General features: G+C 37.0%; 4 protein-coding genes across 4 annotated transcripts; 1 reads left to right on the top strand and 3 right to left on the bottom strand.

Moving 5' to 3' along the window:
* Window positions 1-19220: 19220 nt before the first annotated feature.
* LOC142171695 (uncharacterized) lies at window positions 19221-20261 on the top strand. The gene has a single exon (XM_075235384.1). The coding sequence runs from the start codon at window positions 19221-19223 to the stop codon at window positions 20259-20261; it is 1041 nt and encodes a 346-aa protein (XP_075091485.1).
* An 8998-nt stretch (window positions 20262-29259) lies between these two features.
* Window positions 29260-30047, bottom strand: LOC142171694 (putative mitochondrial protein AtMg00820). The gene is made up of 2 exons (XM_075235383.1): window positions 29691-30047; window positions 29260-29370 (listed from the first exon to the last, which is right to left on the bottom strand). Exons 1-2 carry the CDS (start codon window positions 30045-30047, stop codon window positions 29260-29262), a joined length of 468 nt encoding a protein of 155 aa, XP_075091484.1.
* A 13698-nt stretch (window positions 30048-43745) lies between these two features.
* On the bottom strand, window positions 43746-44285 carry LOC142171693 (uncharacterized). The gene has a single exon (XM_075235382.1). It carries the CDS (start codon window positions 44283-44285, stop codon window positions 43746-43748), a length of 540 nt encoding a protein of 179 aa, XP_075091483.1.
* A 6591-nt stretch (window positions 44286-50876) lies between these two features.
* On the bottom strand, window positions 50877-51889 carry LOC142171692 (uncharacterized). Its single transcript, XM_075235381.1, has 2 exons — window positions 51578-51889; window positions 50877-51212 (listed from the first exon to the last, which is right to left on the bottom strand). The coding sequence occupies exons 1-2, from the start codon at window positions 51887-51889 to the stop codon at window positions 50877-50879; spliced, it is 648 nt and encodes a 215-aa protein (XP_075091482.1).
* Window positions 51890-72089: the final 20200 nt, after the last annotated feature.

The following is a 72089-nucleotide window of genomic DNA, read 5'->3' as shown; positions in this document are numbered from 1 at the left end:
GCAAGTTATACATGAATTATTTAAACATTCATTTCCCTAAGAGGTTTTAGTACAAAATAAAATCCAAAGCAGGGCATGAAGGTCAACTCATAACAGGCAACAAATGCAGCAATCAAGTTTAACATAAACATAATGAACCCAAGGAGGTCAGGGATAAAACCGGTTAACTACGAATAGTGAACATATTCTAAAAATTTAAGACTTAACCAGATTTTGATGCTAAAGAACACTAGAATTGCAGAATAACATAAAGATGAATGGAATTGCATACAAAGGTAGCTCAATATCCATATCATGCTGGCTCACGGAAGTTCAAATATTAGTATACAGAACATGAACATAAGCCAAAAAGGGGAATAGGATTGCTAGATTCAAAAGCACTAACGAGTTGCAAATTCAACAAACAAAAATGAGAGAAAGGCTAGGTGTCAGAAACAACTCGAATATCACTAGCAAATAGAACAACCAAAAGACCCAAATCCTAGTGTGTCAGAGTTCACAAGAGCCTCAAATGGACCCCGAGCAGTGCTCACACTAAGGAGGTCGTTAGAGAGTATTCCGACGGCCTTGGCTTTCAGTCGGCCAAGACCAATAGATTCAGAATAGTATCGAGTGAGTGAGAGTATGAGAGAATAACAGTAGTTCTTCAGTGATTCCAGTCCGTTCAAACGGGAATTGGGGAGGGGTTTATATAGTATCAGAATTAAGTCCCCAGCAAAGAAAGACAGTAGATTAAGCACAAATAAGTAAAATATAGCATGCAAAATAAATTAGAATCAGTTTAGGGAGAAAATTCGGTAAACCCTAGTTCAAAAGGAAAGCACAGATGGTCAAAAATCTCACTGAATCGGACCATATAGCCTGGTAGTGAGTGCATATAGACAAAATAACGTCTAAATCTCAAAGGTTGAAGGTGGTGGCACCCGATTTGGGGATTGGTACTTGCCAAAATTCAGGCAAGTACTATGTAACACCATAGTCTTGTAAGAAACGATGAGATGATCCATAAAAGGTAAGTGAATCGTAGGAAGAATCCAAGATTGATCGGATTTGGGAGAAGATTGAGGAAGGCGACTGTTAGGGTTTGTGAGGAGGAAGGTTCGAGAGGTTCTGGGGGCGGCGGAATGAGAGAGTGGTCTTTAAGGTTAGGGGTTTGGTGGATAAAAGAAAGGGATGGTTTGTTGGCCGATGATCTCTAAGATCAACGACCAAGATTAAAAGGGAGATGGGGTGGGTTATAAGATGGGTCACGACCGGGTTGGGCTAAAAGGGTCATCTGGTATTGGGCTGGAGAGTTATTGGGGTGTTGGGCTAGTGGTTTGGGCCAAATTTGGTCCCGAAAATTAGCCTATTTTGGGCCAGCCCTTGAAACCCCTTTTAAATTAATAAAATAAATTATTAAAACGTTTAATAAATGGTAAAAAATAATATTTATGCTGTAAAACTATTAAAATAATAAATTAACATTATAAAAATATAAAAATGCTATTTTAGCATAAATAATATAGTAAATACAATTATTTATAGAATATAAGTCATTTTTGCAAAATTATGTAAATAACTCAAAATACAAAAAATAAATGTAATTATATGAAATGAAGTAAAATATTATGAAACATATATGTGGATGCAAAAATAGTAATTTGGATGATTAAGTCATCATAAATAATTTAAGGGATAATTAATAAACATTTAGATAATGTAAATGCAAGAAAATTAATTTTAAATCCCTAAATATCATGAAACAAATCATAAAAATATCTTTATAAATTTTGTAAATTGAGTAATGATGCAGAATGACATTTTGAGAATATATATACTATTTGGAAAAATATGATGGCAAAATTGGGTATCAACACGGATAGTCAGAGCGCACTATTTAGATATTGGAAGATATGATTCGCGCTTGTGTTATAGACCTTGGAGGTTCTTGGGATCAGTTCTTTCCACTTGCATAGTTTGCCTATATTAACAGCTACCAGTCAAGCATTCAGATGGCTCTGTGTGAAGTATAATACGGGAGGCGATATCGTTCTCCAGTTAGCTGGTTTGAACCGGGAGACGCTAGGTTGTTGGGTACCGACTTGGTACATGATGCCTTGGATAAGTTCAAGATTATTCAGGATCGACTTCGCACAACTCAGTCTAGACAAAAGAGTTATGCTGACCGTAAAATTCGTGATGTTGCATTCATGGTTGGAGAAAGAGTATTGCTCCGGGTTTCACCTATGAAATGTGTAATGAGGTTCGAAAAGAAGGGCAAGTTGAGCCCTAGGTATATCGGACCCTTTGAAATACTTGAAAGGGTAGGTGAAGTAGCCTACATGATTGCACTACCTCCTAGTTTATCAGTAGTTCATCCGGTGTTCCATGTGTCTATGCTCCGAAAATATCATGGTGATCTGTCCCATGTGTTAGATTTCAGCTCAGTCCAATTAGACAAAGATTTGACTTATAAGGAAAAGCCGGTAGTTATTCTGGCCCGGCGGGTCCGACAGTTGAGGTCTAAAAGTTATTCATCAGTTCGAATACAATGGAGAGGTCAGCCGGTTGAAGCATCTACATGGGAGTCCGAGTCGGACATGCAGAGTAGATATCCACACCTTTTTACCATCCCATGTACTTTTTTTAATACCATTTGAGGAAGAATGTTTGTTTTAAAGGTGGAGAATGTGATGACCCGATAGGTCAACTTTAAATTTAACATTTAGTTCTGTGCTCTGAGACCTTGAATAGCACCATTTAGCATTCCTCGACTTGCTTGCACTGTCCGTAAATGTTTTCGAAAAGTTTTTATGTGAAAAATTGATTAAATTGTGAAATGGAGCTTCAAAACTCATTTGAGTTGACTTCGGTCAACATTTTGACCAAACTTACCCGGATCAGTATTTAGACAGTTCTGGTAGGTCCGTATCATAATTTGGGACTTGGGTGTATGCCCGGAATCGAATTCGGTGGTCCCTAACTCGAATTATCGTCATTTAACGGAAACTAGAAATTTAAAGGCTAAAGATTTCCAAAGTTTGACCGTGAATTTGACTTTACCGATATCGGACTCAGATTGAGATTCCGAGAGTTGTAATAGCTATGCTATATCATTTATGACTAGTGCGCCAAATTTGAAACCATTCCGGATTTATTTAATATGTTTCAGCACGAGTTTTGTAAAGTGAAAATTTCATAATCTCATAAGTCTGAATCGAGGTGTGAATTGTAGTTTCAACGTTGTTTGACATGAAATGAGACCCCGAGTAAGTCTGTATTATGTTACGGGACTTGTTGGAATATTTGGACGAGGTCCCGAGTGGCTCGGGTGAGTTTCAGACTATTTTTGTAAAGATTTGCAGGTCTGGTTGTGGTGTTTCGCACCTGCGACTTTTGGAGCGCAGGTGCAGCCCCGCTTCTACGTGGAATTCGTCGCTTCTGCGACCTGAGCACTCGAATGATGCTCCGCTTCTTCGAAGGGAGGACCGCTTCTGTGGTTAGCTCGTTGCAGGTGCGACTCTCCTTGCGCAGGTGCGGCCACTGGCCTGGCAGCCTGGCATTGCAAATGTGAGCCTTGTCTCGCAGATGCGGAACTTGTGTCCGCAGATGTGAAAATGCTGGGCAGAATACATAAAATCAGGTGTTAGCTATTTTTAATCATTTTGGAGTTTTGAGTCTCGAATTTGGGCGATTCCAAAGGAATTTTTCACGATTTCGACTTGGGTAAGTGTTCTATATCCGAAAGTGATTATATTTTATAAATCCATGCTTATATGCATCGTTTATTTCGGATTTAGATGGAAGAAATTGGAATTTTTGTAAAACTTTCCAAAAACGAAAATTTAGGATTTGAAGGAGAATCCGATGTCGGAATTTGATAATTTTAGTATGGCTGACTCGTATCAGAACGGGTGCTCGGATTCCGTGATTTTTTGTCGGGTTCCGCAAAGTGGGCCCCACATTGACTTTTGGTTGACTTTTCTGAAAATGACTTAAATTAAGTCTCTTTCGAATTATGAATAATTTCTAAAGCTCCAATTAAATTGTTGGCCAATAATTTGATAGGTTTGATTGGTTTGGAGACTAACTCCAAAGGAAAAGCTGTGGTCGAGTGATCACTTGAAATTACGAAATGAAGGTAAGTGTCGTTGTTAACCTTTACTTGAGGGAATAGAACCCTTGAATTATTTGTTACGTGAGTTTTATGTGTAACGATGTATATGCGAGGTGACAAGTCAAATTTGTTGTTTGCATATTTATCTGAAAATCATAAATTATTTTTAATCATGAATTGATTATTATATTAATTATTTCTATCATATTCCTTGTCCAATATTATACCTTGAATTCATGCTATAATTGCTACATGCTTATTTGACTTATGTGTCTTAATTGCTACTTGACATTTAGCATATTAAATATTAAATTGCCTATTTTCTCCCTGATTTTCACTATTAATTATTACTTGTCATTACTTGGTTCCTAAATAAATCATAATTATTATATGCTTTGTTGCCTAATAATATCTTATTAAATGTGGTACTTATTGGAGTAGTTTTACATTTAAGTATTGTTAAATTATATTGTTGGAGCGGGTTGCACGCTGCAACAGATTATATTTTAAATTTATATTATTGGAGCGGGTTGCACGCCGCAACGGAAATTAATTAAAGGATTATATTGTGGGAACGGATTGCACGCCGCAACGGAATGATAAGGAAACAATTGGCTATGACTGTTGAATTGACTCAGTTATTGATATGATTAACTGTTTTACCTCTATTCCCGTTATTGTTAATGTAAGCGACATGCCTTAGCCTCGTCACTACTTCATTGAGGTTAGGCTCGGCACTTACAGAGTACATGTGATCGGTTGTACTCATACTACACTCTGCACTTCTTGTGCAGATACCAGAGTTGGTCCCAATGGCGTACAATAAGATTTGCTCGGATTCAGCTATCAGAGGAGACTTGAGATATAGTTGCACGACGTTCGCAGCTCTGAAGTCCCCTTCTACTTTATCTTGGTTATGTGCTTTCTTTCAGACAACTTTATTTTATTCAGACCCTTGTTTGTATTATTCTAGAAGCTCGTGCACTTGTGACTCTAGTTCTGGGATGGTATTTAGACATCTTTATTATTTTGGTTTGTTCACTTTAATTCAAACATTATTCCATTTTTTTGGTCTCTTTACTATTTAATTAAAATGAATTGTTAAAAATGGTTTAAATTATTCTAACGTTAGCTTGCCTAGCAAGTGAAATGTTAGGCGCCATCACGGTCCCAAAGGTGAGAATTTCAGGTCGTGACACTTTGATAGTAGCGGGGGCTGGATATGTAACTTTTTAAATCTTTCAGTGCCTTCTAGCATTCGGTAGTCGACTCGAAATTGTTCTTCTTTTTGAGAAATGAAAAGAAGTGATGGCATTTTTTCGAGGATCTTGAGATGAACCTGCTTAAAGCAGCCAACCTTCTGGGTAACCTCTGTACCTCCTTTATGCTCGTTAGATGGTCGGGGATGTCCTCGATGACTTTGATTTTATTGAGATATTACTTGATCCCTCTTTGCAAGACCAGAAACCCCGAGAATTTTCCGGAGCCGACCTCGAATGCATTTTTTCCAGGTTGAGTTTCATGTTATGCTTCCTCAAGATATCGAAGGTTTCTTGGAGGTGTTTCAAATGTTCACCTGCATTCAAAGACTTGACTAAAATTTCATCAATGTACACCTCCATTGTCTTACCTATTTGATTTTCGAACATTTTATTAACGAGCCTCTGATAATTGGCTCCGACATTCTTAAGCCTAGATGGCATCACATCATAATAGTATGTGCCAAAGTTCGTTATGAATGAAGTTTTTTCCTGATCCTCCGGGTTCAACTTGATCTGGTTGTACCTGGAGTAAGAGTCAAGGAAACTCATTAACTCGTGCCCGGCCATAACATCAATCATTTGATCAATATTTGGCAATGGGAACGAGTCTTTAAGGCTCACCTTATTTAGATCTTTATAGTCTACGTAGATTCTAAACTTGTTATTCTTTTTTGGTATGACAACTACGTTGTCTAACCATTCTCGATACTTTACCTCTATATGGAACCGATATTGAGAAATCCAGTTACCTCTTATTTAACAAACCTGTTCCTGACCTCGGCAATCAGACGCTTCTTTTGCCTTACCGGCGGGTAACTTGGGTCCAGACTTAGCTTGTGCACGGCCACGTCCAATGGGATACTTGTCATATTCGAGTGCGAAAATGCAAAGAAATCTGCGCTAGCTTTAATTTTTTTTATAAATTCTAACCTAAGTTCGGGATTGAGTCCTGTTCCCAAGTGAAACTTCCTTTCCAAGAATTCTTCGAACAAAGCTACTTGCTCGAGTTCTTCTACGGTGGACTTGGTTGCATCCGTCTCCTTTGGTAACTGAAAGTGTCTCGACACCTGGTGGTATTCCGATGACTCCTTGCCTTTATCATCTCCCTTTAGCAAGGAAGAAGGCATCGGTTCCTGTAGTTGCTATTTGCTGGGCTCCTTATCCTTGTTGTTGGAAATCGACAATATGTTCATTTCTCTTGCTACCGGTTGATCTCCTCTTATCTGCTTGATTCCTTCCGGGGTTGGCAATTTCAATATTTGATTAAATTGTTAGGGCACGACCCACGTCTCATGTATCCATGGCCTTCCGAGGATTACGTTGTGGCCCATGTCATCGTCTACCACTTCAAATAAAGTGGTCTTCGTTACCCCTTCGGCGTTCGTGGGCAACAAGATCTCTCCTCGTGTTGTCACATTTGTCAAGTTGAACCCAGTTAGGAGCTTTGTCGCCGGAATGATGCTTCCGGTCAAGTTTTCTTGTTCCATCACTCTCCATGGAATAATGGTGGCTGAGCTTCGTGGGTCAATAAAAAACACGCTTAATTTTGAAATCTAAGACATTGAGAGAAATTATCAGAGCGTCACTATCTGGCAGAAGAATGCCATCGATCTCTTCCTCCATGAAGGTGATATCATATTCGACGACTTCCCGGAGTCTCTTGCTGTGAGTCACTAATACCTTCGTCTTCTTGGCTACCGAGAAGGTTACATCGTTAATTTCATTCCCTCCGAAAATTATGTTGATAGTCAACCGGGAAGAGTCTTCTGTTGCCTTTGAAGGCTCTTCATTGTCCCGACTACGACCGTAATTGTTCTTGGCTCGGTCGCTCAGGAACTCACTGAGATAGCCATTCTTCAACCGTGAGTCCCCAATTCTGTGACCGTGAGTCCCATGACATTCGCACCATAAGTTAGGATCCCTCTGGCCGAAATCGGATCTGATTGGTTTCGGGAATCGTACTTCTTTGATATTCCCCATCGCCAATACTAACTCTACTGCTCTGATGTTGAAGTTGTAATCCGATAACCTAGGGTATGTGTAATCCCGGGCCACCGATACCTCTTTTTCTTGTAACGACCCATTGTTCCGGCCACAGTCGGTTCTTATATTGGGAGTGAATCTATCTGAGGACCGAAACCATTTGCTATCGCATCCTTCGGTTCCATATGGTAGGAAACAACCCTTAGAAGATCGTCGATCCGCATCAAAATCACTTTTCAACTTATCCTGGTTCTTGTCTTGGTCCTGTCCCTTGGTCGATGTCAAGAACCCGAACTAATCGTCTTCTATCCTTATTTTCGACTCGTAACAGTTATGGACATCCGCCCATGTGGCCGTTTTGAATTCAAGCAGGCTTTCCTTCAGCTTTCGGGAGGCGTCAGAGCTTCTCGGGATTCAAACCCTTTGTGAACGCCTCTGCTGCCCACTCGTCTAGTACAACTAATAGCAACATCCTCTCTTTCTGGAATCTGATCACGAATTCCCACAACAATTCTAACTCACCTTGCGTGATCCTAAATACGTCCGCCTTCCTGGCTTGGACCTTTCTAGCCCCGACATGGGGCTTAATGAATGAATCTGCAAGCATTTCAAAAGTGTCAATTGAATGCTCGGGTAAGACTGAATACCATGTTAGGGCCCCATTTGTGAGAGTTTCGCCAAACTTCTTCAGTAAGACCGATTTAATCTCATGTTGAGCCAAATCATTCCCTTTCACAGTCGTGGTATAAGTTGTGATGTGCTCATGTGGATCCGAAGTCCCATCGTATTTCGGAATGTCCGGCATTTTGAACCTCTTTGGAATCAACTCTGGCATTGCGCTTGGTTTAAAAGGCAATTGAGTGTATTTATTTTGAATATGGGCCTTTCAAAACTGGTGGTGCGCCATTCGGCTGTGAAACTCCTTCACATTTTGATCCATTTGTTGGTTTATTTCCCTCATGAACCTCATATGCTCAGTTTTGAAGGGATCATTCCGGTTATCATTACCAGAATTGCTACCGGTCCCTCCGGCACTATCGGAACTGACCTCACCCCTTGGAGTGTTATTATCAACTCTTTGAGCCATTTGATTTGTAAGAACGTCGGGAGGAACCGGGCCCCTCCCATTTGCATTGTTGGAAGCTCCTGACAATGCTTGTTTCAACTCCGTCATTACCCTGTCCTGTCTTGAGAGGTGGTTCATGATGGCTTTCTGTTCTTCCCTCAGGATTTTTACTGTTTCCATGACATTTTCCGCCGCGTCGTAGGGAGTTGGATCCCGCACATGACGAGGGTACTGGCCTTCACAAACCGGGGTTGCTTCATCCCCCTCGTTGCGGGTATCGATGATTGAATCTTCATGTTGAGGCAAATTTTCGTGTCCCTCAACGTTGTGTGTGATGTTGACATTATTAGCTGTCATTTCTGATTTCTTTCTAAGGAAAAATCAAGCAAGTTAGTAACAAACGTAAGGATCAAAGCAATTACACAACTATCTAAGCCCCACGGCGAGCGCCAAACTGTTTACTCATAAAACGGTACAGTTAAATTTATTACGTGATTTATAGATAAGAGAACCGATTTAATCCAAAAAATGATAAAGGATTAAGATTAAAAATAAGACTTAGCAATTAAAATCAAAGAAGATGACAAGCCTGGCTCCGAGTGCAATGCCTCCGAGGACAGAAATGAAAGCAATTTTAAAAAATAAATAAAGTTGTTTAATTGAGAAAGAAAATGAATACAACATATGTTTTGCCAAGAATTTCGTGCCTTACAATGGCTGTTGGGCCTGATATTTATATCTATACCCAGGAAAACAGATCCTAGGATCATGCTCCACTTAAATGATAATAAAGGAGTCATTGTTGAATATGTAACGGTAGGCCATGAATGCAAATATTCTTTGCAACGACTGCCTATTTAATGTTAGAGAATATTTTTCATTGAATGCTTTTAGATGGCAAATATTCGATCTGCTCCCGTTGACCATGTTCTCTTTGGGGTTTATCCGATGTCAATTGCAACTGTTATTCCCGGTACTGGTTGTTATTTGATTCGCCTTTTACCTGTCTTTGATTCACGTGTCATGCTATCATTCATTCATTCATTCATTTATTACAAACCAATTTTAACCTATACAATGGGGGGAAGGAAGATTGAAAGCCATTGAGTAGTGAGACTTTCTTTTCCAGATTAGTCATAGAAAGAGAATCGAGGGGTCTGCAAGCATGAGTGCTCGAGTACGTTGTCAATCTAAATTCCTAGCAGTATTTTTCAGTTGTATTTGTTTTAACAAAAAAGAATAAAGAATGTCCCGAATAGCGGAGTGGCAGTCCAACTCCCTCAAATACAAGGGAGCGGGTACTGCACTCAACCTATTGTAACAACAAAAGAGAACTCCACATACCGATAAAGAAATTGACCTTATTCATAGAGCGGAATATAGATACTGGTACAAGAAGAGGCTCGAGGGGGTTATATTTTTTATTATGGTAATGCAGTGCAATAGGCCGAAAGAATACATTATTTTTAATGATAACTTTTTTTATCTTATCTGAAGTTTATAAAAACGGATAATATCTCGTGTTTATACTATTTTATTTCGGAAAAGGATTTGGCCAACAAGATGTGAGGTGGAATGAAGTTCAAGTTCTAAGAATAGAGAATCTTTTGATAAAAAGCATTTAACCTCTTTTAGTAGATTTATTCAATATATTTTTAATTTATCGGGTCTCGTAAAATTTGAATACTAGTTTCAATGACTAAAAAGGAATTTCAGCTTTTTGCTTTAATTATATAGAATGAATTGTACTTGTTAGTTTAATGGCAGTTTTCATTGAAAATGGTAGTTGATCTAGTAAGACAATAAATCTTTAGGCTTTGATTTTTTGGTGCCTACTCATTTCAATTGACAAGATTAGAGAAATATGTTAGATAAAAAGAAGATTTTTGTTTTACCAAAATAAGGTACAAAAATCACGACTTTTGAGCTCTTGCAATATGTTTATAATAATAATACAATAAAAACTCTCAAAATATTTTACACTTTCAAAATGTATATTTTTACCACTTTAATATAACAAATTTTACGACCACAATACTTTTCTTATTGCTGAATTTATGAATTAGAGAAATGGAGAAGAAATACTAGAAGAGTTAGCTAGTAGAGAGAGAGAGAAGAGAAGAGAAGATGAGTTCTCAAAAAGTATAATGCTTCATTCACTGTACAGGTGGATATAACTATCTTTTTGTAGATATATCAACTAATTAACTAAGAACTAATACAACTAACACCCTAACTAGCCGACTAAGATAAATAGACTAAACTACCTTTCTAGCTAAGTCAAATTACTTTCAACACTCTCCCTCAAGCTAGATGGTGCAAATACATTTGGCACACCTAGCTTGGAATTCAAATATTCATGTTGCACCTTACTTAGTCTCTTGATTAACAAGTCTGTCTATTGATCTCTGGTGGAAACATACTCAGTTTTGATTAATTCTTCTTGAAGTTTTCGCTCACAAAGTGATAATCTATTTCTATATGCTTTGTATGTTTATTAAAGACTCGGTTGGCAGCTGTCTACATTGCATATTTGCTATCAATGTGCACCTCAATTGGAAATTCCACTTCAAATCCAATTTCCTTGAACATCCCTATAATCCATGTTAGTTCTGCTATTGTTGATACTATACCCCTATACTCAGCTTCTGTTGAGCTTTTAGAAACATTGATTTTCAAGAAATCAAGGAGTAACCAAACTTGATCAAGAACCCTTTTATAGACTTCCTAGAGTTAGGATATATGACTCAATCAGACTCATAATACGCTTGAATCTTCCTTTGACTTTTGCTAGACAAAAGGATCCCTTGCCCATGTTAGTGTGTTACATACATAACCAGATGCGGACCCAAGATGTGAAGGTTATGGGGCACCTTATTTTTCAACATAGCTATGCATATCTCTAGTTATAACGTTTAACGTACAACTCTCTTGAAGGGTATATGAGGTCTTTTGATTTAGGAATTTAATTAGAAGTAGAAGGAGGCGGGAAAGTTGGGAGGGGGGGGGGAAGCAAAAAAAGTAGTAAAAAAAAAAGCATGAGCAACTGTGTAGTAGCAGGGAATTCGGGCTATGGGCCATTGGGCTAACCATATCAAGTTCTCCAACTACAAATATGGGCCATTGGGCTGACAATATCAATTTTTTTGACTGAAAAATATAAAATATATAGAAAGCAACTGTGAAGTAGCGGGGAATCTTAAAATAAACTGGGATGAAGTAAAGCTTAACGTACCCTAGCCGCCTAACCGCTCAAAATAACTGAGGCGATTCTCTCTTACGAGCCCTGCCATGGCCACTCTGGCTGGTGGCTAGCTTTCTTCAACGACTGGTCTGCCTTCCTAAGCCCCCCCAATTCCTAACACCAATACAAATCAACTTAAGCCTTTAGATTATTCAAATATCTTGAAACCAGTCGCGACAAACTCTCCAGTACGTGCGAACACCAGTTCGAGCAACAATGTTGATCCAGTACCTCTTCGACGTGCTACTTTTGTGAATGGTCAGTCGATGGTGAAATTCTCGGAAGCTGAAGTGGAGCGTATGAACGTAATAGAAGGCTTACAATATGCAGTGGTATGTAAGTTTTCTTATGGCTGGCCTGAGATTCAGGAACTACGTAGAATTGTCCCTGCAAAATATAGAATTAAAGGTGAATGTAATGTTGGCTTTCTTAGGGATAGACATATACTGATACGATTTACTTTAGGGAAAGATTTCATAAATTTTACATAAAAAGTGTGTACTACGTGAAAGCTAAAGATGGATATGAATTTCAGTTGAGAATATTTATTTATGATACAAAATTTAAGGTTGGGGAAGAAACTCCAAAGGTCATGGCATGGATTTCTTTCCCAAATTTGTTACGTACTTTCTTTGTTAAATAATATTTATTCTATTTAGCTTCGACTATGGGGAAGCCGTTACATCTTGATATGGCTACTATTAATAAGACTCGACCAAGTTGTACAAGAGTAAAAGTTCTTGTCGATATGTTATTAGACTTACCAAAGAAAGTGCGTATGGACATTGAGAATGAAGTCGCTGCTGAAATTCGAACTGAATAGGTGAAGATTAATTATGATTTCTTACCCAAGTATTGTAAGACATGCAAGTTACAAGGGCATGATGAGTTTGAGTGCTGGCGTATTCATCCAGAGTTAATGGAAAATAAGGGCAGTGACAAGCAGTTTGTTAATGACAAGGAGCAAGAGAAAAGCAAAAACAAAGGACCTTTGAAGATTCTTACAAGTGGAAAAATTGTAGGTGAACAATGAAAATAAGTACGAGATAATCGAGTCAAGAAGACTGCTCACCAGGAAGAAATACAATGCAATAATGGGAAAGAAATTGTAACATTTGATGATACAGAAAACAGGTGCAAGTGTCGAATAAATATGTTGTCCTAGAGCTTGAAGAAGGGAATTGCAAGAAAATAACCAGCTAACTTCTACTGTCATGAGGAGCCCTAGACCTAGTCCAAGAAACACTAAAAAATTAAACCCATCAGCAGATACCTTTATTCTTACCTCTACAGCAACTAAGGAAGGATTAAATACTACTCCTACAGGGAATGGTGTCAAGGAATCTACAGCCCAATGGGTCCACAGAGCTTTTGGAGCTCACAATGTTACTACCAATCAATCTTTCCAGGAAATTTCATCACAATCTTTGGAAACAAATGTCATACCTGAACAAGGAAAGTTAAAGGATCGTATAACTTTCTCTGGAGGTAAATCATGGGGTGAACAAGTTGAGGAGGAATCAGATGAATGAGAATTCTTTGAAGATCATGAAGATGTGGATGGAATGGTAGACATTCAAATTGATGGTGGGAAGCAACTTACCATCAATGAAACAATTATATCACCAACCAAATCAACAATGAAAACAAGTCTGGGTAACATTTATGATCTACAATTCAGAATGGTACAGAAAGTTGTGGGAACTGGAGGTCTAAACTCAACAATGCTGTAGGAGACAACTGCAGTTGAACCAAAACATGCTTTGGTTCCTCATCAACCAAATGCAGTTGAGATAACTCCACTGGATTGTTCTTCTGGAACTAGACTGCCACTACGTATTCAGCAAAACATGCCTATTAAGTTACCTTTTCAAGTCCTGCATGAACTGGTAACACACAAGGCTACACCACTGGAGATTCAGCAGGCAACAACTGCTCGTGTTAACTGTGGAGAGGAAGGGGATGATGAATCTACAGCAGGAAACTTTAAGGCAGTATCAAGGGAAGCAGATTTATCACCCAGAGCTGGTGAGAAGAGTGGTAAAAAGGATAGAAAGAAGGCCGAACCAAAGAAAATCCACAAGCAAAAAGGATCCTGCCCAGAAGGGCTGCATCACAGACCAAATGATGATCAAGACATTAATCTGGAATATTAGGTCTATCAACACTCAACAGGCCTTTCCTAGGATAATCAATATGCAAAGGGAGCACAATTTCTGTGTGATAGCACTAATAGAACCTTTCTAGAATTTAGGGCATATACAAAGATATAGGAGCAAATTGAATATGGAAACTGCCTTCTCAAATTTGAATGGGAAGATATGGTTGTTCTTCAATGTTGTGGTTGAATGGGAGTTGGTTACAGGCACTGCTCAATAAGTGACTGTAAGGGTGTTCCACCATGATCTTGGCCAACACATTTTGATGACATTTGTGTATGCAAAATGCTCATATGTGGAGAGATTGGAATTATATGACAACTTGTATTACTTGAAAAGTGACATGGAATTACCTTGGTTAGTGGGAGATGACTTTAATGTGATATTACATGAAGATAAAAAGATAGGGGGTCATCCAATATATTCACCTGAATCTGAGGACTTTCTGTTTTGTGTAAACTCATGTGGTCTGTTTGATCAAGATTATAAAGGTAGCCCATTCACATGGTGGAATGGAAGACCTAATACATAATTTATTTTTAAGAGATTGGACAAAATTTTTATCAATTTGCAATTTCAGAATTTGTTTCCAACAACTGAAGTGGAGCACTTGATCAGAACTAGATCAGATCATGCACCATTACTAATGACTTGTGGAGAACAGGGCAACAAATATGTCAAGCCATTCAGATTTTTAAACTTCTGGACAAAACATGCTACATTCATGGATGTAGTTAGACAGAGCTGGAGTTCTGATTTTATTGGAGATCCTTTTTTAATGTTCAAGCACAAACTAAAGAAGGTGAAGGCATCATTATCTAAATGGAGTAGGTATACTTATGGTGACATTTTCAAGCAGTTGGCAATCTTGGAGGATATTGTTAAGGTGAAGGAGAGGTTCTTTGAAGAGGAGCCTACAATTGAGAATAGGATTGTCCTTCAGAAAACTCAGTCAGAATTTAAAAAGTACCTAAGCATATAGGAACAATACTGGAAATAAAAAGCTGGAATGACATGGTTTGCCGAGGGAGATAGGAACACCACCTTTTTTCACAACATTGTTAATGTAAAGAGGAAGAATATTACCTTGAAAAGAATTCAGAGTGATACTGGGGTTTGGCTAGAAACTCAAAAACATATGGCATCTGCAGCAGTAGAATTCTACAAAAATCAATTCACAACAGAATAGGATACTACTAATTTTTCAATGCTGGGCAATGTATCAAATATGATTTCAGGGGAACAGAACTTGGACCTATGTAGATTCCCTACATTGGAAGAGGTCAAAGCTGTAGTTTTTAAGCTCAATGGAGACAATGCAAGTGGACAAGATAGTTTTACTGGTTTATTTTATCAACGTTGTTGGGAGGTGATCTGTTATGATATCCACAATATGATACTTCATTTCTACTCGGGTGCTAGGCTGCCAAAGTCAATCACTCACACCAACTTGGTGCTAATTCCAAAGAAGCCAAGAGTTGAAACATACTCAGACTTAAGGCCCATAAGTTTGAGTAATTTCATTAACAAGGTAATCTCTAGGGTTATCCATGATAGGATGGAAAAGCTTCTACCTTCATACATTTCCCCTAACCAATCTGGATTTATAAAAGGAAGGAGTATTTTTGAAAATATACTACTTATATAAGAGATTGTCACTGCCATAAGGATGAGAGGGAAACCTGCCAATGTGGTGATAAAACTTGACATGACAAAGGCATATGATAGGATTTCATGGAAATACTTGATGCATGTACTGAGAAGGATGGGCTTTGTAGAACACTTCATCAACTTGATTTGGAATATCCTTTCAAATAATTGGTACTCTGTCTTGGTCAATGGGCAGTCTTCAGGTTTTTTCAAATCCTCAAGAGGTGTTAAGCAGGGAGATCCACTGTCTCCAGCCTTATTCATCCTGTCAGCTGAAGTATTATCAAGATCCTTGAACAAATTGTTTGAAGATGAGACCTTTGTGGGATTTGACATGCCTAAATGGTCTGATCCATTGAACCATTTGGCTTACGCTGATGATACTATCATTTTTGCTTCAGCTCACCTATCTTCAATTACCATGATAATGGATATATTAGGAGATTATGAACAAGTTTTAGGACAGCTAATCAACAAAACAAAGAGTTCCAACTACATGCATGCCAATGTTGCACAATCTCTATTTCAAGAAGTTGGAAACATTATAGGTTTTGCAAGAGGACAATTCCCTTTCACATATCTAGGCTGCCCTGTTTTCTACACTAGAAGAAGGAAGGAGTTTTATAAAGATATAATCAAAAGAGTGAAGGCTAAGCTACATGCTTGGAAAGTCAAACTATTATCATTTGGTGGAAAGGCCACTCTAATCACTAGTATACTACAAAGCATGCCCGTTCATATTATTTCTATCCTAGACCCTCCTAAAAACATTCTACACCACTTGCAAAAAGTATTTGCAAGATTTTTCTAGAACACTAAGGAAGAAGGTAGGAGTAGACACTAGTTGTCACGCCCCAAAATCGGGGAGCGCGACCGACGCTCAACTGAGTGAACCCGACCGAGCAAGCTTGTTAGATTTTCTTCTACCCAACTCATCCATGAATGAAGATAATACATATTTTCGTTAATTAGACAATAAGGTGATCATGTCTACAATACCAATTCATTACCATTAGTTACTCTATTAATAATTATCAAAACACACACACACCCCTTCATGTTCAAACTGGAACAAGAGATTTAATCACAACACAACTTATTTAACATTCCCAATACCCATACACAACCCACACTTATTCTATAGAGCCTCTAAAAATACCAAAAAGTACAATGATAGTGCCGGCAACAACGCTCTGGCTATACCTTAAAACACATATGAAACAAAAGATGCACAACCCCGAAATGAGATAGGGCTCACCAAGTTAGCTGGGAAGAATGAGCACTGATGTCACTGGTCAGTATCCTCCGCTGTGGAACCACCTGCATCCATTAAAGATGCAGCGCTCCCGACAAAAGGGACGTTAGTACATGTCAAATAGTACTAGTATGAAAATCAAACACCAATTTAAGAACTCGGAAATACAATATGAACATGATGAACCAAAGTGACAATAGAATGGAATAGATAGCCAGTTAAACCAAAACAAGCTTATCAAGAGCTGTCATCAACATTTATAGAATTCAAGGTGAGATCCTCTATAACCATTTTCACACAAAGTGGCCCCGCCGCCTCACCCCAATGTATGCGGGTGGAGGTGTAATCACAATACCAAAACGTTACTTAAGGGGCCCTACCGCCTCACCCCAATATATGCTGGTGTAGGTGTAAACACAATACACATAACTCTACTCAAGCGGACCTACCGCCTCACCCCAATGTATGCGGGTGTAGGTGTAAATACAATACCAATTTTCACACAAAGCGGCCCCGCCGCTCACCCCAATATATGTGCAGGTGAAAATGCATCAACGATACCAATACCTACACAAAGAGGACCTGCCACCTCACCCAAATATATATATGTGGGTGGTGGTGCAACAACAATACCAAAATCATACACAAAGCGGCCTTGCCGCCTCACCTCAATATATGCGGGTGGAGGTGTAACCCCAATCACATTATCTACGCAATTTGGCATAATAGTTTTTCACATAAATCATGTCTTGGAATCATAACACGTAGATGCACAATACATAATTTGGAACACATCCTCAATTTATAATACAATATGCTCACAGCATTTGAAACGCAAATTAAACATATATCTTTGTCACAAAACTTATTCGAAATACTCAACTTGTAATAAATATCTTGGAACTTACAAGGATATTGGGGTTCCAATTCTTAAATAAGAGTTTAGCCAACATACCTCAATGGAGCTTCCTTAAATTCTAAAATATTCCAGAATTCTTAGCAACTTCAATCTATTTTAAAAATATAACAAATTGTACAAAAATTAGGAAGATGCTCGTGGTTCTAGCTCATTTGAGCATTTTATCAAATGCTAGGTGTGCATTAAGGTTTCAAGGTCATTTTATGGAGGATTCCGTCATCCTACAACCAATCTTTACCATTTTTAGCTCAACAATCTTCCTACACCCTTTGATAACACATGCATGTAAAATAAACAACTCTCATCCCCAAGATATTATCTTGCTAATTACCCATTTCTAGACAAAATTCGAAATTGAGGGTTAGGGTGTAGAATCTTACCTCTAGGATGAAGACCTAGTGAGTTTCTCTTCTTAATCTTCCAAAATTTGAGTAAGAATTGATAAACAATTATTGAGGAAAACCTTCTCACTCTATGGCATTATTTCCCATTCTAAAATATCAGATGTTTGCTCAAAAATGGCCCAAAGCGTGTATTTAACGAAGTAGGGTCGGGTTTTAAAAACCCAAAAATGAAACTCCGGAACAAGGTCTGCGATCGCATAATCGATATGCGGATCGCATATCGGCCACATAATTGGTATCCAAAGCTGCCCAAAACTCCGCCTGGGTCTGCGGTCACTATGCAACCCGCAGACCTGTTCTACAGTCGCATAATGAACCGCAGAATAGTTCTGCTATCGCATAGTCGACCGCAGAATGGCATCCAAAATTGCCCCTCTCCTGTCTCACTCTGCGGCCATTATGGGGTCCGCAAAGTGATTCTGCGGTCGTATAATAGACCGCAGAAATGTATTTTTCTGCCAAAAATTATTCTTTATCCCTCAGTGAATTGTTCAACCTAATTTCTATAATCCTCAACACATAAAACCAATTCGGCACCACGAAACATTATTTTCTTTTGCAAAATTTTACTGGGCCTTACACTGGTCTTCTTCGCAAAACCTTTGCCTACCTAAAGAAGAAGGAGGACTAGGTTTCAGATCATTGCAGGATGTATCAAAAGCTTTGTTTGCTAAGCTTTGGTAGAGGTTTAGGACAACCAAATCATTGTGGTCGAACTTCATGTGGAACAAATATTGTAAAAAGGAAATATCAACTGTAGTTGCTTTTAGAGGTGGCTCACATGTGTGGAGGCAAATGTTGAATGTTAGAGAAGAAATAGAACATGAGATCTTGTGGGAGATAAACAATGGCACAACCAACATATGGCATGAAAATTGAACTGGATTGGGCCCACTATATCATGTCATATTTGCAGACTTTCAAGTGGATGAGGAGTTGCAAGAGGTTTTAGAATAAAGAGAAGGAGGGGCATGGAATGAACAACTGATGGATGACACTTTTCCTGAAAATATTGCAGAGCATATTAAAAATAATATTCATTACAATGGACATGAGGAACAATGGGACAGACACAATGTGACAGACCATACTGGATGCCTACAACCTCAGGCAAATTCACTGTTAGTAGTGCTTGGTCTATTCTGACATAGAGCAGATTATAAGTTAGAACATAAACAGATGTGGACAAAAGGTTTGTCATTCAAGATATCATTTTTCTTATGGAGATTGTGGAGGTATAAGTTGGCCATAGATGATTTATGGAGGAGGCAAGGATATATAGTTATGTCCATATGTCTAAAGGAGGAAACATATGACCACATCTTTCTGCTTAGCCCTACTGTTTCAAAGGTGTGGAAATTATTTATGGGAGCTGCAGGGATTACAGTGCCACTAATTCAAGTGAAGCGAGTCATAAGAACTTGGTGGAATGCAAAATGCTGTCCAAAGTTGAAACCACTATATCAGGCTGCTCCTGCAATTATTAATTGGGAGCTATGGAAGAAAAGAAACACAGAAAGGAATGGTGGAACATTGTCTACAAACAGAGTGATCCATGAAGTCAATAAAATAATGCATTTCTTGGAAAAAGTTAGGTATCCTTGGCTATCTAATATACCTATGCTATGGGCTGAAATGATACACTTCTTTAAAAAATACATACCAGTTTTGATCACTACAAGAGTTACCTGGCAGCTTCCAACTGAAGGTTGGTACAAATGTAACACTGATAGGGCATCAAAGGAGAACCCTGGACCTAGTTCAACAGGTTTCTGTGTGAGAAATGACAAAGTAGATCTACTGTATGCAAGATCAATTGAGCTAGGAGTGACCACCAATGTTGTAGCAGAAGCAAAAGCAATACTACAGGGGTTACAATACTGCCTAGAACAAACACTCCATCCACTAATACTAGAAACTGATTCGATGGTGTTAAAGAAGTGCATTGAAGGGGAATGGGATATACCTTGGTCTATTATGGAAGAAGTTCAGAAGATTGTTGAGATAAAGGCTCATTTCAATGTGATCTTTCAATATGTCTTTAAAGAGGGCAACACTGTTGCTGATTCTGTAGCTAACACAACTTTCTATTTTGGAGGTACAATATCTTTCCAATCTTTTGATGATTTACCAAATGCAGGAAAGACACTAATTAACCAAGACAAGGCACAATTGCATAACCTTAGGGTTAGGATTGCAAGAAAAAGGCCAACAGATTGAATATTGTTACAACCAGGCAACTATATGCCTTATCAATTGGAGTTACATTCAGGCAACAATATAAAGGTTTTACCAAGGCAGTATGCTCATCATAAAAACTATGTCCAACTGTGTCGACAAAGAAAGAATGGAATATTAAATCACACTTGCACACCTGTTGCAAGAACTGGCGTGGCATGTATTATTGGATCATTTTCCAGTGGTATTAGTGCGATTTCACACTCAGTCTAGAGATGAAAAGATAATAAATGACACATATTTCATAAGCAGAAAGTGTATGCCCGGAATTATACAGCAATACTATTGTTTTTGTCACCCAATCAGGAACAACAAATGAGGATTAAGGCGATACCTGAGCATTTACAGATTGCTACTACCTATGAGCTTATCACAGGTTTATTATAAGGTTTTCAGCAATGGGACACTTCAATTACTAGGACTGATTGTGATGGAATATTTGAGACATCAACTACTGTCCAGATATTTCAGGAGTTGGACTTCTGTTGCTGTGGTTTGGGAGGTATTGAATGGTTGTGTGCTATCTTATTACTTCACAATGACAACATATATGGAGCATTCTACACCACCATTTGAGAAGGAACTGAGTTTCTTGATCTGGCTTATGAAGATTCTATGGTTGTCAGCAGTATGGTTTATTGAAATGGATCATACAACACTGGGTTTCAAATAAATATAGATTGAATTATTGTTTACTATATCAACACAACTACTGGAGTCCTAGAACATCCATACTACTTTGAAGATTCCTAAGCGACTGTGATGTAGCTTTTGTGGATTTATGCGTGCCTTCTTAGAAATGCAAACGATAGCGCCTGGTGAGAGATTTATAAGTGCTACACAGAGACGTTTGCAACTGGCGTGTCAATTCAAAAGCAACATTACAAGCTGGAAATCTTTGAGAATGTGTTGTGTAACGGAAATCTTTGAGTACATGTTGTGTGACATTCATTTTCCTGATAGGTTATTGCTACTTTGTATCAACTAGCACTAGCCGTTTCTTTAGTTTTTATTTTAATTCGTGCTGGAAAAATTGTAATAGCTAGACCCTTTTTGGGATTTATTATATAGTATAACTACTAGGTGAATAACCTAGTAGTATATTTGCTAAAAGAAAGTAGCGGGGAATCGATCTCGGACGTTTAACATGAATGCAGTGCCTTCTACCAATGCCCCCATAGAGCTTTTATGTTTAAGGGGTCCCAAAAATAGATGTGTACTATTTTCAAGGTATATACACATATATATAGATAATTTTTCCGAAGTTACCGGGGACTGGTGACCCTCTCCCTTCAACATGGGTCCGTCTCTATACATAACCACATTGTTGGTGCTTCTAGATGTGACTTCTTGGCTAATGCAGAAATTGAAGGTTTGCACACTGAAGGCTATGTCATATCTTGTTATAGTCAAATATAGCACTTTGCCAATGATCCTCTAATATATACCAACATCTGGAAAAAGTTCATCCTCCTTATTGCTTGAATTCTGTGAGTGATGACTGATGGTAGGCTAGAAACTCATATTTTAGCAGTATTTTGCACTCTAGTTACTGCACTTTGAGCGTGTTTGAGCATAAATGATGATGATTTGCATTTATGACGTGTTTTATGCCTTGTAGGAGATGATTTCGAGTTAAGAAGATGTTCTGGAGCTAACTTGAATAATTTGGAGCTTCGAATTCTGAGTAAAAGCTTCAATTGATCGTCTGGGACCATATCCGAGGTTCGTGGACCGACATTGCATATTAAAGTTGGAAGAAAGCGCATGGGCTAGAGAAAAATGTACTAGTGCATCGCTTAAGGCGTGGCATTGAGCGTCGCATTAGTACATAAGTTCGTCAGATGTTTGAGAATTTTAGAGAGTTGGAGTTTTTGGGTTTGATAGAAAAATACACTATGCGACGCATGGCATATAGTAGGGCGCGACGTACTAGTACAAAAGTTTGTCAGACAAGCTAAGTTCAGAGAGTTTACAATTGAGCAAAATACACCAATGCGACGCATGACGCGTAGCACTGTGCGACTCGGGAAGTGTAAAAGTTTCCAGGTTTTCCATTTCGCCTCAAGGAGGGTAGTTTGATCCATGAACGTTTTAACTTGGTATAAATACACTAGAAACACGTTTTTAGAGGACTTTTGACTTACTAAAGATTGGAAGAGCATTGGAGACTCAAAGCACAAGGATTCATCATTCGTTTCTCAACTTAACACCCAAGTTTGAATTGAATTCATTTTTTCTTATTATTCAACTTTATTTGTGATGACTTTCTCCATGATTATGGAGTAGTTCACCTTAGGGTTTGACAGATATGGTATTTTGATTGTTAGTTTTTATTTTAACTCTAGTTTTTTGCATGAATTCATTTATGGAGCTTTGAATTGATTACAACATTAATCACTAGTTTATTTAATCGAAAGGGGAATATTTTGTCGATTATCTTCGTATTATTTTGTTTGGTTTAAATCCTTGATTTATTTAAGTAATCGAAAGATCTTGTTCAATTTTTGATTGAATCAAGTTTGGAGTATATTCGAGAGATGTTTTCCTAAAGACTAATCCATTAACGAGTTCTTGCATATTTCCACAATGCTTTATATTAACTCATCTCGTAGAGTTAAAATTTAATTGAGAGAGGAGTCTTGGCTACACGTTTGAACTAATCATCGAGTGAATTCGTGAGAATCATTAGAATATTAGAGTGGATTGAACTAGAGTTAGATCTCGAATAGCCATCTTGCACCTATCCTGTCACGCCCTTATTTCTCCTATTGATTATTTCGGTGTTGCTCAACTTTTGTGCTTCTGTGATCAATTGTTAATTGCTTTAGTTTTCATAATTAATTTTAGTTATTAATCATCCCAACCAAAGTGTTAAGCATCTTGAATAACATTAAGCTATAAATTATTTTAACATTATTTAAATCCAATTTATGTGGAGACGATAATAAAACTATACTATCTTTGGTTAGCGAGCATTAATTCCGTATTGTATTTTGCGCTCGTCAAATTTTGGTGCCGTTGTCGGGGATTGACAATCAATAGTGTTCAAAATAGTTTTTCGTCCTAATTTAGGAGTCATTTTTTTAAAAATATTTTTATTATTATTAATGATTCTTTCATCTGTGTACAGGAAACAAGTTAAGTTCATTGGTGTATGACTCGATCCTCTTCCAAGGAATTGGTGCCATGCAACCCAGAATTGGACAAGCACATACGGCAATTGAGAAAGAAGAAGGAATCAAGTGGATCATTCTTGGGTCAGACCTGCGACAAGAACGATGCAGTAGACTTAGCTGCAAGAGAGGCAGCATAACATAGAGAACACGTTGCACGATTTGTAGCTGAAGCAAACCTTAAAGCTGCTGATGAGACGATCGAAGAGGATGGGGTCGAAGAGTCAATCTAAATCGACCCCCTAGTTGAAGACCAGTTTGAAAATGCGTCCCCTAGGCCTAGGAGAGCATTAGGTGACTATGCCCGACTAGTCTATAATCAGGGACTATCAAGTGTAAGACCTCCACCCTAGCAACGAATAATTTTGAGTTGAAGCAAGACTTGCTTTAAACCATCCAGAACAATTGTGTCCTTAGAGAGAAGAGGAATGCAGATCCTAACACTCACTTAATGGACTTTGAAGAAATCATGAATACCTTTCAGTATAATGGAGTGTCAAAAGATGTAGTCTACTTAAGGGTATTCCCCTTTTTAGTGAAGGATGATGCAAAACACTAGCTTCGAAGCTTACCAACTGGGTCGATCAGTACATGGGAAGATATGATGAAAACGTTTCTTGTCAAGTACCTCTCGGATGCAAAAATAGTGAAATTCAAAAGAAAAATTCACAACTTCTGCTAGAAGGACACTTAAATGGTCTTCGAAGCTTTTGAAAGATTCAAGGAGATAGTGAGAAAGTGTCGGCATAATGGAATCGGATTTTAGATGCAACTCCTGGACTTTTGGGATGGACTGACACCCTCCTCATGATGAACTCTAAGTACTTCAATTGGAGGCCTCTTAATAGAAAACTCCTAAGGAAATTGTTGCGATTCTTGATGAGCACTCTGAAGATGCTAACCAATGGCCCACTGAGAGTAATGATAGAAGAAAATTAGCCGGGGTTCACCAGGTGGACTCTATCACATCAGTACAAGCCCAATTAGACACCTTGGCTAAAAAGATAAGAAAGTTGACCTTAGCCAAGGTCTAGAGCCATCCATCATTAGTTTGTGAATTTCTATGGAATGGGTCATCCAATGCATGAGTGTCAGGCCTCAACTACAGATGATGTGGTGAATGCTGTGGTAAGCTTTGACAGAGGCAACTACCAAAGTGGTAATAATTTTAACTTCATAGGGAAGAGGCACCCAGGTTTTTCGTAATGTTCACCAAGTGGTAGTCTAAACTCATGGCAACAGAATAATCCGAGACCTCAGGGACAATGAGCTCCAGGATTTTAAAATCAGCAAAGGCAGCAATACCAGCCTCTACAGTCTAATTAGTCTAGCTTGGAATATCTAATGATGGCCTTTATTATTAAGAAATATGAGAGGCTCAAAACTCATGGCACAACTATCCGAGAACAGGGCACAACCATTCAAAATTTGGAAAGACAGGTGGGGCAACTTGCTAATCTATTGTCTGAGAGGTTTCCAGGAACTCTCCTTGCTGATAACAAAAGGAATCCAAAAGAAACAATAAATGCGGTGTCCTTGAGAAGTGGGCAAATATTGAAGGACCCATATCAAAACAAAAGGGTGAGTTGATTGAAAGACAAGTGGAGATTGTGGAGGAGCATAAAAATAAAGACAATCAAGAAGGTGAAGTGATGATAGATCCAGATGATGGTCTGAAGAAGAAGGGGAGGACTAGAGCTCTAAAAAAAGAAAAAGGATGGGAATTGAATGAAAGAGGAGACTGAAGAAAGTAAATACATGCCGGCTTTACCTTTTCCCCAGAAATAAAGAAGAGAGAAGCTGGACAAACAATTTAGGTATTTTCTAGAAGTGCTCAAGCAGGTGCATATTAATCTACCTTTCAGAGAGGTACTATCTCAAATGCCAGCATATGCTAAGTTCTTGAAGGAGGTATTATCCAAAAAGCAAAAAGTGGAAGAGACATCGGTTGTCAAGCTCACAAAGCATTGTAGTGCCATTCTGTAAAATAATCTCGCTCAAAAGTGTGGAGATCCAGGGAGTTTTACTATACCTTGCTCTTTAGGAAGTACTAAATTTGAAGAATCTTTGTATGATTCAGGTTCTTCTATTAATCTTATGCCCTTGTCTATTTTTAGGAAATTGGAGGGAGAGATTGGAGAAATTAGATCTATTCCTGTGTCTTTGCAGTTGGCGAATCATTGTGGCGGATCGGACCACAATCATACCTGAAGGAATCCTGGAGGATGTGATAGTTCGGGTGAACAAATTTATGTTCCATGCGGACTTCATCGTGGAGAACATGAAAGAGAATAAGGAGGTCCCTCGAATTTTAGGGAGACCTTTCTTGGCTACTGGCAGAGCTATTCTAGATATTCAGGAAATACAGCTCATGCTGATAGTGGGGGAAGAAAGAGTGGTGTTCAAGATGAAGGAAGCAATAGGGGCACCTAGAGATGATTTGACTGCACACTCGGAGTTCAAGGCAAAGGCCTTAAAAGAGAGAGCTGGAGAGGGTAAGCATGACAAGTGCGGGGTGTACCCGAAGAGGCGAAAAGAAACTTTCAGCATGGATGTGTGCACGCAGTCCGACGTGCAAAGTGGATCCCGATTTCGATCCAGACTAGATGATTCAGGAGAGTTTCCTTTACCTCTTGCTTTTTATTTGTATATCACGGGGACATGCCATAATTTAAAGTGTGGTATGTGGGATGTAAATATGTATATGTATATTTGTTTTTCTTCTGTTACCTTTGTGTGTGTTTTCGTCACTGTCTTGTTTGAAAAAAAAATGACTTTTCCCGACGATGGATTTCCTCAACTGTCTTCTTGAGGGAGCAAAGTCGAAGAAGGAAAAAAAATGTCTTTCACGTTTGTTTTATTTTCTTAGGTAGTGTAACAATTCTCCCTTAGTTTTTCTATATTCCACGGTTCTTTTCCAAGGGTATTTCTTGAACAGGAAGTAGTTAATTTTTCTTTTGTTAGGAATAGAGAAATCTTGTGCTATGGTGTTAAATGGAGATAACTTGTCTTAACTTTGTTATGCCTTGAGAGTATTGTGTGCCTTAGTTGTGACGCTTAGGCTCTGTTCTTGACTCATGGATAAGTACCTGAAATTGTTTGATTTTTACTTTGCTTAACCGCTTTAACTAGAGAGTCGGGATAGATCCGATCCTAAGTGAGTTATGTGCCAATGTGTGTGTGATATTTTTGTTGATATTCTGTGCATGTCAGTTGATCCCTTGAACTTGCCCCGCGTGTTTGCAGAGCAAAATAACAGTCTTGTTCAGTCTAGGAAGTGATATAGATATTTTTTTATTAAGCCAGTTATATGCCTGTGACCCGCCTAATTGTTGTATATCCTAGTTAGCCCCTTTGAGCTTGTAATCCTGTTTCTTTGGAAACCATACTACAAGCCTGGCCCTTTTGTTTGAATTGACTATTTGTTTGAACCTGTTACCTCTTGTGAGCACTTGAAATTGTTATAAACTTGTTAAAAGTTAAGTAGAGGTATGGTTGGGTTTTTGAGTGGAACTGAGAAAAATGGATAAAAGTGCACTGTTTGAAAATTTGTGAGAGCCACCAGTAAGGAATTGAAAGAAAGAAAAAAAAATAAAGTTGCTTGAGAAAAAAAAAATCAGAACTTTGAAAAGAAAAAATGAGTTGTGTATGTATTAGAAAGAGAAAAAATTTGATTCCTTGCTAGTGCTAGTTCTCATCTTGTTTGTGCTTAAAGAAATTGGGAGTTGGATGCTATTATGTGTGAAGGTTTGGATTTAGCTCGACATAAGTGTGGGGTTTGAAATGTTAATGTATATGTATTAAAGTTCTTAAGGAGGTGTAGTTATTGTCATCTATATGTATCCTACCTGTCCCTCAACCTACATTACAATCAAATTAAGTCCTACTTGATCCATGACTAAATGAGCTCAATTAGTAGAGTAATAAACTACGGGCAAGCCTATGATACGGTTTCTGTGGCACATGAATGTTATTTCTGAGAGTGAGTGAATTCTTTCTATCATGAGTTCCAAATTGTTCTTGAAATTTATTGTGTGTGGAACTACTCTCTATTGTTTGTGTGAAGGCACATGACTTGCGAAGGAAAGGTAGCGTCTTTGGCCTCTGTGTTAGAGTAAGTGAGCAGGTCTTGAAAAAAATACTTGGTGCTTTTGAGTTGAGTCTTGAAGCTAGGATGTTATGGTAGGGTGCTTAATCTGCTTTAAATATTCTTGGCATGATGGGTTAGGGAAGTTGTTTGATGAAAAAGTCGTCTCTATGTGAAGTGTAGTTTGATTGCTCGAGGACGGGCAACGATTTAAGTGTGGGGTGTTGATGGTAGGCTAGAAACATGTGTTTTTACCACATTTTGCACTCTAATTACTGCACTTTGAACGTGTTTAAGCTTAAATGATGATGATTTTCACTTATTACGTGCTTTATGCCTTGTAGGAGATGATTCCGAGTTAAAAAGATGTTCTGGAGCTAAATTGAATACTTTAGAGCTTCGAAGTCTAAGTAAAAGCTTCAATTGATCATTTGGGACCATATCCGGGGTACGTGGGCTGGCATTGCATACGAAAGTTGGAAGAAAATGCATGGACTAGAGCAAAATGTACTAGTGTGTCGCATAAGGCGTGGCATTAAGCGTCACATTAGTACATAAGTTCGTCAGAAGTTTGAGAAGTTTAGAGACTTGGAGTTTTTGGGTCTGACAAAAAAATACACTAATGCGACGCATGGCGCTTAGCAGGGCGCGACACATTAGTACAAAAGTTTGTCAGACAAGTTAAGTTCAGAGAGTTTACAACCGAGCAAAATACACTAATGCGACGCACGTCGCGTAGCACTGTGCGACGCGGAAAATGTAAAAAGTTTCCAGGTTTGCCCACTTCGCCTCAAGGAGGGTAGTTTGGTACAGGAACATTCCGACATGATATAAATACACTAGAAACATGTTTTTAAAGGACTTTTGACTTACAGAAGATTGGAAGAGCATTGGAGACTCAAAGCACAAGGATTAATCATTCTTTTCTCAAATCAACACCCGAGTTTGATTGAATTCGTGTTTTCTTATTATTCTAACTTTATTTGTAATGACTTTCTCCATGATTATGGAGTAGTTTACCTTAGAGATTGACGAATATGGTATTTTGACTGATATTTGGGGATTTTAACTTTTGTTCTTTGCCTGAATTCATTTATGGAGCTTTGAATTGATTGAAACTTTAGTCACCAGTTTATTTAATCGAAAGAGAAATATTTTGGTGATTATCTTCGTATTATTTTGTTTGGTTTAATTAAGTGATTCCTTTAAGTAATAAAAAGATGTTGTTGAATTGTTGATTGAATCAAGTTAGAAGAATATTCGAGAGACGTTTTCCTAAAGATTAATCCATTAACGAGTTCTTGCATATTTTCACAGTGCTTTATCTTAGTTCACCTCGTCGAGTTAAGATTTAATCGAGAGAGGAGTCTTGGCTATATCTTTGAACTAATCATCGAGTGAATTCGTGAGAATCATTAGAATATTAGAGTTAGATCCCGAATAGTCATCTTGAACCTATCATGTCACGACCCTTATTCTCCCATTGATTATTTCAGTGTTGCTCAACTCTTGTCCTTTTGTTATCAATTGTTAATTATTTTAGTTTTCATAGTTAATTTTAGTTATTAATCATCCGAACCAAAGTGTTAAGCATCCTAAATAGCGTTAAGCTAGAAATTACTTGAACATTGTTTAAATCTAATCCATGTGGAGACGATAATTAAATTACACTATCTTTGGCTAGTGAGCATCAATTTCGTGTTGTGTTTTGCGCTCGTCAATGACCCAACTCCTTGGTAGTAAGTTTCACATTTATTTTAAGTGATGTTGGTGCTGGTTTTGCTGCTCCTATGCCTAATTCAGTGATCAACTCTAATGCATACTTTCTCTAATGCATTAGAATCCCTTACTTAGACCTGACAAATTCAATCCCTAAGAAATACCTCAACTCTCCTAGGTTCTTCATCTTGAAATCTTGCTGCAAAGCAGCCTCAGCTTCATCAATCAATTATAAGCTACTTCCTATAATCAACATATCATCTACATAGACTAGGATTACTATTAATTCATTTTCGACCCTCCTTATAAATAAAAACTGGTCATACTAGCTCTTAATGAAACCAAAATGCAAAACAACTCTAGTAACGTAGTATTCCACTGTCATGGTGCCTGTTTGAGGCCATACAAAGATTTAATGAGTCTACATACAAGCTTGTCTCCCCTATCTCTTAAATACTTGAGGCAGATCCATTCAGATTTCATCACGAAGGTCACGTTAAAGAAAGCATTGTACACATCCATTTGGTGGATATTTAGCAGCTGCAATAACAAGAATGGACCTAACAGTAACCATCCTACAACAGGAGAGAATGTATCTTGATAGTCAATTCCCTCTGGTTGACTATACCCTTTGGCCACTAACTTGGCCTTAAACCTTTCAATCTCTCCAGAAGCCTTGTACTTAATATTGTATACCCACTTGCTGCCAATTGGTCTCTTGACCTCATGTAGGGGAACATCGGTCCAGGTGTGATTACTCTCCAATAAAGAAATTTCTGCCTTCATATCTTCCACTCACTTAAGGTCTTCAATAGATTCAACATAAGAAAGAGGCTCTACTCCATAAGAAGATGCTTCTAGAAAGGTCTAATATTAAGGAGAGAGCTGAGCATATGACAAATAATTTGCTAGGCCATAACGAATATTCTGATGAGAAGTAAAAGACACAACATCCTTCATCCAATGGGCCTTATGGACTTTCTCAGCATGTGCATGGGAGAAGGTTATGGAACAACAATAACAACAGGTGCAAAAGAGATAACTGGAGAATCAGGGGAATCTGCAGGCTCCTAACCATAGTAGTTTACAGTACTTGGAGCAACATCACCCTCAACAGAGGAAGGCTGGTCAATAGAGAAAACATCTAGAATAGCAGGTTGAATACTAGAACTCAATCGATAAAAGAAAACACAATTTTTCTAAAAATCACATCCCCGTTTTAACAAAGAAAATATGGTTAGCGAGATCATAAAAGATATATCCTTTTTGAGTATCTGAATACCCTATGTGTATGGAAGTAATAGCCCTAGGCTGCAGCTTATAGGATTCATGCACAACTTTGGCAAAGTAAAGACATCCTAGGACCCTCAGATGTTTGAGTGAAGGTTTCTTCCCATACAACATTTTATAAGGATATTTACCCCAAATAATTGCAGAGGGCATCCTATTTTGAGATACACGACTGCCAATACACAATGACCCCAGAACTTAAGGGGAATGTCACCCTGAAACCTTAAAGCTCTGCATACTTCCAGAATGTTTTTATGTTTTATCTCTGCTACACCATTTTGCTTAAGAGCGTATACAAATGTCCTTTGATAAATAATGCCCAGATTCTTGAACAATGTATCACAAAGGGAGTTAACAAACTCAGCCCCATTGCATGTTCTCACACACTTGACTCCCTTGTTAGATTGAGTTTACACACAGGAGAGGAAATGATTTAACAACACACATACATATTACTTAAGCTTTAACAGAAATACCTAAGTCATTCTAGAGAAATCATCAACAACAATTAAGAAGTATTTATTTCCATCATAAGTTGTGATCTTGTAAGATCCCCATAACATCAAGATGTAGCAAATCAAAACATGTAAAAATTTTGGTAGTACTACTAGGAAAGGTCAATCTAACTTACTTGGCACAAGGACACACATAACAATCTTTCACAGTGGAAGCACAACTATCATATTTTACAGAAAATACCTTATTAGAATGCATAAGCTCAACTAAGGTGGAAGCATTTTGTAAACTAAGATCACATACCATATGGTTAGTGGCTCATGTATCCACAATCCATTCCTGATGATTATTGGTAGCTAAAAAGGCACTACTGGTACCTGTAACATTAGCTGCAGAGGGAGAGCAGGTAGTCCTATTGAGCAGCTGAAGAATCTGCTCAAATTGATTTTTTGTGGAGGTGCAACGCAGCTAAAAGTTGGGTGTCCTTGTCATAGGTGCATAGGATTGTCCAGTTGTGAAAGACATTTGAGGTACAGGTTAATCAGAAACCTATGAGGACTGAGACACACACACATTCTGATTCTCAGAGAGCACATTGTGAGCAGTTAAAGAAGATGCTCCCCTTTCTTCTTATACTTGAAATCATAGGGATAACCAACAATCTTATAATAGTTCTCCCTACTATGACCCTTTAATTTACAAAACTCATACTGTGTATTGTAGCTTTTCTTAAACTTTGCATTGCCACCAGGTCTAGAGTTGTACAAAGCAGTATGATCATAATTCCTAGTGGCCATAACTGATGCAACACCTAAAATCCCTATAGAGGTAGCCATTTCCCTTTGGCTTTCATCAATCCTAAGCATAACATATGCTTGATAACAATAGGTACAAATGACATCAACATAATTTGTGTTTGAGCTTGAGACTAATACTCATTTAGGCCCATAAAAAGTTGGTACAACTTATGCTTATGCAAATAAACTACATAATCCTTGGATATAACACAATTACAACCAAGAAGAGGAACCAAGGCCTCAAATTTATCCCACATATCCTTCAATTTAGAGCAATAGGCTGAAATGGAGGAAGTACCTTGAGTTTGGGTTACGATTTCCCTGTGCAAGTTGAAGGAACGAGAGCAACTAAGCTTATCAAATCGCTCCCTAAGATCCTCCCAAACTGCGTGGGCAATATAATCATAGATAATACCACTGATCAAATTCAACGTCACAGAGTTAACGAGCCATGACATTTCGATCGCTTTGATACAGGTACTTTTCCCGAAATCTCTCATTCCTCTATGTTTCACCAACAACGCCAAGATTATTATGACCAAGTAACGTGATACGCATGTAGCGATGTCACAAATGAGTAATTGTCAGAAACAGTTAATTGAAAGAAGATAAGAGAAATACCCCTAGCTAGTATCTCCAAGGGCAAGGTACAAGGGTTGAGTGATTGCAATAATAATTCTTTCATCAATTTCATCATCAGACGACAATTGAGAGGTAGCGTCAGTTGTAAGGCCCTATATAAATTCATCAGCCGCCATTCTTGAACAGCACAAAGCTTTAATTTTTTTATAGAAAATATGATACGAGGAACACGAGAAGCAGAAGAAGCGAATGAATCAATCCACGAGCTAGATTAAGATCATGGTTCTGATACCATGTCGAATTTATGAATTAGAGAAGTGCAAAAAAATAAAAGAGTTAGAGAGTATCCAGAGAGAGGAGAGAACATTCGTTCTCAAAAAATACAACTACTTCATTCATTGTACAGGTGGATATAGTTATCTTCTTATAGACATAGCAACTAATTAACTAAACATTAATACAACTAACAGTCTAACTAACCGACTTAAATGAATAGACCAAACTACCCTTCTAGCTAAATCACATTACTCTCAACACTTGTAAGTTTCAATCTCCGCATTTTAAAACGATTAAGTGGCTCTTATTGATCGTTGTGCCAAGTTCTCTACCATTAGCTCTATGAAATCTGAATGGCAAAATTCTTTAATTTTTGAATATGACTGGTTATATTAAAATTGTGTACTATGAGAATAGTAATTTATCAAATTTTATGCTCATGGAAAGAGCTAGTTATATTAAGTTTTGAATATGACTAGACATGTCTTGATAGGTTAATGCAAGTCAGTATTGCTTGTTTTTTTTTGTTGGTAAATACAGATTTATATTTACCATCATTTGCAACTTTACATTTCCACAACTGATTTAACACAATCAGTTGTCTCACATATACCTCTCTTTATACCTCCTTTCTAACTATATACAAGTAAAGTCTCAGACACATTCCTCTCTACGGTTCTATCTACCAGATCAAGTGATACACCTCCTAGGGAGGGTTACCTTTGTCGAGCAGAGACTTATACTCCAGTAATCTATCCCATAATACTATCTTAAGGTTCAAATTGATAACTCCGTGGTAGTGTTCTGGTGCCACCTTTGGCTCTCACATTGCATATGCATGCAATATTCCTATCATTCTGCTCCTCTTCTCAAAGATGAGTAGGCTCATTTATCTCCAAACTTCATATATAGATTCTGCATACACCATTTTGAAGCCGAAAGCAACTTTCAACCTTCCTTTTGCATTTCTCAAAGTCTATTGTGGTGCTGCTCCCAAGAGATTACACTATATATTTGTCGTTGTAACCATAGTTGCAGTCTTTCTCATAAGCTCTTAGTAAAATAATGCTCAACAAACAAATGATTCATGCTCTCGTGTTGCCTCTTGCACATCATACATGTTTTATCCATTGTCATGCCCCATTGTACTAGTCGATCACTTGTGAGTCCTGGAAATGCAGCCATATAGTAAATTCTGCTTTGGCTCTTGCATCATTACTAAACATAAGGTTTTTCTATGGAATTCTAGGTAGTTGGCCAAGAAGACAAATCTATATCTGCATGATCATGGTTCTGGAGGGCTTGAGTATCATTTGGCTTTGATCTACCACTTCTCATGCACTAATAATCTTTGTGACCAACCAAGATGCTTGTTGTGGAATTTGCATAGTGTCAAGTTGTTGCCCTTTTATATAATAGGTGTGTATCCATTTGATCCACAACTTGTCCAACTTGTATGAGAGGTCCCAATAATTCTTAGCTGCTGCTGCTGCTTTGTTCCACAAGCTGAGATTAATAGGGTTTAGTCCACCAGTGCATTTGGGAGTACACATTTTCTCCCAAACAACAAGGGATCTTCTTGTTATGACATTATCACCCGACCATATGTAGCTCAAACAGTAAGAGTCCACAGTTTTCAGCACCTTAGCAGGGATCAAAAACAGTTGTGCCCAATATGCTTAGATTCTAAATAGTACTGACTGCACCAGTTGAATCCTTCCTGCATATGAAAATTTCTTGGTAGTCCAAGAAGAGATCTGTGCCACCATCTTTTCAATTAGGGGTTACCATTGAACTAGAGTCATCTTTTTAGTTGATAAGGGTACCCCTATATACTTAAAAGGCAATTTACCTATGGTATATCCAATTTTTTGTGCAGTATCTGCACCCTGATTTTCTGTGTCACACCCCCAAAGTAAACTGAACTGTTGCTCAAATTTGCTTGAAGACCTGAGGCCATGAGAATTGATTAAAGCATTATTGGATGTGAGTGACTGAAATGAGATTCTCTCTTGCAAATAACAATAACTCATCAGCAAAACTAAGGTGGGTGATGCCCAGTTTTACATATCTAGGATGAAACTTGTATCCACTTTCCTTTGACAGTCTATTTAGACATCTACTCAGATATTCCGTGACAATTGCATATAGAAAGAGTGATATAGGGTCACCTTGTCTCATCCCCTTAGCAGCTGGAAAAAGGAGCTAAAGGTTCCCCATTCACCACTACGGAGTAACTGACAGTCTGCACACAAGTGAGTACCCAATCTTGGAATCTCCGAGGAAATACCAACTCCACCATTATCTGCTCCAACAAGATCCACTCAACAGAGTCATAGGCTTTGGTCAAGTCAATTTTAACCATACACCTAAGGGATGTATTCTTAAGGGTATATGCTTTGACTAGCTCATGAGCCAGGATGCTGTTGTCAGCTATTTTCTACAACGAATGAATCCAGCTTGTGTTCCACTGATGATGCTTTCAATTACCTTTTGCAACCTATTTGCCAACACTTTAGATATGATTTTGTAGAGAAAAGAACAACATGAAATAGGTCTATAATCCTTTGCAGTTGTTGGAATATCCACTTTATGGAACTAAAGCAATTACTATGCAATTTATAGGTTTATACATTCTGCCTTTCTTGAAGAACTCTTATAGTGCTCCTATGAAATCCTTCTTAATTAGATACCATTCTTTTTTTTTGAAAAAGTATGAATTGTACTCATCCACTCTAGGTTCTTTATCTTCACTAATGGTACATAGCCCCTCATAAATTTCCACTTCAGTCACTTCTGCACAAAGCTGTAACTATTGCTCATGTGTTAGTTTATGACCATTCTTCACAATTTCTTTATTAATAGCTTTTAGTGATTGAGCAAAAGACCCCTTCAAAGATTTATAAAAGTTTACAATCTCTTCTCGGATATTATTAGGAGCTGTAAGTTTTGTCCCATTATTAGATGTAATTCTAGGATTTGCTTCCTATGCCTCCTTTCCTTCATAACAAAGTACTTAGTATTAACATCTCCCAGCTTAATCTATTTGGCCCTAGATTTTTTCTTCAGAATGATTTCTCAGTTAATATCCATTTTTCCAATCTCAACAAGATATTCTTCTCCTCCTCTAGTAGTTTATCTGAGTATTGGAGTGCAAGTTCTTCCTTAATGGAGACAAGATCTGTTCTGGTTCGTTCAATCTTCTGCGTGATTCCTTTTTATTCATCAACATAAAGTCTCTTGAACAATGGCCTTAGAGCTTTAAATTTCTTCCAAATATCCTCCATTTTATCTACAACCAGTCTCATGTCCCAAGTATTTTCACAATTGATTCAAACTCTGCATGTTCAGTCCATACATTTAAGAATTTAAAAGAGGATTTCACCCTCTACCAGACATTTTTAATCGTGATTAGTATTGGGGAGTGGTATGAAAATAGAGGTGTATCAACTATTTGGAGATTAAAAAAGATTTATGCTAATCAATATGGAGCAGAGGGTTAGCCGGACAATTCAAGCAGCAATGACATTTGTCTTTCCTAACTGCAAACTTAATTGGCCTTGGGTGAAAGTCTGTGAAGAGGTGGAGAGGATGCAACCATTAATGAAGTACTGGACAGTCACATGGACTAAACCAATAGGAGATATGGTGAAAGTAAATACAGATGGTAGTTTTATGGACACTGGGAGAGCAGGTCTAGGAGGGGTGGTAATAGACTCTAATGGAGATCTCCTCATGACTTTCTTAATACTTGTTCAATGCAAAAGCAACAACGCGGTAGAAGCTATAGCAGCTAAAACTGATGGTGAATGGTGTATACAACTAGGCTATATCAGATTTCATCTAGAGCTTGATTCTCTGATTGTGGCCAACATGATTACAGAAGGATGTACCAAAAATGTAAAGATGAAGCAGATCATCAGAGATGCCAAAAGAAGTATCAATAAAGCAGAAGTTGTGGTCTCTCACTGCTATAGAGAAACCAATCAGTTGGCTGACGCTTTAGCTAAAAGAGCTACAATCTCTGGCAACAACTCCTATTTCTGCATAGTCTTCTATTCTTCTCTTTGAATTTCAGAAGGTAGCCTCTACTTAGGCTCATGCTACTTGGACTCAACAACTTTAGTCTGATTAGGATCCACTTCATTATGTTAGGGATATATTATATATGCCCTAGATTCAATCTCATATTTGATGATTTGAACATATTTTTGTGAATGTTATTTGATATAAAAATATATGGCATTTGATATTCATTTATTATATTTATTATTAATTGCTTGATTAATTTAATAAGGTCCTTGATTAAATTTTGAGACTTGTCATCATGATGAAGATCATGATAATGAGAGTAAAGTCTCTTACAATTTAATCTAAATTTTGTTCTTGATCATAGGATTATTAATTTGGACATTAGTAATCCGGTTAGATCAATATTTATGTGATCATCTTTATGGGATAAAGATAAGTTGATATCATTAACTAAATAACACAAATAGATGATGCATATAGAGATATGATCATTGAACCGATTCATTGGATAATTCCTAATGGTTAGGATTACCATAAACTGTCAATAGGATATTCTCTTGAAGAATGTGATGTAAGAGTTTCCTTTGACCTGATATCATCATAGTAATTGACAAGTTATTTATTGTGCTTTGATACTAGACACCCATGGCCCTAGGGCGATAGTTGAAAGGATATTGGGTACGATTAAATACTTGTAAAATTAGTGATTAAACAAGATGGAATCTCTCAACTCTTGGTAATGAGTTTAAGCTCCATGTTGTCATAAATTATAACCGACCAAATTAAGACCTTGGTCAGGGCGATTGAATGAAAGAAGAAACGAGTTTCTTAGGTCATTCAATGGTCGATTATTTTTGACATGAACACATAGTCGGCCGCCTATTAGGATTTGACAGTTGAACCATATCCTAGGGTGACCCAGAGTTATAAGGACAAAATGAATTAATACATTATTCTTCTACAGGTTTTTTAGAGTAAATTGTATACTTCATGCTAACCGGTCGTTAAGGAGTGTTGCTAGACGCCACCCTTGATTAGTATATTGATGTGATCAATCTACTACCGGTTTAGTATTGAACCTATGGGGTCGCACACTAACGAGTGTTCTGATCTTTGCTAAAGGATTAATTACTTTATTATTTGATAATTAAATTAAAGAATTTAATTAGTCAAATAAATTTAGTTATTAGTCCAAATGAAATATTATTATATTCTTTGCTAGCACAGAGGATATAATTAATATTGTGAACAAATTGAAGTTTTCTATTTGGAATAGAAAATTAAATTATATCTCTTGGTTGAAATATATATGTGATATATATATATATATATATATATATATGTGTGTGTGTGTGTGTGTGTGTGTGTGTGTGCATGGTAATTATAATTAATATTTGTAGAATTAAATTTAGAATTGAATTCCATAAATGAGTTACATGTTTTTATTTTAAATGTTGACTAATTTGTAGAATTAAATTTAGAACTGAATTCCATAAATGAGTTACATGTTTTTATTTTAAAATATTGACTAAGTTATAGAATTCAATTTAGAATTGAATTCCATAAATGAGTTACATGTTTTTATCTTAAAATATTGACTAAGTTATAGAATTCAATTTAGAATTGAATTCCATAAATAAGTTAAATGTTTTTATTTTAAAATTATGACTAAGTTGTAGAATTCAATTTATAATTAAATTCCATAAATTAGTTACATATTTTTTAAATATTTACCATAAAGCATGTGATTTGTATTTTCCAATGGAAATTATGTGTGAGTCCTAATTAAGAATTAGGGTGATATAGATCTTATACATATTGTAAAAACCAAGAGAGTTATTCTTGAGAAGAAAATTGCTTTGAGAAAGTAATAGTGCAATACAAAGCCAAGATAGAAAATTATTTCTTGTTCTTCTACCTTTTAGTTGAGATTTTTGAGAAAACTTTCAATACAATATTTTTATTCAATTTGTTCGCGGGATTTCATTGATCAAAGAGTTGATAGCAAGGATCAGTCTCGGTGTGGATACGCATAGAGTCTTCGCACTATCGAAAAAATTAAAACGAGACTCTCTTCACCATGTACGTCTTAGATGCGATCTTTGACATATAAATAAATTTTAAACACGAAAAGTTCTGCCTAGGATTGTTTTTGTCTTCCACTGCGTGTTATGAACACCTCTATGCAATCCTACACATTATTCTATATCTGTTGTAGGATCCCTTTATTAGTGGTATTAACCACATTCTTGGTTCTCTATTCGTGAGCCACCTTCGGAGGCGCATTTCTAGTTGGTGGCACCACTGTTGGTAGTGTAGCTTGCCCATTTCTTCTTGCCCTCCTTCGTTTCCTAGGTAGTTCATAGACTTGTTCCTCATGTTCAATGATCTGCCTGCAAAAATGGCCAATCTTTAAACATTTATCACAGAGCTCAGGTTTCCAATCATACTCAATGGGCTGCTCGAACTTTCTATTATTAGGTTCACACACTGTAGGTAAAGCTATTCTAATATTGACTTCAATTAACATCCGCGCATAAGAGATGCTTTTTGTTGGATGTACATTCATTTGCAAACAAAGGTTTTCCAATTGCACTAGCTATTCTGCTCAGTGACTAGCCACTCCAACAACGTAACTCATAGGGAGGTTGGGCAATTTCACCCATAGTGGAATTTCAGTTAGAAATTCCGAGTTAAAATTAAAATCCACAGTCCAAGGCTTCAAAATCATAGGCTTATTGTTGATCGTATAGGGCCCTGAGTACAAAATCTCATTCATATCATTAGTTGATTGGAATTTTACCACATAATAGCCATCTTCATGAAGGAAGACTGTCGGAAACTGCCATGAAAGTGCTTGAGTTAAAGCTTGGACATAGTTAGAAGAGAGAAGAGAGACTGGGGAAAATTAGAACTCTTGTATATGTGAATTGAATAAGGAAGCTACCGTATTAATACATTGTTCTAAACAAACTAATCCACAAATTATATAATTACCCTCTACACTGTAACTACTTAACTACCCTTATGTCTATATCCTCAATACTCCCCCTCAAGCTGTGTAGTGTGAATAAGTTGTACAATCCCAGATTGAACAATAGAAAATCATGTTGTGCTTGCCCCAGTCCTTTGGTTAGTACATCTGCTATCTGCAGGTTTATAGAGACATGTGCAGTCTAGATTAGGCCTTGTTGAATTCTCTCTCGAATAAAATGGCAGTCAATCTCGATATGTTTGGTCCTTTCATGGTAGATGGGATTTGCAACAATCTGAATAGCCGCTTTACAATCACAATACAGCTTCACTGGAAGTTTCAAGCCCACATTCAACTCTTTGAACAACTATGTTAATAAGACCACTTCTGCTATTGCATTGGCCATACTTCTGTACTCAGCTTCTCCAGAGCTCCTTGACACTGTATTTTATTTCCTGGAATTCCAAGAGATAAGAGAGTCACCCATCTTTATTACAAACCCACTCACTGACCTTCTAGTCATTGGGCAAGTGGCCCAGTCTGCATCACAATATACTGTGAGTTGGTCAGAAGATTGAGATGATAGCAGAATCCCCAACCCAGGTGCATTCTTTAGGTACCTTACCACCCTCAATGCTCCTTCCATATGTGACTTCTTTGGCTTGTGCATGAACTAGCTTAAGTTCTGTACTGCATAACTGATGTCTGGCCTTGTCATGGTAAGGTACAACAACTTCCCAACTAATTTCTAATAGCTTCTTGGATCACTAAGAAATTCATCAGTATCTAGAGTTCCATGTGTATTGGCATGATCATATTCTTCACTCGTGAGATTATGTCTTGTATCTAGAGGTGTGCAGGCTGGTTTAGAACCTGCAAGCTCAAGTATGGCAATGAGATCAAGAGTAAACTTCCTTTGACAAACCAAAATTCCATGTTTGCTTCTTGCAACCTCAAGACCAAGGAAGTATCTCATCTCCCCCAGGTCCTTGATCTTGAAGTGATGTTGAAGCATGACTTTGGCATCCTGAATTAACTGAGGAGATGATCCAGTGATTAAGAGGTCATCCACATAGATGAGGATAATGACAAAGTCAGAACCAGACCTCTTACTGAAGAGGGAATAGTCATGATGACTCTGTACAAAACCTAAGGATGAGAGGGCCTCACTAAGCTTTAAGTTTCATTGCCTAGAGGCCTACTTGAGCCCATACAAGGACTTCTGAAGCTTGCAAACTCTAGGAGGCTCCCCCTCACCTAGAAGACCAGGGGGTGAAGTCATATACACTTCTTCCAGCAAATCACCTTGAATAAAGGCATTGGAGACATCCATTTGGTGCAACTTCCATCCTTTTATAGCAACTAAGGATAAAATAGTCCTTACTGTGACCATTTTCACCACAGGTGAGAAGGTATCTTGATAATCAAGACCCTCTTGTTGTGTGTAACCTTTGGCCACTAAGTGAGCTTTGTACCTTTCCACCTCACCTTTGGCATTGTATTTCACCTTAAACACCCATTTACACCCTATAGCTCTCTTGTCAGTTGGCAAAGGAAATAACCTCTACGTGTGGTTGTCCTGTAGGTCCTGTAACTCTGCATCCATGGCTGCAATCCACTTGGGATCTCGAAAAGCAGCAGCATAGGAAGTTAGTTTTGTAACAACTGAGAAAGAGCAAAGTGCTTTGAAGTAAGGTGGAGACAATGAAGCATATGACATGTATGCAGACATGGTATAACTAGAACCCAAAGCAGTAGAAGGACCAGCTTTTGGCATTCCATGAACAAAGCCATTGAGCCAGCCAGGTGGTTTGGAAGTCCTAGTAGACTTCCTTAGTCCCTCTTCTGGCAAATCATGTAAGGGAGCCATAGTTGGGTGTGGCATCACTGCTGTAGGAGGTGATGTGAGGTGAGGTTGTTGTAGAGTCTCAGAAGCTGGAACATCAGGATTAGGAGCTGAGGAAGCCTCAGGAGAAGGTGGAGGTGTTATTACTGAATCAAGAGCTATCTCTGAGACCTCGGAGGTAGGATCAATTATGAAAGCATAATCTGCATTAATAAACTGCTCAGCATTAGGCCTCCTACATGTGGAAGTTGTGGTCTTGAAAGGAAAAGTGTATTCCTTGAAAGATACATCCCTGCTTACAAAAAAATGCTTGTTAGTGAGACTGTATAGCCTATAACCCTTTTGAGTGGATGAATATCCCATATGCACTGCTGGTTCTGCTCTAGTTCCAAATTTGTCACTTCTATCAGTGACAGTATCATAGCATAGGCTTCCCAGAACCCCGAGATGTTGCAATCTAGGTAGTTGACCATAGAACATTTCAAAAGGAGACTTTCCTGCTAATGCTGTGGATGGGATTCTATTGATCAGATACACTGCATTCTGCACACAAAATCCCCATAACCTTAGTGGAATGCTTCCCTGAAACTTGATGGCCCTAGCAACTTCAAGAATCTAAATGTGTTTCCTTTCTACCACTCCATTCTGCTGAGGTGTGTAGACATAGGAGCTTTGATGAACTACACCTGCATTCCTAAACATGTCTGTAGAATGTGAGTTAAGGAACTCTGTTCCATTGTCTGTCCTGAACACCTTTATTGCACTGTTAAACTGAGTCTTTACAAGAGTCATGAAGTCTTTTATTACAGTAGGTACATCACTTTTAAGTTTGAGGAGAAATATCCAAATCATTCTACTATAGTCATCTACTAAAGTGAGGAAAAATCTATTCCCATCATAGGTAGGGATTTTATAGGGATCCCATACATCATCATGTATCAAATCAAATGCTTTAGAAGCCCTACTAGTACTTTGTGGAAAAGGAAATCTTGTCTGTTTTTCCAAAGGACAAATATGAGAGACGTTATTACTATGCAGCCTACTCTGTTTTATTATGTGCATCTGATGTAGAACCTTATGTGGAATGTTCCCAAGTCTTTTGTGCCATAGCTCTTCTTCATTGGTCACACACAGTGCTGCTGAGGCCTGAACCCTATCTCTATCACTGTGAGGCCAATAGTATAGATCTCCTTTCAGCCTGCCAGTCCCCTTCACCTTCCCAGTGTGAAGGTCCTACATTAGGCAAAAATCAGGAAAGAACAACATACAACACTTTAGTTCCCTAGTCAGTTTTGATACTGACAGTAAATTGTATTTAAAACCTGGTATGCAAAGCACATTGGATATAATCCCTTCATCCAATTCAGAAGTTCCTACATAAGAAATGGCCAAGCTATCTCCATTTGGCAAATGAACTTTTCCACCTATACTTTTGGACTACTCTTTAGGCTTAGAGATCATTTCACTGTTTGACGCCATGTGATCTGTTGCCCCTGTATCTACTATCCACTTATCATCCTTTGCTTTACTATCAGTAGAATGAGTTACACTAACTGCATTTGCAAGCATTAGAGGGACAATCATACTTGTTGCATTAGCTATTGGCTCAGGTGTATTATCCTTTTGTAGCATCTTCAGAATCTGGTCATATTGTTCTGGAGTGAATGGCATTGGCATCTGCATGCTCAATCCTTCATCTTTCTCTGCACCTGCAAAACTACATGTTGATCCTCTATAACCTGCGTTGGTATAATCAATATTTGGACCTAATGGTCGTGTAACTCCATAACCTGTGTGTCCATTTCCTGAATTATTTCCCATTCCTTGATGTTGTCCATGATTCCCTAGTTGTGGAGAGTTACTAAAATGTGCTGAATTAGCCAATGACTTTCTTCTGCCCTTGAAATCTGTTGGATATCCAATCAATTGATAACAATTCTCTTTGATGTGTCCTTTCATTCTACAGAATTCACATTGTACATTGAAATTCTTTTTAGGTTTCTGTATCTGAGGCCCTTTAGCACTCCAAAGTGCAGTAATGTCATTGCCCTCCATTAGTGAGTTGAGACCTGTGGAGTCACGCCCTGATGATCCTTTCTGAGTTTCATCCTCGATAACCATGGCATATGCTTAATTTAGACTAGGTTCAGTGGATTTCATAAGGATTTGACGTCTTGCCTGACTATATGAGTCATTTAGACCTCCTAAAAATTGAAGTAGCCTCTGTTGATTCAAGAGTCAACATAGTCCTTCACAGAGCTAGGAGGCGGCACAATTGCGCCAAATTCGCCCCACAATTCCTTCCATTTTGTAAAATATGTAGAAATAGAGTCGGCACCTTGAGAGATTGTTGCAATTTCCCTATGTAGCTGATAGATCCTCATTCGATTGACCTTGTCAAATCTTTCACGGATCCTCATTCGATTGACCTTGTCAAATCTTTCACGAAGATCCTCCCACACAGCTCGGGCATTCGATGCATACACTATCCCATTGAGCCGATATGGCGATACAGTATTCATGATCCATGAAAGGACTATAGCGTTACAAGTTTCCCAATCCTCATGCAATGCTGCCGGAAATGAAGCCTTGGTGTGTTTACCATCAACAAACCCTAGTTTTTGCTTAGCTTGAAGTGCAATCTTCATCAATCTCTGCCACAAGCCATAGTTCTCGGATCCTTTGAGCTGAACCGGAATTAGCATTGAGCTCGGAGTGTCTGGTGGATGCACGAACAGCGGATGCGTATAGTCAATTTTGTTTTCCCCCATTTCTGAATCGAAGAAAATGTCAGAGTTTTGAGAAATCGTCTATCTTATAACTGAGCTCTAGCTTCTGCAATCGAGTGATTAAGAGGCGTGTTTAGATCTTCTCCGATAGCTATGATACCATGTCGGAGACTGCCATAAAAGTGTTTGAGCTAAAGCTTGGACATAGTTAGAAGAGAGAAGAGAGACTGAGGAAAATGAGAACTCTTGTATATGTGTATTGAAGAAGGAAGCTACCGTATTAATACATTGATCTAAACAAACTAATCCACAAATTAAATAATTACCCTCTACACTGTAACTACTTAACTACCCTTGTGTTTATATCCTCAATAAAGGCATCTGGGGCAGCCACTCTATTCCAAGTCTGATTAACAAACTTCTGCATGTCATTATACCATGGAGATTCCCCAATAACATACACGATTAAAGCACTTCTCCATTTCTAAATTTCTTTCTCGGCCTCCTTCTCGAGGTGCACCATAATTTTACCATCTATAATTTTCGGCGGGATATATGAGAGTTTCAATCCATTGTCAGCACTTCGATTACTAGCAAATAGAGAAGTCCACATAGTTTGATTCCCCTTTTCCCTAATCATCGGAGCCATCTACAGTTATCTTACTCGTACTTGCATTATCATTTGAATTAGCAACTGCAATCGCCTTAGTAGCACTATGAGCTGGACTAGGAGTCATGTCAAGCTTTTTCGTAACTCTAAATCTATTTTTGCTTGATATCGATCAATGGAACAGTAAAAATCGTTGATTGCGTCGGTGGTGCTTTATTCAGTTGCTCAGAGACATCGACTGCTTCACCAATAGCAGTCAAGGGTTGCAACCTAGGTCTGCTGCGTCCTCGTCCTCGACCTCCTGCCATGGAAACCATGGTAGCCGCACATTTAACTAACGTACGCCGAGATCATGGTTAGAGAGAGAAAAACTTTTTATTACTTGTTTTTAGCCCCTCTCTCTCACACACGTATATATATATATATATATATCGTATAGTTTGATCCAAATCCAAAAATAGTGAGTGACTACAAAATTTGCATCCGTTCTTTATAACATACAAGACGTGATTATATATGTGTGCGCCAATGAAAATGGATTTTACTTAAGTATACTGATAATGTAAATTTATTTTGCACAACAAAAATATTTTAATCGATTGTAAAAAGTCACTTTCCATCTTTCTCATGTTACCAGTAGAATATGCTTGTTATGTTATAGTTAAACTCTTATAATTTGACTGGCTAATAGAAAGTGAGGAGAGGCTATTATTTGTGTCTTGATCGTATTGGAATTTCTTGTCTGATGACGGAAATGTGGTATTTTTTTGCATCCATGTACTCTTTTGTTCTTTTCCTCTTTATTGTTTCAAATTTTGATGTTTTTGTGTAAACTTCAACATAATTTGTCAGTAAAATAAGCTTTATTTAAGCTAACTTGTTAAAGTTAAACATTAAGGTATATTCTCTAGCCATATCCGACATGTTTACTCAAATTAAACTCATCTTAAGACGTGCATTTGAAGAGAGGAATGACCAGAAAAAATAAGGTATAAGGGAATTAAATAACATATCCATATAAATAAAAAAATTGTCTCCTTGTAATATGGGATCCTTTTGTAACAAGAGGCGTTATTATTCATTAATTTAAATTCGTACTTTTTATCATACGATCATTGTATGAATTAAGTTTATTCCATGTTATGTGACACTAATTTTTTATAAGTCATCCAAAAATATTCTAACTTTAAACTTTCCATATAACTGCTTAACCAAAAAATAAGATTCTCGATCAAAGCCTATTTTTAGAAGAACTCGGGTTACTCATAACCAAGAAATTCCGTACTTTCTCAATTATATGAAAGGAAATAAACGTGACAAGAAATATGAAAATAATTGATTGAAAATAAAAGAAAGTAATTGTATTCCAGTAAGAATCAGAACGTGCCTTTACAAGTGAAATTTTCTTCCTTTATATAGGGGTTTACAAATATAACGTTTCATTCCTTTTATGTCTGAGTCATTATGAGCATTAATGACATTAAATGAACCGTTATAATTGACGATCATAACTGTTCATGAAGATTCTGTAACGATTTCGATTCTTCTTCCTCATTAATTAGAGGTTCGTGAATCTTCCCTTTTTATTGTCTTGATTCATTCCATCCGTGTCTCTTCATTGAACAATTTAGGCTCGAACAACTACGCCCTTTTATCTCGTGAGTGATTTGTCCGTACCTCTTGTAACTCGTGCATCTTTTAATTATTGCACTCCAATTGTTATCTTCTTAGTGATCCACGTATCATGCCCTGTCAGCCACATATAATTCCACATGTATTATTTATTTTCTACCAATACAGATAGTCCCCCCACTTGCTGAATATTCTGCAATTGAATATTTGGGATGTGGTACGTATTTATGGCGGGAATTGTTTGCCGCCATTTCCCATTTATCATTGCGTCTTCTTCAAAACCAACGCGTCGCATGTTACTTCCATTTAATGTATGTGCCATGTGGCCTTTGTCGATTGGGTATGCGACTCTTCAGCGGTTTTTAGGGCTTTCTTGCGGCTGCGTCAGTCACTTTTAGTTTTGCGAAACCTTTAATCTACAGTGTTCTTCTTCTTTAATCGTTCTTGTTCTTCAACACACATTATTTTCTTGTATAGCCATGTCCTCACCAAACCCGATCCTCGTAGAGTAGTAATTGTAGATGAACTTCCCCCTTCAACTGCTCCTGTTAGGAGTAGAAGAGGTGGTAGATTACGTAGTTTAGGATCTGTATCTATTCGTGGTTCTACTTCCCAAACAAACATTGTTACTCCTTCTTTTTCTAGGACTAGGGCTTCTTAAACCCATAGATCTTCTGCCAGAAATAGGGAATCAAGTGAACCCATTCGAGAACCAATGGTTAATGAAATTGTTCCTTAAGAATTTTCTTTCTCTACTGATCGTGAATCGATTGGGAACCAAGTTACTTTTATGACTTTCCATGATCGTGCCGATGTCTAACCTTCCCAGATTACTAATGGCTTGATTTCTCTTGTGCGAAGAGAATGCCACTGGAAATCTGATTTTCCAGTTTTAGTTCCTGGCTCAAACCAAAGGATAACTTCGTACCATGCTGGTTATTCTTTTGTTTACACATATCCTTTTACCTTAGGTTTCATACCACCTATTTCCCCATTGATTATAGAATTTTATCGTTTCTTTAACGTTTTCTTAGGACAGATTGGTCCTATTGTATGGAGAGTTATTGCATGTCTACGATACCTATCTAATTTGGCTTCCTTACCCTTTACCTTTCAATACTTGCTTCATCTTTATTTCCCTAAGTTATTTCGTTCAGGGGTCTTTACTCTCGTGTCCAGAAGAAAAAGGGTTTTGGTTAGACTTGAAGATGATAGAGATCGTGGCTGATACGCACGTTTCGTTGCTGCTCCCACAAGTGGTTTGGTGGGTGAGGAGAATATGCCTTTTCCAGAAAAGTAGAATTTTGCATGTAATTTTTTTTTAAAGTATCTCTCTTCTTCTTTTATGAGGGAAGAAGAAACTTACAATCTCGTGGCTTTTATCCTTTTCTTTTTAGCAACCATGGAAATTTTTGAAGAAATACTAAACTTCCGTGCTTGGGTAGAGAAATTGTTGCCGGTTGCTCCTACGGAAGGAAGGTCTTGGAAATACCTTTATCATAAGTTTGGTTGGAAAGTCAAGACTCATGGTATCCTTCTCTTTAATTTTCCTATTTTCTTTGTTATTTACTTGGAGGTTACTAACTTTTTCCTTTGCTAGGGTTTCCCATTCGAGGTGTCAGTGCCAAAATTATCCTTCTCTTTAATTTTCCTTCTTTCTTTGGTTTAATTTCCCTTTTTTCCTCTGCTAGGGTGTCCCTTGCTCAAGAGATGATTTTAAATTCTTCATCAAAGAGAAAAGCGGAGGGAGCTCGTGGCTCGTAGGGTGAAGAGGAACAAGAAGAGGGTTCTTTAGTACGCATGTCTCGGGCTAGGAGGCGCGTTATTTCGAATGATGAAACCACCCATCCTCCAAGTTCAGTTCCTGTGAATGAGCCTGAAAGTGCTACTTTAGAGAGTTCTGATTAAGAGATGAATGTTGCCCCTCATGACTCTACCGATCAATTGTTTTCCCGTGGTTTTGATAGTGAAGATTTTTATCCTGTTTCCGAAGAAGTACCCCTTGCCTCTTTTCCAGTGTTAGATCCTATTGATTCTTAGATTTCCGCTCTTGTTGTTACTGTTACTGCTCCTCCCGTGGCTGTTTTCACTTCCTCAACTGTCCCTATTTCTACCACTCCACATGTTGAAGTTGGTACTTCCAATAGCAATAGGATGATGAAAAAGGTTACCATAGAAGTCCCCGAGGATGGTAATCTTTTGAAAAAATCTGGTCAAGCCGACGTATGGCTAAAACCTCTACTTGACATAGTTGAGAAGTCAAAGATGGAAAGCCACAGTTCCTTGACGTGGATGAATGATATTGGTCATTTATCTTCGAAGGTACGAGTCTTAGCTCTTTCATTTATTTTCCTCGTGATTTTTTTATCTTTGTTTGTTAATCACTTTTTCTTTTTCTTTTGTAGATCAACTTGATAGGTACGGAGCTTATGAAGAGAATTGTCCACACTGAACATCTAGTCAAGGATTATCGTACGGAGGCGGGCAACTGGAAGGAACAATACGAGGGTCTTCAGTTGGAGAAAGAAGTTCTAGATAAGGAGAAGTGTGCTTTGGAATAACAAGTAAGAGTGATAGCGGCAGAATTGGCAATTGAAAAAGCCTCTTCCGGTCAAGTTAGCAAAGATAAAGACATCTTTGAGTCTTCATTTCCAGAGAAACTTTCCAAAGCTATTGAAGAGATTAGGGGTTTGAAAGAACTCCTTAATCATAAGGAGACCTATGCCGGGGAGCTTGTTCAAACACTCACTCAGGCTCAAGAAGACCTCCGTGCCTCTACTGATAAGGTCCAGTTCTTGGAGAGATCCCTCGCCCCTTTGAAGGCTTCTTATGATGCCTATTTGACTGAAAGATAAGAGTTGCAGACTGAAATTGAGCAATGGGAGAAGGACTACGAGGCTCTCGAAGATAATTCAACTCTTGACGTAAGCTGGGCTTTTCTGAACACACGCCTCGAGACTTTGATGGAGGCAAGCCAGGAAGGCTTTGACTTGAATGTTGAGATTGCAAAGGCTAAGGAAACTATTGAAAAAACTCAACAAAGTCAAAACTTTTCCTCACCTGAGGTTGGAGTTCCCAAAGGTGATGAACTTACTCATGGTAAAGTTGGTGTTCAAGCCTCTTTTGCTTAAGTCGAATCTTCTCCCGCTGTTGATAATGCCATATTGGATTCCTCCTCTCCCGCTGCTAATAGTGTTGCTTTGGATTCTTCCTCATAGTGTTCTTAGTTAATTTCTTGAGCTTTTGATGGGAAGTTTGTTTGTTTTTGTTTTTTTATTTTTGGAATGATTGGCTAGTTTTTACCCCTGGTTCGTTTTGGGGTTTGTAATCAAACTAATACCTTGGCTTTAACTAAGTTTATACTTAGTTTTAGCCAGGTTTATAATATTTCGTTTGAGTTTATGTTTTACTCTTTGACTTGCATTTTAAAAATGCTTTAGTATTTCGTGATTTTGGTATAGACACGAATTTTATAAAAGAGGGCCCTTTTATAAACGACACTAATGAAGAAGATGTCTCAACTTCATATTGGTGTAAGTATATGAAAGAAGTAGGAAAATACATGTTTCGAAGAGATTTCTTGAATAATTTGAGGAAGTTTCATATTTTGAACTTTCAAATTATATAACACTTTACATGTATTCAAGTAACCTTTTGTACAACATCTACAACTCTTTCATAATTGTTTTCCTTATAACAAATTTCTTAAAATTCTAGGGTATATTTTGCAACCGATGACTAATCATTTCCCTTAACCTAAGTACTCATAGGATCTTGTAATTTACATCCGCTAGTTTACACTTTATCAAAGCTTATTACACAGGTTTTTGAATCAGGCTTGTTTTTTGGCTCTTGATTAGCTCTTGATTTTTGATTTTTGGGTTGATCCAGGCTTGACTTGAATTCTGACTCTTTTAGTCTTCTTTAACTTTCAGTCTTCTTTGACTTTCAGTGTTCTTTGCCTTCCATAGTCCCCCAAGTGTTAGAGCTTTGAAGTATGAAATCTTGAGCACTTGATTATTCCTTCCATATGGTCCATTTCCTGAAAAAGAAAATACATACGAGGCTCGGAGGTATATTTTTAGATGATGATTGCTTAACCCTTTTTATTTCCATTAGAAAAGTTGTAACCTAGACCGGGAATAATTTTGTATTCTGCGTGTCTTTCAGGTCTAATATCATCATTTGGTGTGAGCTAGCTTTTTGCCTATCATATAAAATTGTTAGTATTATTTAACTGAACAAAACAAAATCGTAGTTAAGTGATACCTGACCGTGGGTATTTCCCTTTCTTAGAAATAATATTTCTTCAAATAAACAACATTCTAATTCTAAGGTAACACCTTGTCGTCCATGGTTTCTAATTCATAAGTACCTTTCCCAGCGATACCTCAAACTTTATAAGGACCTTCCCAATTTGGGTTCAACTTTCCTGCTCCAGCTGTTTTTGTTGATTGAAAACCCTTTTTGAGAACGAAATCCCCAATCTTGAAGTATCTGAGATGAGCCTTCCTATTGTAGTATCGTTCACTGGTTTGCTTTTGTGCTGCCATCCTTATTAGAGGTGCTTCTCTTCTTTGCTCGAGTAAATTCAAGTTCGTTCTTAACTCTTCATTATTTGATTCTTCTGTTGCTTGTGTGAATCTCATACTTGGCTCTCCTATTTCAACTAGGATTAAGGCTTCTGAACTATAAACAAGTGAAAATGGTGTTTCTCCTGTGCCTATCTTTGTTGTTGTTCGATAAGCTCATAATACTCCTGGTAACACCTCGGGCCAATTGCCTTTTGATTCTTCTAATCTTTTCTTCAAATTATTAATAATAATCTCGTTTGTTGACTCAGCTTGTCCATTTGCCACGGGATGATAAGTTGAGGAAGTTATTTGTTTGATTTGCCAATTTGAAAAAAAATTGTGACTTTCGAGCCTATAAACTGTGGGCCATTATCACATATGATTTCTTTTGGAACTCCGAATCGACATATAACATTCCGCCAAATAAAATCCATTACTTCCTTTTCTCGCACCTGGTTGAAAGCTCTTGCCTCTACCCATTTGGAAATATAATCCGTTAATACTAACAAAAATCATACCTTTCCTTTAGCTCGTGGAAAAGGACCCACTATATCCATTCCCCACTTTATGAATGGGCATGGGAAAATAACAATGTGTAATAATTCTGCTAGGCGATGCATATTATTGCCATATCGTTGGCATCTATCACACTTTGCTACAAAACTTTCTGCATCTTCCTCCATTTTAGGCCAGTAGTATCCTGCTCTAATTAACGTTTTTACCAAAGATCTACCTCCTGTGTGATTTCCACAATGCCCCTCATGCACTTCTTTAATCACATATTCTGTTTGAGTAGGTCCAAGGCATCTTGCTAAAGGTCTACCGAACATTTTTCTATATAGATTTCCTCGAATTAAACAGTAACAAGCAGCTTTTTGTCGAAGCGACTAAGACTCTTTTTTGCCTTCAGGTACGGTTCCATACTGCAAAAAATTAACAAGCTCGTTTCTCCAATCCTAAGTCAGATTATTGAAACTTACCTCGTTTGTATTCTGGTCTAGTGCTGAATGAAATAAATGTATTACGATAGCATTTTCTGCACTTGTTATTTCCGGAAATGATGCAAGATTAGCTAGTGCATCTGCTTCTGCATTTTCTTCCCTGGGTATTTACACAATCTTCCATGATTGAAATTACCTTATCAATTCTCGTGCCTTTTCCAAATATTATTGCATCCGTGCCTCTCTAGCTATGTAAGTCCCCTGCATCTGATTGACTACCAGCTGAGAATCACTTTTAATCACGATTTGCTCTATGGAGAGTTCCCGTGCCAGTTGTAACCCTGCAATTACAGCTTCGTACTCTGCTTCATTGTTAGTAATAGGGTAACATTTAATTGCTTGTCTTATACTTTCTCCCGAATGTGGAATTAAAACAATACCCAAACCTGATCCTTTAATATTTGAGGAGCCATCAGTAAATAGAGTCCACGTACGTGGATTAGATCCGGTGAATATTTGTAATTTCTTTTCTACTTCAGGAACTATTTTTGTGCTAAAATCTGCTAAAACTAGTGATTTTATTGCAGTTCTAGGTTGGTACATGATATCATACTCACTGAGTTCTATTGCCCACTTGGCTAATCTACCTGACAATTCTTGTTTATGCAAAATATTCCTTAAAGGATAAGCAGTTATTATGGAAATAAGGTGACATTGAAAGTAAGGTCTCAACTTTCTAGATGCCATAACTAATGCTAAAGAAAGTTTTTCTAAATGAGGATATATAGTCTCAGCATCCAACAAAGATTTACTGACATAATAAATTGGAGATTGTTTACCTTTGTCTTCTCGTATCAAAACTGCACTTACAACTATTTCTGAAACTGCGAGATAAACGATCAACCTCTCACCATCTTTTGGTTTAGCCAACAAAGGAGGATTTGATAAGTATGCCTTCAAATTTTTGAGGGCTTGTTGGCATTATTCAGTCCACTCGAACTGACTTTGCTTTTTTAGCACTGAAAAGAATTTGAAACTTTTCTCCGAAGACTTAGAAATAAATCTTCCCATAGCTGCTATCCTTTCTGTCAATCTTTGTACCTCTTTTTTGCTCGTGAGTATATCAGAAATTTCTTCAATAGCTTTGATCTATGCATGGTTTACTTCAATGCCTCTATTAGATACAAGAAAACCTAAGAACTTACCTGAAGCTATGCCGAAGGCACACTTTTCTGGGTTCAATTTCATACTATAGTTGCGAAGGATCTCGAAGGTATTTGAAAGATTTTGAAAATGATCTTCCGCTCGTGCAGATTTGACTAGCATATCGTTAATATATACTTCCATAGTCTTTTCCAGGTGTTCTTGAAACATCTTGGTCACCAACCTTTGATATGTGACTCCAGCGTTTTTCAAACCAAAAGGCATGACTTTGTAACAATAAGTCCCCCTGTCTATAATAAATGAAGTTTTTTCTTCATCTAAAGGGTCCATTTTTATTTGAATGTCCGTGTCTATTACTTGAAATTTTGTCTCTTTGATGACTCCTTCCGCGAATGTAGTTAACATTATCACACCCTTCGTAATAACGGTTGAATTATTGAATCCAGATAAGGAACGTGCTTTTGGTGTCATCTGGTCGCCAATTTGCATTTCGTTCACCACTCGCAATAAGATAATATTCACGGAGTTACCTGGATCAATCAAAACTCATTTTACATTAGTATCATGTATAAGTAAAGATATTACCAGTGCATTATTGTGAGGAATCATTAAGCCATCCGCATCTACTTCATCAAATATTATGCTATCTTCTTCCAAGGTTTGTCAAACTCGCTTTCCGTGGGTTACTGTAAATTTTGCCGTCTTTTTCACAGTTGTGTACATTACACCGTTGACTTCTTCTCCCCCGCTTATCATGTTCACTGTTCTCTTTGGAGATGGATGTTTTGGAGGTTCTTGTCTATTTTTCATGTAAGACTGTTTACCTTTATCGCTGAACAGGTCTATCAAGTGTCCCTGCTTCAACAAATGTTCTACCTCACCTTGTAACAGTCTGCAATCTGATGTTCTATGGCCGTAGTCATTATGAAACTCCCACCAGAAATCTGGATTTCTTCTATTTGGGTTTGATCTCATTTTCTTTGGCCATCACACCTTATCTCCCATGCTCCTTAAAACAGTTACCAACTCAGAAGTACTGATATTGAAACTATAGTCTCCAATCCTTGCATTTGCATTGGTATCCTTATCACACACCTCTCGATCTTTTCTGAACATAGATGATGATGAACCTGAATCTCTATTCCTCAATCTATGGTCAGATCGTACATTCTCTGGCTTGGAATGTGCGTCTCGCCCTGAGGGTCCCATATAAGGATCGTACCTATTTTTACTAGACCTCTTTTCAGATTCTGACCGCCTCAATCATGTTCTCTCATCAACTTTTGACTGAGCAATGATGTCTTCTTCAATCCGCATCTTGGTACTATACCTGTTATATACATCATTCCATGTTGTGGCAGGGAATTCTCGTAAGCTTTCTTTGAGCCTCCTCGTGGCTTCTGAATTTTTTTCGTTTAGATTACTCGCGAATGCCATGGCTGCCCAATTATCAGGTACTCTTGGTAGCATCATTCTTTCACGCTGGAATCTATCTACAAATTCTCTGAGCAATTATGTATCTCCTTGCTTCACTTTGAAGATATCTTCCATTCGTTTTTCAACTTTTTGAGCCCCCAAGTGTGCTTTTATAAATAAATCTGCAAGCTCAGTAAAAGAGTCAATATAATTTTTAGGTAAAAGAGAATACTATATTAATGCCCCTTTCGTGAGTGTTTCTCCAAATATTTTGACCAACACTGACTCAATTTACTGCTTGGTTAAATCATTGCCTTTTACTCATGTGGTGAATGCAGTGACATAGTCACGTGGATCAGTTGTTCCATCATATTTTGGGATGTCAGGCATTTTGAACTTCTTGGGAATGGGCAATGGAGCCGCGCTTGGTTTCCAGGGTTGTTGCGAATATTTGTCGATATCCACTCCCTTAATCACAGGTGGTACGCCAGGTATTTGCTCGATGCAGTCATTTTGTTCTTTCACATGTTTATGCAAAGTTAGTAGTAAAGTTTGTAAATTAGAATTATTTGGTGTACCTGGTCTCCCATCACGTGACTCATTGGGAGTTCTCCCGCTTCCTGAATCAGCAAGCCTTGAGCGAGGAATTTCCACAGTTGTAGTATTATTTGGGGGAGGAGTTGGTGGTACAGTTGACAGTCCCCTCACGAAAGCTTGGAGAGCATTATTCACGTGTTCAGCGATCAACTGTTTCACAGCATCCCGCTCAACGGTCTGCTCATCTCCATGTTGTTCATTCGTGTGAGTAGCAGATCTTTCAGGTGTTCCTTCTCGAGAAGTGCGTGGAGATCCCTGAGGTAATGGAACTGGAGTTCCTTCTACATGTTGGTTGTTGTCATTGACAGTTGACATGATTTGGTTGTGAGAGAGAAATATTTGGAAAGTAAAAAGATTATCAGATTCCCGGTAACGGAACCAATTTGTTTAACCAAAAAATAAGATTCTCGGTCAAAACCTATTTTTAGAAGAACTCGGATTACTGATAACCAAAAATTCCGTACTTTCTCAATTATATGAAAGGAAATAAACGTGACAAGAAATATGAAAATAATTGATTGAAAACAAAAGAAAGTAATTGTATTCCAGTAAGAATCAGAACGTACCTCTACAAGTGAAATTCTCTTCCCTTATATAGGAATTTACAAATATAACGTTTCATTCCTTTTATGTGTGAGTCATTATGAACATTAATGATATTAAATGAACCGTTATAATTGGCGATCGTAACTGTTCATGAAGATTCTGTATCGGTTCCAATTCTTCTTCCTCATTAATTGGAGGTTCGTGAATCTTCCCTTTTTATTATCTTTATTCATTCCATCAGTGTCTCTTCATTGAACAATTTAGGCTCGAGCAACTGCGTCCTTTTATCTCGTGAGTGATTTGTTCGTACCTCTTGTAACTCGTGCATCTTTTAATTATTACACTCCAATTGTCATCTTCTTAGTGATCCACATATAATTTCACGTGTACTATTTATTTTCTACCAATACAATAACCACATAAATCTCATGCAATGTGTTGGACCACAAGTTTCAAAAAAGTTATTTCCTTATTAAATTATATGTACCGTCAAACTGCACCGCATAAATGTCACTAACACAAAATCTGCGCACTGTGCAACCCCTTTGATGAGTGAACCTACCTCAACTACGACTCAGTCATTAAATCCATGGCAAAATTAAATAAAAATTTGATATACTCCAAACTAAAACTTAATATGATATATAGATAAATCCGAGAGAAAATAATATCTAAAGTACAATACTGAATTGAATAGATCTAGGCCCACACACTGATTCAAGAGAATCTACGACATTTTAAGAGTACGAATCCAACAACTGAAATAGAGATGAAAGATAACTAGGAAGGTTAAGCCGCCACCGCTGAACGAACGGGTTGTTTGGTACGCAAACTAAATTATTCTGTAATCATAATCCTCTGAAATTATAATCCTAATTTATATCAAATGAAAGATGGGATAAAATAATCTCACATTTAATGGGATAATGTGAGATAAGATGGGATATCCTAGATTAAGTACAGGATAAAATTTATACCTTATTTATTCCAGAATAAATTTATACCGCCAACCAAACAAAATATAAATTTTACCCTACATCTTATCTTATCCCACCTTATACTCATGCGAAACGATCCCCAAGTGTTTTATCGCTAGAACAATTGCAAGTTTGGATCGCAATCAGCTACAGGATCCGATATAGGATCTATATCTGCAATAGCACATAAGAAGGAAAAAAGAAAAGAGTATATATGGATAGTACCTAGTAAGTATCATCATCAGTCCTTAGTAACATTGTGGTGAGAGTTAAATACGAAAATAACCTTTTTATTTTCAAAATATGTCACTACTAAAAATCTGCTAAAAACCGATCAACTATTTTCGACCAATGTTGGTCGGTCAAAAAAAGCGACCAAAAACCGTCCAGGTTGGACGAAAACTGGAGAATTTTTTTTTTACATTTTTTTAAAACTAAATACCGACCAACGTTGGTCGATAAATTGGTCAACGAATTGACCCAGTTGGTCAGACAAGAAAATTTTGGATTACCGACCAACGTTGGTCGGTAATCTGGATCCAATTTTTTAAATTTTAATAATTATTTTATTATTTAAAATGTTTTATAATATTTAAGAATTTATATTTAAAATTACCGACCAACGTTGGTCGGTTAATGTAGGGGAAGCATTTACCGACCAACTTTGGTCGGTAATTGTTATTTTCTGCAAAATAACCGACCAAAGTTGGTCGGTTATTACGTCAACATTGATCAAACTTTCGAATTACTTTTATATTTACTATCTAAATAATATAAATGTAATTCGTTAATACTTTTGTAATACAAATAATGAATACACTAACATATACTATATATAACATGCTATTTGTAAATTGATTCATCGACTTATAACTTACTTAGATGCATCGATGAATATTAAAAACAAAACGTTTGACCTATATCGACTAATAGTAAAAACAAAACGTCTCGACTTATATCGATTAATCTAGCTATGCCATGCATTATTAGTGATGAATGAATGAAAAATAAAAGAATTAATACTAAACATCTTTGACATATATATATATATATATATATATGGATCACAAATTAAATAAACGAAAGAAGCTATTAGTATTAAGTAAACGAGTTAAATTAATAGGTCAAACATGGTCAAACTTTAACAAGTTATATATATACACACTAACATATACTATAACAAGCTATGTATATAGTTAAAGTATTACAGTGAAGTGTGTTTGTGTGTGTATATATATATATATAAGAACACGAAGCGCTAGGACCACAGGGTCGGGTTCTTTTAGGGATAGACTTGGGAAGATACTAATTAGTATATATACTTTATCATCAAATATATCTATTTGTAAATTGATTCATCGACTTATAACTTACTTAGATGTATCGATGAATATTAATCGATGATTCATCAAAACGTCTCGACCTATATATCGATTAATCTATGTCATGCATTATTAGTGATGAACGAATGAAAAAAGAAGTTATTAGCATCAATTACAATATAGTGTATGTGTGTGTGTGTGAGAAATTACTCACATACTTAATTATAACTTAGAAAATTTACTTAGATAGATGCTATTATAATTTATTAAAATTAAATAGTTAATATAATTATTTATAAAGATTATGCTTATAGTTTATAATTATTTATAATAATTGCATAGTTAAATAAAATAAATGCTTGTAGTTTATAATATTTTTTTATAGTTTATAATATTTTTTTTAAAAAAAACACAAAAAAAAAGAATTTTTTTTTTAAAAAACCCGACCAAAGTTGGTCGGTTTTTGGTCAAACGGTCAACACTTAATGTACCAACCAAAATTACCGACCAACTTTGATCGGTAATTCTGAAATCAGAGAATTAAAAAACAGGGGAAACCCCCATTTCTCTGAAATTTTCCCCTCTCTTCTCTATTTCCCTCACTCAAAATCTTCCCCTCTCCTTCTCTATTTCCCTCACATAAATCTTATTCCCCACCCCACAATGCCACCGCCCAGCCCTCGCCGTCTCCGCGCCGTCGCAGCTGCCACTCCCGCCCCTCACCTTCTCCATCTCCTAAAAATTCTAGGTTTGAATTACAACCTATTTATTTATTATTTCTAGGTTTTGTTAATTAGTTATGAATTAGTTTCAATTGATTAGTGTTTCAATTATTTGAACATTGCATTTTATTGAGGATTAGGGTTTGGGTCTTGTTTTAATTAGTTTTGTTAATTAGTCAATTAGTTATGAATTAGTTTAGTTTAGGGTATGGGTTGAATTTCTTTAGTTTAGTTAGTTTATGTTTAAACTCGTAGGATATGAATTGAAATTTTAGTTTTTAGGATTTGTTCTTGTGAATTGAACTTTTAGGATATGAATTGAACTTTTAAGATATGAATTGGACCTTTTGGATATGAATTGAACTTTTAGGATATAAATTGGTGTAATTAGAAAAAAATAATTATCTTGAATTAACTAAAAAAGATATAATTAATTTATAATTATAGAATAAATTAATTTGTTCTTGTGAATCGAACTTTTAGGGTATGGGTTGAATTTATTTAGTTTAGTTAGTTTATGTTTCAACTCGTAGGATATGAATTGAAATTTTAGTTTTTAGGATTTGTTCTTGTGAATTAAACTTTTAGGATATGAATTAAACTTTTAAGATATGAATTGGACCTTTTGGATATGAATTAAAATTTTAAGATATAAATTGGTGTAATTAGAAAAAACTAATTATCTTGAATTAACTAAAAAATATATAATTAATTTATAATTGTAGAATAAATTAATTTGTTCTTGTGAATCGAACTTTTAGGGTATAGGTTGAATTTCTTTAGTTTAGTTAGTTTATGTTTAAACTCGTAGGATATGAATTGAAATTTTAGTTTTTAGGATTTGTTCTTGTGAATTGAACTTTTAGGATATGAACTGAACTTTTAAGATATGAATTAGATTTTTTGGATATGAATTAAATTTTTAGGATATAAATTGGTGTAATTAGAAAAAAATAATTATCTTGAATTAACTAAAAAAGATATAATTAATTTATAATTGTAGAATAAATTAATTTGTTCTTGTGAATCGAACTTTTAGGGTATGGGTTGAATTTCTTTAGTTTAGTTAATTTATGTTTAAACTCGTAGGATATGAATTGAAATTTTAGTTTTTAGGATTTGTTCTTGTGAATTGAACTTTTAGGATATGAATTGAACTTTTAAGATATGAATTGGACATTTTGGATATGAATTAAACTTTTAGGATATAAATTGGTGTAATTAGGAAAAAATAATTATCTTGAATTAACTAAAAACGATATAATTAATTTATAATTGTAGAATAAGTTAATTTGTTCTTGTTTTATTTGTATAGATGGAACATCGTACTTGGATGTATAATAGAAATTATCCTAATCGGCGGGGATTGCGGGAGGATTTTGTAGAAGGGGTTGATGACTTTATTAGACATGCAATGTCACTTCCACCATACCAAAGTGAAGGAGTAATTAGGTGCCCTTGTGTCAGGTGCGATTGTATGAAGTTTAAAAAATCGGAGGAAGTTAAGTTTCATCTTTATAGGAAGGGGTTTATAGAGAATTACTTTGTGTGGACTAATCATGGAGAGATCGATGGTAGCCGTGGGATATTTCATAACATGGTTGTTGGTGAAAGTAGTAGGTCGGTGGAGAATACAAATCTTGATTCTAGAATTTAGGATATGGTTGCGGATGCTTTTGGGGGTGAGCCCAATGAAAATGTTGAACAAACTCCTAATGATGACGCAAAACGTTTTTATGAACAGTTAGAGGAAGCTAGTCGTCCACTACGTGAAGGAAGTCCGCACTCTGAGCTGTCTGTTGCAGTTAGATTACTAAGTATCAAATCTAATTGGAATATTTCTCAAGCAACCATGGACTCTTTCATTGACCTTATGAGTGAACTAGTTGACCCTAATATCAACTTACCTGGTGATTTCTATAAGGCAAAGAGATTGGTTTCTAAGTTAGGACTTTCGTCAATGAGAATTGATTGTTGTGAAGATGGTTGCATGTTATATTATAAAGATGATGCAACTTTAGACAGTTGTAAATTTTGTGAAAAGCCTCGTTTCAAGAGGCTTTCCAGCGGGAATATGGTCGTTGTCAAGGCGATGCATTATTTACCTCTTATACCTAGGTTAAAGAGGTTATATGCGTCGATGAGTTCTGCTCCTCATATGAGATGGCACTTTGAAAATAGAAGATCACCTGGTGTTATGTGTCATTCTTCAGATGGAGAAGCTTGGAAGCACTTTGATAGGACATATCCAGATTTTGCTAGTGAACCAAGGAACATTCGGTTAGGTCTGTGTGCGGATGGCTTCACGCCTTTTTCTATATCTGCGATACCATATTCATGTTGGCCTGTCTTTCTTACACCTTATAATCTACCACCTGAGTTGTGTATGACTAGTCCATATATATTCTTAAATTGTATTATCCCCGGTCCACGTAATCCGAAAAGTTTGATTTATGTATATTTGCAACATTTGATTGATGAGCTAAAACAATTGTGGTATGATGGTGTTGAAACATATGACATATCAACCAAGCAGAATTTTAATTTGCGTGCTAATTTAATGTGGACTATTAATGATTTTCCTGCGTATGGAATGTTGTCTGGGTGGATGACTGCTGGGAAGCTAGCTTGTCCTTACTGCATGGAAAATAGTAAAGCGTTCACTTTGAAACATGGCCGAAAGCAATCATGGTTTGATTGTCACCGTCAATTCTTGCCTGATGATCATGAGTTTAGAAGGATGAAAAATGCATTCAAAAAGAATAAAGTGGAATATAATTCTCCACCTCCAATACTTTCAGGTGAGGAAATTTGGGAGAGGGTCCAAAACCTCAGTAAAGTTACTGAGGCTCCACCTTATAGATTCCCCGGATTTGGTGTTAATCATAATTGGACGAAACAGAATATATTTTGGGAGTTGCCTTATTGGAAGGATAATCTTCTCCAACACAACCTTGATGTCATGCATATTGAGAAGAATTATTTTGATAATTTGTTCAACACAGTGATGGATGTTAAAGGTAAGACAAAAGATAACCCGAAGACTAGAATGGACTTACAAGAATATTGCAGGCGGCCTGAATTATACTTGCAGATAGCAAACAATGGTAAGGTGTTCAATCCCAAAGCAAGTTACACATTCACTTTGGAGGAAAGACGACAAATTTTTGATTGGGTTACGAAATTGAAGATGCCTGAGGGTTATGCGTCGAATCTTGAAAAAAAAGTAGATATGGAGGTAGGGAAGTTGAGCCATTTGAAAAGTCATGACTGCCATGTTTTCATGGAGACCTTAGTGCCTATTGCATTTTGTGGTTTGCCTGAAAGAATCTGGAAACCCATCACAGAGATTAGTTTGTTTTTCAAAGACTTGTGTTCTACCACATTAAGGAAAGAAAACCTACTTCGGATGGACCAAAACATCCGTGTAATTTCTAGTAAGATGGAAAAAATATTCCCATGATGTTTTTTTGATGTGATGGAACACCTTCCAATACACCTTGTACACGAGGCACGACTTGGAGGGCCTGTTCAATACAGATGGATGTATCCCTTTGAGAGGTAATATTATAAGTTTGATGTAATATTCTATTTTATTTGAATGTTCTTGGCTAACATGAGATTATGTAGGACAATTGGCAAATGCAAACAATTTGTTAAGCAGAGGAATAAGATTGAAGGATCTATATGCGAAGCCTATCTTGCAAAGGAAACTGCACATTTTTGTTCTTATTATTTTGAGAGTAACGTGCCATGTTCTAGGAATAGGCCCAATAGGCACACGGTCGAATGTGTGAATGATCCATTATATCCACCAATATCCATATTCAATCAACCAGGCCGATGTTCTAAGGATGTTAGAAAGAGAAGTTTGAGTGATATGGAGTACAAGTCAGCTACACTTCATGTGTTGCTAAATTGTCCCGAAGTTGTACCATTTCTCAAGTAAGTATTGATTTATTAGTTATCAAAATGTAAAATTTACTGTGACTACATATTGATGCAACTACTAAAAATATTTGATATGTCACAGTCACTTCGTGGGTCAATTTGGCTATGATGTTGTATATACGAGATTTGATACGTGGTTCAAACAGTTTGTAAGTGTGTGTATATATATATGTAGTGATACACACACACACACACTTACAAACTGTTTGAACCACGTATCAAACATAAGTTGTGCTAACTTATGAATTTTTTTAACTCTATGTAGGTAAATAATCCAAATAATGGTGTAAATCAATTTTTGAAAGATATATCTTGGGGACCTGGGCTTTAGGTCACAATAATGTCTAAGTACGTAGTGAATGGTTATAAGTTTCATACAGAAGATTGCTCTAAAAATAAAAATAGCAACAACAGCGGGGTGTGGGTTCAAGGTGGTGATGGCAACCAAGTTGGAGATATTGATTATTATGGTGTGGTCAAAGAAATATTACAACTAGAATATACAGGTTGGCTATATAAGAAATTGATACTCTTTAGATGCAAGTGGTTTGACCCAAATCCAACAAGAGGTACAAGAGTACACAACCAATACAACATAATTGAGGTTAATCATACGAGGGAGTATGATCGCTATGATCCTTTCATAATTGCACATAACGTTAGGCAAGTGTATTATGCTCCTTATCCATTGCGGCGGAATAAGTTCGATTGGTGGGTTGTAATAAAAACTAAGCCTGTAGGTAGGGTGGAAGTCGAGAATATGTTAGATGTTGCATATCAAAACGATATCTCCAATGTTCACCAAATAGTGGACGATCAGTTAGAAAATAATTTGGAACATCCTGAACGCATATTGGAAGAAGTTGATATAAATAAAGTAACAATTATAGAAAATGAGGACGAAGAATCAACTAATGAAGCTCAAACAAGTGAGGACGAAGAATTCTCGGACGAGGAACAATACGTCGATGACGATTAAAAAGTTGGTTTTTTAAAGCACTCTCGTTTTATAGCTAGTTTCTTATATGTTTCAATCTAAATGTGTATTATATTATGCAGATGGCAGGAAAGGGTCAAGGTAACAATGACCCTACTAGTTCTCGGGGTCAAGAAAAGGGTAGGAAGGGAAAGAGGAGGGTAGAAACTAATACTCCCTCTTGTCCACCCTTTTCAGAGATGCATATGTCTTATCCTCCACCACACGGCTATACTGAGCTGCCACAGCATCACGAGTCGTACACCTTCATTCAGACACCCAGTCTTCCATCACAGGGCCATAGGACTATACGTCTGACATACAGTCCAGCTGCCTCACAGCCATCTGCATCACATCCACATGGATCACATCCCTACATATCACAGCCACATGGATCTCATCCATCCATGTCACAGCCACTCAGGTCACAGCCACTCGGGTCACAGCCATCGGTATCACATCCACTTGGGTCGGTATTAACTATGGTCGGTTAATGAACATTGAATTCCTAGAATTCAACATTACCGACCAACTTTGGTCGGTATTTTGCCTGCACTGTTGAGATTACCGACCATAGTTGGTCGGTAATGTTTAATTTTAATTATTTTTTAAAAATATATTTTTTCAATTACCGACCAAAGTTGGTCGGTTTTTTTTAATTTTAATAATTAATAAAAAAAATAATTTAGTTAAACCGACCAACTTTGGTCGGTAAAATTAAATTAATAAAATATGTTTCCTACCAAAGTTGGTCGGTAAGTAATTAAACTTGTCAGATGGTCATTTTAAGCTACCGACCATCAAAACACCGTCCCCACCATAATGGTCGCGTTTTGGTCGGTAATTGGCCATAACCGACCAACGTTGGTCGGTTTTTTTGGTCGGTTTTTAGCGAATTTCTAGTAGTGTGTGCATATATTATAGTCAACAATATTAGCTTTAACTTCCCTAAGGTGATTAAATATGACATTTGAGAAAGCTTCTACTTCAAGAGATTCTAGAGCTGGAATATCATTATCACCGTCATCATCTACCTACGAAGGATTACTAAAGACCCATCTCTCTAAACATAGTGAGGATAAAAAGAAGTGCAAAATAAGAAAGAGAAAGGAAAGTCAAAAACCTCAACTTCCATATATTGCAAGGATTGGAAGATTCTAATCAAGCAAAGATCACATGAGATGACCTTCAAGTTATCCAAACAAATTCAGATAGGTAAAGACGTTTGACATAATTAAGTTCATATAGTCTTCTTGGCACACTTTGATTGCTCTAGCCAAAAAACTAGGACGAAAATGCCAAAGTTCAGGATGACTAAAAGCCCAAAAGATGTTCCATTTGTAAAAATGCATACCAAATAAAGTGATAAGCACATTTACCTCGACATTATCGTTGTCCAAGTCGATGTAATGACCCGCCCGGTTATTTTGAGTATTTGCACTCGATTCAGTAGTTTGAGGTCATGAGTAGCTTCATACGGTGTACTATGACTGGTGTATATCGTCAGTTTTTGTCTTGAGTTGTTCAGAATTGATTTGGAAGAATGATTATTAAATAGGAAGCTTTAAGTTGGAAGAATTGACCAAGTTTGACATTGATATATTTGACCCCAAATCGGAGTTTTGATGGTTCTGTTAAGTCCAAATGGTGATTTTGGACTTGGGCGTATGCCCGTATTTGCATTTGGATGTTTCTAGAAGGTTTCAACACTATTTGACAAAAGTTGGCAATTTGAAGGTTTGAAAAGTTTGTAGGTTTGACCGGGAGTTGACTTTGATGTTATCAGGTTCGGATTATTGTTCCGAATGCGTTTGTGGTGGTATCTGTTGAGCTTGCGGAATGGTTCTCTCATTTGATTCTCTTTCTATTTTTGGGTACATTTGAGTTGTTGCATGTTTGGTGTATGGATTACATGATATGCGGCTATAGATGGTAGTGACATGGCATATCAGTTGAGAAGCTTGTACTAGATGAGGTGAGGTTATTGGACCTTGAATGAGTGCTATCGGACTTGATTAAGGTATGTTTGGAAGAATAATGTCTCTAGTCAGCTTAGAATTTGGAAATGATTCTAATCGGGCGAGAAAGCTCCACGACTTACTGATATGATAAGTGGTGGTTATGAGTTTCTGTGTGTTTTTTCATCATTGGCAGTGTACGAAGGATTATAACAAGGTTTTGTTTGATACGAGGTTTGATATCGGTACTGGGTTTGTTATTGAGCAACTATTGTGGTCGGAAGTTATTGCTATGAGAATCTGGGTTATGTGGTATATCATGTGATTACATGTTAGGTTATGGTTATGGCTTGATTCAGCCTGTTCAGACTTATGCACTGTATAGATGCGAGAATCGCGTCTTATAATGAATTTCGGATGTTGGGGGTTAGGGTTCTAAGGTTTATGGACTAAGGTTGAAGTAAGGATCTTAAGTTAGGTAGTGTTGTGAGTCTTATAAGAATTAGAGTGGTGTGGGATCATCCACGGGTATATGTATGGTGATTCGATGGCTTTGGAACGACTCTTGGCACATTCGAGGACGAACGTATGTTTAGGTGGGAGAGAATGTAACGACCCGCCCGATCGTTTTAAGAATTTGCACTTAGTTCGGTGTCTTGAGGTCATGAGTAGCTTCATATGGTGTATTATAACTTGCGTGTATCCTCAGTTTTGGTCTTCGAGTTGTTCGGAATTGATTTGGAAGAATGATTCTTATATAGGAAGCTTTAAGTTGAAAGAGTTGACTAAGTTTGACTTTTGTTTATTTGACCCGGATCAAAGTTTTAATGGTTTCGTTAGGTCCGGATGGTGATATTGGACTTGGGTGTATGCCCAAATTTGAATTTGGATATTTCTAGAAGGTTTCGACACTATTGGCGAAAGTTGACAATTTGAAGGTTTGAAAAGTTCATAGGTTTGATCGGGAGTTGACTTTGATGTTATCGAGTTCGAATCCCATTCCAGATTGGTTAGGCTTGAATAGGACGCTTGATTCGAAGTTTGAAACTTATGAACTTAAAAGATTGATCTTGATTGATGATTCATAATTTTGATATTGTTATGGGGGATTTAAGGCCTCGGGTAGGTCCGTATTATATTTTGGGACTTATTGGTATTTTCAAATGGGTTCCCGAGGGGCTCGGGTGAGTTTCAGATGGGTTTGGGTTATGTTGCGCTTGTTTTTGATATTTCGATGTTGTTTCTTCTAGCATAAGTGGTATCACATTAAGCAAATGAGCTCCAAAATATTTTTTGATTGAAGCATTAGATCCGTATCATAATTATGGAACCATAGTAAAAAGACTCGTTGAATTTGGACATCGTATGAGATAGTTATGCTCATTCTAGTGCCAGAGAAGAAAGCTGGTGTTGGTCATTCGCAGACGCGAAGTTGAGTCCGCATCTGCGACCCCGCAGTTGCGAAAAAAGGTCCGCAAAAGTGGAAATGACAGCTGAAAAACCGCATGTGCGGATTTTTGGGCGCAAAAGCAGAAATCCTTGTGTTCTTTTGGTATTTTGAGCATAGCTTGAGTACTAAAGCTCTGATTTAGGTGATTTGCGCGACATTCTTCTCTTCTTTTCATGGGGGTCAGTATATAACCTCAAATTTTGTATTTAAACATGATTAAAGTAGTTTATTTGTGAATTAATCCATATATTGATTAGAGAATTGGGAGTTTTTATCAAAAATATTTCTAAAGAGTATAATTGGATTTTGAACATTGATTCGGAGTCGGAGTTGGATGAAATTAGTATGGTTGGACTCGTATTCGAATGGGTTATTGGAAGTTGTACATTTTGTCGGGTTCCGAGGTGTGTATCCATGTTGACCTTTTGGTTGACTTTGAGTTTTTGATTAAAGATTCCACTTTTATCTCTTGGGTTTGTTTCATAAGGCATTATTTGATATTTTTGAGTTGCTTTTGGCTAATTTTGAGGCATTCAAAGGTTGATTCACACGAGATGGTATTTCTAGAGTAATGTTTGGCTTGCTCGGTATTTAATTTGGCTTGTTCGAGGTAGGTAACATATATAAACTTGAACTTGAGTGTAAATATCCTTGGGAACTATGATATTTGAGATGGGTTAGGGTGACGCACGTGCTAGGTGATAGGTGCAAGTGTGTCCACCGAGGTTTTCATGATCCGGATAGTTCTTAGGCTATTATATGCCTTGTTTTGCTATCATGCTTCTTTGATATCATGTTTTCTCCATTTATACGACTATGTTAGACATTATTCATCTAGAAATCATGCCTAGACTACCTGCTCAATTGTTTGAGACATGATAGGGCTATTTTTTCCATGTTGAGCTATTTACCTTAGCCGTCGTCACACTGTACAGTCATGATAGTCACGTTCGTATGTTATATCTCTGTCTCTATGCACTTTTGATATGCTATCACACATGTTATTGGTGTCCTTGTACATGACACGAGTTTGAACTTTATTGTGGCATATTATGATATTTTGTGTTATATTATTGGATTGTGTTTGATGATGTCTGCATATTGAGACTTGAGCGGATTGATGATTGATATGGGCCATAGAACCGTATTGATATGGATATATGGATCGGGTTGCACGCCGCAATAGTTATATTGATATTGAGGTGACGCATATGCCAGGTCCCACATTGGGCTAAGCTGTACTGATTTGAGGCTACGCGTGTACCAATCCCCATTATTTGGGCTATGTGATTATGATTAGCGCTTGGGTAGGATCCGCCCCTCCGGAGTCTGACATACCAGCAGTAGGCGCAGACACAGTGTTATATACACATGCTCGATGATGGGCAATTATGTCAGGTACCCGTATAGTGCTAAGTGTGATTATTTGATGGATCTACGGTGATACTATTGATTTGACGTATATTTATTGTGTGTGATCAAATAGGTCATTTGAGCCAGGCACATAGAGTGTGCTAAGACTGTATGAACTTAGTGATTTCACTGTGAGACTGATTAGTTGACATGTATATTTGACATGTAGGCATAGAGATGTACCTTTCTCATGCTAGATGGTGATATGACATTTGATTACTTGACACGTATATTTGATATATAGGCATAGAGATGTATCTTCCTCATACTACACAGTGATATGACATTTGATAACTTGACATGTATATTTGACATGTAGGCATAGAGATGCATTTCTCTCATGCTAACTGGTAAATGAAAAGTCCTATCTGATGTTGTAATTGGGAAAAAAACACAATTTTTTTATAAACTCGTGTTTAATTGATTTCAGTGGTAAGGTTTTGACTTGGACTATTACACTTGAAAAGCATGTTTACTTTTCCGTATCTGTGAACGAATTGAGCATTACATCTCTTGAGTTATATACCTTTACTATTTTTACTATATTGTTATGAATTATTATTGGCTATTGGTGATGGATACTGACCTTCTTACGAGCTCGTCACTGCTTTCAACGTGAGGTTAGGTTTGTTACTTATTGAGTACATGGAGTTGGTTGTACTCATACTATACTCTGCGTGCAGATCTTGAAGCTGATGTTGTTGTGTATGGCGGGGGCTGGCATTGAAGATATACCTGCATTCCGGTGATAGTTGCCACTTGTCCTTGGTAGCTTCAGATTTTTGAAATTCGGTTTATGTATATTTCGAACAGATGGTTTATTTATTTCATGCCAACTGCTTAAATTCTAAGTCTTAGAAGCTCATGACTTGTACTACCAATCCATGAGAGTTTGAATAGAAATTCAATCTTTTTCCTCATTTACTCTTATTATTCTCATATGAGTTGTGTTGAATATTACTTGGCTTACCTAGTGGGTTGAGTTATGTGCCATTACGACAGTTGAACTTTGAGTTGTGACAGTGGAGATGCTCAAGAGCAGAAAAAGGTTAAAAAATATGGCAATATTAATTTTTCCTACCCATGCAAAATATTGTCAGTAACTAAATGAAAGTTTAGCTAACGAGGGATATCCTTAAATAAGAGAGATCTTATACTGCCTTCGAAGTCAAATGATCTTAGCCTAGGAGCATTAATTTCAATGATGTTGTTATTAGAAACTCTGATATCCTCCAGCACCAAATGCTAAAGCAACATGCAATGAGAGATTAAACTTCCAAGCAACTCGGAAGAATTTGTAACTTTGCATAGTTTCAGTCTAATTAACTTTATCAAAAGGCTGGTGGAAGAAGCTCTATTAAGCAATTTTCAAAAGTCAGATGCCTCAACTGCAAACATGTGAAAAATAAAGAAGACAATTTGTATGGTTTAAGACATAATGGAAGTCCAAGAACAAGATGCTGAACGCCATTTCTAGAGAGGAAAGATATCAAGTCATCAATCTCGGTACAACCTCTAAAATTAGGAATGTAGAGGGTAAACTTTGTAAGAGGTCCTGCATGAAGTATCAAAATATTGGAGATAATCTTGATAATTTTACTTGTACGGAATATTATACCCTCTTTAGTTGCCCAAACAATTTTATCAAGTGTCAACACCGGAAGTCTGCACCAATTATACCTTCATTTCTTCGATAAGATATTTGTCGTCACAGTATCCTTAAAAGGCAAATGCATAAGAATATATTATAGCACATCAAACTCCAGTAGCCTAAATAAGCTTAATAGTTTTTCCCGACAATTTGGAGGGAGCCTTGGAGAAACGGTAAAGTTTTCTCCGTATAACCTATAAGTCACGGGTTCGAGTCATGGAGCCACTAATGCTTGCATCATGTAGGCTGCCTACATCACACCCTCTTGGGATAGGACCCTACCTCGGATCATACGTGAAGGCGGGATGACCTTTCGCCCCACAATTTGCATAACCCTAACTCCCTAAGCATAGCTGGCAAAAAATCATGTCATATTCAACATAACTAATTGAATCGAATGAATAATAGAACGCTAATTTGCAATTACAGAGCGCGTGCACATCGATCTTACTTTACAAGAAAAGAGTTAGGCTTTCTCTTCTCTATGGTTGTGCTCAAGCCTTCAATAAGTATTTAGAGCTTTTCAATCATCTCAGTCAATATATCCAACACAAAATTTATTTCAATATTATGATTTTATTATTTCAATTTTACAAGTTATCATTCTTTCTTTTTTATTTCAGCAAGAACACATAATCCCCCAATGCTCAAGAATTTTTCTTACGTTCATTGTCATTATAAAAGCAGTCTTTTATTAAAAATTTACTGATTGCAAAAATGTACATTAGAAAGTCCTTTTTCATCTGAAATGACTTTCGAATGAGCGATGATTTGCTGTCGAAATTATTCACGACCACTATTTTTTCAACGGTTTATTTCTGCGCTGGTAATTTGTTGAAATTCTGGGATTTCCAACAGATATGACCGTCAGGATTCTGCATAATTTTAATTGTGTGTATTTTAATGAATATGAAAATAATTTAAGTTCACTAATAAAATAAAAAATTAAAGCGCCAGAGTATTAAGTTATTGAAGAGATCTCATTCCCAAAACTAGCAGATAAGAGGGCAGGGGCGGCCTGACCTAGCACTTGTTTTGGGCCCCCAAAAATTTAAGCGCCCCAAAATTACTATTTTTCTATATACAGTAGTATAGTATTTATATAATTATCTCTTATTATTGATAAATTTATTTCTTTATTGTCATGTTAATTTTTAATAACTCGATTTATTCCTCTAATTAATATAACTAAAATAGTTATTTGTCAATCTTATTTTATTTTTTTACTTAATTGTATTTCTCTATTCATTAGTTGGTCACGTAACTATATCTAACAATCTAACTTATTATTTATTTTTCTTACATAAATTATACCCTCTCTGTCCCAATTTATATAAAAGTGTTTGACTAGACATGTAGTTTATGAAATAAATAAATGCTTTTGAAACTTGTAATCTTAAATAAATCATAGAAATTTGTGAGCTAGAAATTATCTCATTAATGGTAAAAAGAAAAATCTAAAGTTGAATTGTTACCAAATATAGAAAGGGACTTACTAAAAAAAATGAGTCACTTAAGTTGGGACGGAGGAAGTATGTTTTCTGAGTTCTCTCATTTAAGTTGTGATGCAATCAACGTTAAATTTATTTAATTTTCTGTACTCTATAAAATTAAGTTCTCATTTTTTTTAATTACACATCCTCACTTGTCTAATTATATATATATATAAGGCCTCTTATTAAGGATTTACTTTATTCCCCGGATGATGTTGGCCCGCACCTAATAAGAGGTCTTCAAATTTAGGAAGAAAAGGAAGGAGCTTTTTCAGTTTGAAAAAAGTCAAAAGAGACAACATTGTTAATTATTTGTAGAAATTTAATCATGCAAAAGTTCATATGTATATGTTTGCTTAGAAAAGAGTATTTCCAAGCGAGAGGAGCTATACATAATATACCTATAACAAGAAGAAAATTCTACGAGAAAGTCTCACAAAGTAACCTCCTATA

Source organism: Nicotiana tabacum, chromosome 17 (assembly GCF_000715075.1).
Source record: "Nicotiana tabacum cultivar K326 chromosome 17, ASM71507v2, whole genome shotgun sequence".
Taxonomy (NCBI): domain Eukaryota; kingdom Viridiplantae; phylum Streptophyta; class Magnoliopsida; order Solanales; family Solanaceae; genus Nicotiana; species Nicotiana tabacum.
This window is presented reverse-complemented; position numbering and strand designations above follow the sequence as displayed.

Bases quoted from the DNA above. Each gene is read 5' to 3' on its own strand.
- LOC142171695 (XM_075235384.1), top strand. From the start codon at position 19,221: ATGTGGACAAAAGGTTTGTCATTCAAGATATCATTTTTCTTATGGAGA.
- LOC142171694 (XM_075235383.1), bottom strand. From the start codon at position 30,047: ATGAAGGCAGAAATTTCTTTATTGGAGAGTAATCACACCTGGACCGAT. The intron at 29,371-29,690 runs GTATGTAGACTC...CTAATGCATTAG, and splicing joins GAGATAGGGGAGACAAGCTT to AGAAAGTATGCATTAGAGTT.
- LOC142171693 (XM_075235382.1), bottom strand. From the start codon at position 44,285: ATGGGGGAAAACAAAATTGACTATACGCATCCGCTGTTCGTGCATCCA.
- LOC142171692 (XM_075235381.1), bottom strand. From the start codon at position 51,889: ATGTTCGGTAGACCTTTAGCAAGATGCCTTGGACCTACTCAAACAGAA. The intron at 51,213-51,577 runs GTATGATTTTTG...ACAACAACAAAG, and splicing joins TTCCACGAGCTAAAGGAAAG to ATAGGCACAGGAGAAACACC.